The following is a 72,089-nucleotide window of genomic DNA, read 5'->3' as shown; positions in this document are numbered from 1 at the left end:
CCAATGTGATGATGATGGGGAAGGACGAAAAAGGTAGTATGCCGTGAACGCCCTATTAGAAGTTGTTCAATTAAGTATTCATTTCACAGTAATATTTTTTCTTTAAATAAATCTGAGGTATCTTTATACCTCTAAGCTCAATAGTTTTCTGCATTAGCTTGATATGCATATCAAAATGTGCACTATTTCTTAAATTGGTAGATAGGGCAGCTTTGCCATTAACATTTATGCATTTAAGTTTCATAGTCATGTGCTTAGAATACATTTCTCCTTCAAAGATTTGTACGGCTTTCAGCTTGTAATTTATTGCTGGGTATATTAGGTACACTGAGTCCTTCTGATTCACAGCTTTCTAATCGGCTATTTAGAGTTTACACCAAGCAGAAAATCAATGTATTCAATATGTAGTAGCTCTCTCGTTAACTCTAGTCATTTGCTTAAAGAGTAATGTTGAGCTGATAATTGAAATATGGTCTAAACCATGCATTTTAATTTAAAAAAAAAAAAAAAATCCTTGAAATATTATTAATTTAATTCTTTTTTTCATCTCTTCTCTCTCCCCCTCTAAAGGGCATATTTGTTTCAGTCCCTGATTTGGGATCCTAATTCCATGGCTGACTAGTATTTCAGAATAATAGCATCTTTTAGTTCATACAGCATCCTACAGAAATCTTGAAACACTTTATAAACATTTTGTTGAAAAGCTGCCACTTCAGGGATATGAAATATGGCATTTAGCAGCATCCAGGAACATCTTACAGTATTTCGGCACAGGATATGAAGAATACTTGAGCCAATGGAAGAATAGAAATGGAATTTATAAAAGGCTAATGGCACAGAAATTTGGCCAAGACTCCAATGTGTTACAGAGGTGTTTTATTTTATTGTTTGGTTGGGATTTTTTTGGATTTTTTTTTTTTGTTTGGTTTGGTTTTGGTTTGGTTTTGGTTTTGGTTTTTTGGGTTTTTTTTTGTTTTTTTTAAAGTCCACAAAACCCTGAAGGGATAAAAAAAAAAAAAAAAAAAAAAAAAAAAAAGGCTGTTCTGAAAGCAGGAAACAAATATTAAAACTTTTACTCTGTTCAAATTGCTTAAATTTATCTTGGATTATTATTATTAAAATATTTTACATCTATATATTGAATTCTGTTTTGCAGCAAATGGGCAGCTGAACCTATTTTGTTCTGACTTGTTGCCTAAAGTTATGCTTATAAACACTTCATTTTAGATGTTGAAAACAGGGATTTAGGAGGCCAATTAAAAGCTAACACTCTAGCTACAGCCAGCCAGATTTGAAAAGAAGTTTTATACTTATGTAGAAAATAAAAGGAAGTGAAAGTATAGAAATAGGTATAGATCTAGGTATGTGTTCCACTGTATTTTTATTTTTGTTATCTAACAACAATTCACTCTTATCTCTGAGCGTACATGTGAGATTACAGCTTGATTGTACAATGGTTGCTACATTAACTGGAACAGTCACGTCACGGCCAGTTCCACTGCAATTCACTGTTACACAACTGCTTCAGAGGAGCCGGAGTATAACTGCTCAGAAAAAAAAGTATCTCTTTTTATTTATTAATTCTTATGTTTTCTTATTTGAAGACCTTTTGGGGGAAAAATGAATATTTTCAAGTTGATCAAGTTTCAAAAGGTTGACTGCACATTTTAAAATTTATTTTATGTTTGTTTCATGAATTTGTATTTACTTTTGGAGAAGAGGTTATAAGCATCCTTATAAATGAAAATAATCTGAAAAAAATGGAGTTTTGCTCAGAAATGCTTGATTTTTTAATTTTTTTTTTTTTTTTTTTTTTTTTCTTCTTAAGGGGCTTTTTCCTCTCTCCTCCCGGTATATTTCTAACTGCAATAGAAATGTGTTAGTATTTCCCACTTAGCTGCTACCTTAAACATCCACTTAGATATCACCTGTGCCTGAGGATTAGTTCCAATCAATATTTTACATACTATAAACACACGCTATTTTTAGATTTATTTGGTCAGTTTGCTGGCCCGTTCTTTTCCTTCTCTTTACTTTCTTTTTCTCTGTGAAATGACACCCATCTTACAGTGAGATTGCCAGGGAAAAGCCTGCTCTATTGCCTCCCTTTCTCCAGACTCCCAGCCTTCTCTTCTTGCAAAGAGCATCCTGAACTCCAGAAACTGAGCTTTCCCCCTTGCCGCTGAGGTCCTGACACTCAATCTGCATAGCTCTTATCTGTCCTGCACAGGAGAAGGGAGGGAGAGATGTGAGACACTATTTGTTGCAGTTCAAAGTCAAGATTCTTTTATGTTTTGTTTCTCTTCTCTCCCCCCCCCCCCTTCCTTTTTTTTTTTTTTTTTTTTTTTTTAAATTCTCCTCCCCCCACCCCAAGATAAATAGCGGTAGAAAGGACAAGTGGTTTTGATTAGCATTTAAAATGTTGTCAATTTTTAATGAAAGTGTAACCTCCAACCATCAACTTTGCACAAACTGGAGACAAGGTTGCAAAATGAATGCTAATATCTTTGGCAGGCTTTGGCTGGATTGCCCTTCTGTGAACTTCCCTTGTTGTTAATTTGTTATGTCAGCCCATATTAGTAGTTTTCCGAAGCCTGAACTGGCGAGAGTATCAGCCTTAAGGAGCCAGAGTACATAAGAGTTTGCTGTTACTGATATTATTATTTAGTTGCACACAAAGCTTTGAGGTCTGGGTCCTTCAGGGCTGTACATTCGGCAGACCTAAATCTTACCAGATGGTGTTTCCCCAAAGGGGCTTATCATTTAAGTGTAAAATGAGAGACAAGAAGTGAGGATGGCAAAGGGAGGAGGTGGAGAAGTAGCAGGTGAGATAATTCTACGTGACATGAGTTAGTTACATAAAGAAGAGACTGCCCTTTCTACAAGCACATGCAACTGGCTGCATAAGTGCTTTAGATGTATTTCTAACAAGCCATCGCTGTGTAGAGCGAAGGAAGAATTTGAAAGAAGTGGTGACATGGCTTTGTAGGTATTCATGAAGATGTTCCCTATGCGGAGAGGGAGGAAATTGTAAATACGGTGTGGGAAAATTCGAGCAGCGGAGCAGCAAAGGTTGACAGTGCTGGCACTGCACTGAATATTCCATTATACTTGGAATATTCATTTTGTTATTGAGCTCCATGTGAAAAATCACAGGGTAAATTGCCTTTTTCTGACTGAATCACCTTTATACTTGCCAGGAGTCTTTCTAATATGTGAAATAGTCACACAGCTTCACAGAAACTTCTATTTAAAATTAATCAAACACAAATATTCTGCAATGTACCACAAAATACAACTTTCCTTTGCCCGTGAAATTATATCAGTTGGCTATGCAGGTCATTTAATAGTAAGTGGGGGAAGCAAGATCAAATTAGTGTATTGTTCTATAAAAAGGCTATGAATGGGACTTCAACTTTCTTGAAGCTTATTCTGAACATTAAAATCAACAACTTAAATTCTACCTGACTGCACGATTCATCACAAGGATATCATTATCACCTCTGTGATATGTCTGTGTGCGTGCGCACGCATGTATGCATATGCATTTATACGGAGTGCATTGTTTCTGTAAATAAGTTGCCCCGGCATGATTGAAATGCAGTCAGTGGTGGCATGCAATACAGTGACTGTTTAATGGTGCAGATCGCTGCTGTTAGAAGAAGGAGTGGAGAATAATTCTGTATCTAACTGAAAGATGAAAGGCCCAATCCTGCGATCACAGAGGCCCATGAAGACACTATCTAGGCCTGTTTCTTTTTCCGTGCCAAAAATGTTGTACCTGCATGAGTTGAAAGCACAGATCATTGTAATACAGATCAGATATCAAATGAAGCTAAGAAAATGGACCCAGCTGACTAAGTAGGCTGCAATATTTTCTATGCAGTGCTTAAAGGACAGAGCTACTTATACTACCTAATGTACAGCTTTTATATATATGCACATAGACCCTGGTTATGGATGCCTGTGTACCTGTCTGGATGAGGCATGCATACATGCCAGACTTTCACACACAAGAGGAAAAAAAAAAAAAAAAAGAAAAATTAAAAATAAAGGTCATGAAATTTGATCATCTACATATTTAAGGTTACTCTAAGCACTCTGCAAATAACAAGGTACTTTAATACCCTGCTTGCACTTTAGTCTCATTTAATATAAAACCTATGAAAGATTATTCCTGAAGTCATTATCTTTAACTGTTGAGAGCATAGATCATGCCTAAGTGACTGAAGTGCCATGAGAACTCTCAATGGGATGCTGCTGAAGATCTGATATATGTCTTTCGGTCTCCATCGGAGTCAAATGACACGCAGAAGAAGAGCAATGATAACTTTGAAGAATGAAATGTGTTCTACAGGCAGCCATGATCATGAGCCTACGGCAAGCTCGGGATGACTGAACAATAGCGTGTAAAACACTGCTGATTTCTGAATGGTCTTAATGAAATATTATGGGTGACTTGTTCTACCTATTAATCCTGTTTGCTTTGTAGAATGACTTCAGGAGTGGGAGTGAACTGCTTCCTTGTGTTGTGCTTTGTGTTGGAAGCACAAACCGGAATGACTAGGCTATAAAGAGTTACTCAGCCTTTCTTGGTCCTGTTCAAGTGGGAATGCCCTGAGATAGCTGACACTTAGGAAAAGGAATCCTGCCAAATTTGTCTAAAGGGGCTGAAATCTGAAGAGTAGAAAATTTACAAGCCATAGAACAGATAATTCATAGTTTAGGGACAGGAGTTAGAAAGTCAGTAACTTTGAGTGCAAGAATACAGGTGAAAAGGATGCTTAGGAATGTGAAAGGAAGGTCTATGACAAGAGAGATACCGACGGCATAATTGGAGCTCTGGGAAAGCTTGTACTTAATATAGAGAGAATCATGGCATAACAGATATAATACCGGTCGCCTGGCTCAAGGAAGAGGTTTGGTGTCATATCCAGGAATGCCTTGTAGACAACCTGCATCTTCTGCTGTGGTAAAGGAAAGGAAACATCCATAGTTGTTTATCTGAAACACATAAAGCTCAGCAGATAAGGTCCCATCACAGCTATTCAGAGGGTGCCTGACAAGGACAGTTTCCTCAAGGCTCTTTGAAAAACTTGAAACAAAATGAAATGAAATTGAGCAAACCCCTGTATTATTCACAAGTTTGTTTGGGAAAGAATGATTTTTTGACCCTTGACTACATCTGTAATAACTGCAAAAGGTACTGAAGACCCCAAGTTCTGAATTCTGTGTTTGGATCTCCTGAGAGTTGCTGCATAACTTAAAATGAGTCATGACACTCTGCTTATCAGTTTGATTATCCCCAAAATACTTATAATGATACTTAGCTTCTTCAAGGAGTTTTGCGAATTGAAGCCTGAAAGGGCTTTGAGATCCCAGAATGTAATATGCTGTTTCAGTCCAACATATCATCATACAATTTCAGTTATTTTGTGCCCTTTATCCTCCTCTGCTAGCATTTTTCTGACTTCTGAGGGTTTTTTTTTTGAAAAAATGAACATAGGATGGTCATTTGTATCTCCTTTCCTGACTCTTGATTAGAGATTGTCAAATTATTTGATGAGCATAATATTCTTTGAAGATATAACCTTTTTTTCTTGACATGAATTATGCATAAAATGATTCCCACTGTTGTAAACTTTTGTGTCTAACTACCTGATGTATACATCAGATGAGCAAACTTTCACTCTTTGGAACACAAAACAATGGCTGCCAATGTCTCATTCTCTTTTCTTTTTCACCACCTGTTGTTAAGATATATGAACAGTCAAAGTCACTGACTATTCCCCATATGATTATAAGTCTGTAGGTGTCAGCCGAAGGAGTTCTTTCTTTTTTTTTTCTTTTTTTCTTTTTTTCCCCTTCTTTTTTTTTTTTTTTTTTTTTTTTTTTCCTAAAAGAGAAATTTAAAAACAATAGATAATGTTATTTAATTTTGGTTGGATTCCAGTTGATGGCCTTGGTAATGAAGGTTTATTGGAGAGCCAGGAATAATTTCTGCAAGAATTACTGCCATAGAATCATAGTATGATAGAATCATAGAAACAAGTTGGAAGGGACCTCAAGGATCACCTGGTCCAACCTTTCTTGGCAAAAGCACGGTCTAGACAAGATGGCCCAGCACTCTGTCCAGCTGAATCTTGAAAGTGTCCAACGTGGGGGAATCCACCACTTCCTTGGCAAAATTATTCTAATGGCTGATTGTTCTCACTGTGAGAAATTTTCCTATTGTGTCCAATCGGAATGTCCCCAGGAGTATCTTCTACCCATTACCCTTCCTCTTTTCCATGTGTCTCCTTGTAAAAAGGGAGTATCCATCTTCTTTGTAGCCAACCTTTAAATACTGGAACATGGTGATAAGGTCTCCCCTAAACCTTATTTTCTCAAGACTGAACAAACCCAGTTGTCTCAGCCTTTCCTATGGCAGGCTTCCCAGTCCTTTGGTCTTAAAAATCATCTTTGTGGCCCTTTTCTGGACCCTACGCAGCCTGTCCACATCTTTTTTGCATAGCCCCAAACAGGTGCATAGGGAACTAAAACTGAACACGGTATTTCAGGTGTGGCCTGACAAGTGTTGAGTAGAGTGGGATAATGACTTTATCTCTGTTGGTGATGCCCTTGTTGATGCAACCCAACATCCTGATGGCTTGCTTTGCTGCAGCAGCACACTGTTTGCTCATCTTGAGCCACTTGTCCACCAGGACCCCCAGGTCCCTTTCCACAGAGCTGCTCCCCCATCAGGTAGACCCCAGCATGTGCTGCACTGCTGGATTATGTGTACCCATGTTCAAGACCTTACAATTGTCCTTGTTGAACTTTGTATGGTTCTTCCAGCCTATCCCGGTCTTCCTGCAAGGTGGCTCTCCTTTCCAAAGTGTCCACTTCCCCTCTCAGGTTGGTATCATCAGCAAAAATCATCAGGGTACACTTGATCGCATCATCCAGATCACTTGTGAAAATACTTAACAGTGTTGGGCCCAATATCAATCCCTGGGGGACGTCACTTGTGACAGGTTGCCAGTTTGAACAGGAGCTATTTACCACCACCTTCTGGGGGTGGCTTGTCAGCCAGTTCCCCACTCACCACGTGGACCACTTGTCTAGACCGTAACGCATCGGTTTCTCTAGGAGGAGGCTCTGGGAAACTGTATCGAAAGCCTTGGAGAAATCCAGGTAGACAACATCTATGGCTCACCCCCCATCATCCCAGCAGGTTACTTTGTTGTAGAAGTAACCTGTCGATCAGGTTTGTCAAGCACGATTCTCATCTTCTCTGGAATTACAAATTTGCTAGCTGAGACATAGGATTAGGAGCACAGAATCCCAGGGCATATTCCCCACTTAGTTATTTTCTTGCTGTGCATAGTGCAACAAATCACTTAATCTCTTTATACTTCATTTTAGCCATCTGTAATTATTATTATTAAGTAGGTATTAAAAATGCCCAGAGTTGCTGATCCTGATAAAAGTCCTGTTGTTTTAGGTAGTGTACAAAGATTTGGTAAGTGACACTTCTTGAGGAGTTTACTGGTTAAGAAACATGCTAAAGCAATGCCCAGGGGAGGGACACTGTAATGCTTTTAAGCTACTCCAAGATCTCTAAATACATCAGGTTCTCTATAGATACACAGCATTAATATGCACACTAGAGTGTAAGTGCCTAGCCATAGATCCAGCATATCATATTTTTCATAAAACACACACACATACATATACACACACTTCATCGTCCCCATGTTTTCTGAACATATTTCTCCAATTGCATATAAATTTTACCCTTGTTCTGTAATGATGTGACAGTAAATGAATTACCATAAATAAACCAGACACAGGGATTGGTGCATAAAGTTGTCCTAGCTTCATACAAGATCTGACCTTGGAACAAAATACTTTACATCCGTGATGATTCTATCTGCCGTTGATGAATCACAACTCCTGCTTATGTTTAATCACTGCTGACAGTAACAGCTGACAGCTAGTTAGGAAGAAAAAAGTCCTCAGCAACTAAATTCTTTTCTACAGAAGAAAATAAAACTCTTTATATATGACTGGTTTTGCATACAGACAAAGTGATCGGAATGATGTTCTGCAGATTTTTATATACTGAATAAATGCTTTGCCTGTTTTTTCCCTTTAAATATAGCCGCATTTATTTACTCATTTTCACTTGTCATTACAATTTCAGTACTGACTTTAGAGATTTTTTGGTTAGCTATGTCATCATTTTTGCTCAAGCCAACAATTTGAATTTATTTGCAAAATTTAATGAGAGAATGCTATTTTTCTTTTGTATCTGGAGAAAATGGGGAATTTGTAGTGACACTTGTTTTCAGGCCCAATTCACTATATTGTTAGTGGGCAGTCAGTTTTCAGAGTTGATGAAAGGAAGATGTTAATATCAAAGGCTCTTTTGTGTCTGATTTTTTTAATCATTAAGTCCTTGTGCATCAATTTACTCCCATTATTGGCCCATGGAAATCAGTGGGACAAGAGGACTGTAGCCTATATTTTGTGTGAGCAACAACTATGACAATTGGCTCTGTATTATGAGATTGCATCTCTCATTTGAAGAATTAGGTTTCTTGCGCCCAGGCTTTGCATGTGCATTGTTTATGCAATGAGGGTAATTATTAACTTTCTGGCCTCAGCATTTATAACGTGGAAAAATTCTGCAGGATTTTGCATCACAAAGGGGTTTAAGAAAAAAGCAAAGGAGAGACTGTGTATCTCTTAGTTAATTTCTGTTTAGCAGTGAAATGACAGGATTTGGTCTGTCCTGAAGAATATGGGACTGAACAATGATGTCAATGTGTGGTTGAACTGCTTAACACTGCTTGGAATCACAGAATCGCTATTTACTGAAATTTATTCTCATTTGAAAAACAGACTGCAACTCTCCAAAAACCCTCATTCTGTAAAGAAAAGTCAGACAGACAACAAACTATTCTGTCTGTTCCTTGAGGTTTTTGGCATTCCCCTAAATATAACGCTTGCGAGATTGGGTACTGTGCTACCATAATACATCTGTAGAGGCTTTGGAGCAGAACTGCCATACACCCACCCAGGCCAGTCTGGAAAGTACTTGTAGTGTTCTACATTGGTACCTGTGCATGCATGAATAACTTTTCTCCCTGCAGAGGAAATAATAAAAGACTCCCACCAATGCCCCATCCTTTCCCCTCACCACCAAAATTCAGCAACTGAAGTGTTTTTTTAAAAAGAAATGACAGGGAGTGCACAGGTACCGAAGTTCAAGGGAAATGTCCTAATTCCGGGGATATTTAGAAGACACAATGAAGCAGTAATACTGATTTCATTCCTGTGCTTAGTCGTATAAAGTGGATTGAAAAAAAAATCTTGACAATGGAAAAGAGCTAAAAATGAGTTCCTAGTAATGATTTAATAATTACATTATTAACTTTAAAAGAAGAAACATAGGAAGTTTTGTCATCATATCTCATAAACTGACACATGGAAAAGATTGTAACAGGAGACATCTCTTTAATAAAACTGGTGAACTACATCAACATTCTTAAAACTGTAAGCTGAACCAAAAAAATGCTTAAACTAATACAAAATAATTTTTGCATTCAGTTAAACCCTGGGAATAATTAGGTATTGGATCAATTTATCCAGAGTCTTAGATTCTCCAGCATTTAAAGACATCAAAATTTAAGCTAAATCTGTTTCTCAAAATGGTCTTAAAGTAGGAAGTAGTTGGTGAAATTCATTGGTTTCCGCTATGAAGGCCAGGACAACTGCTTAACATGACCTGAAGTCTGCTAACCTGGGAACTGTTCCTTTTGCTATGAATTAGTATATCATATATATTAGTATATGAATTAGTATATTTATTATGTTCACTTCCTAGTCGTTTCACACTTCTGTTAAAATATAAATGAATAATATCATACAGAATTAGAATATGTTTTGTTCAGTTTACTTCCACAGTTGTTTTTTTTTTTTTTCTTTTTTTTAATATGGTATATATTTTCCGAGTCTGGTGAACTTTCATATCCAGAGGCATCAGGCAGGTATACCAACAAGCCTAACTGACAAAAGGCACTGAATTCATTCTTGTTGGTGATATGCTTTTCTTATTAGCAAATATAAAAAAGCATTCCCTGTTGCATGGGAAGTGTGTAATACAAGTATCATGGATGTATGTGCATGTGTATGTGTACTACATAAACATGTATTTGTACACATGATATTAATAGTTTTCATGTCCTTTTCTAATATGAATAATCAAAAAAATAAGGTTCTTCCTTGATGTTAAACATGAACTAAATATTTGCAGCTGTTTCCAAGAAGTCTAGGTGGGTGTGGCCACTGGGTAAAGTATGTGAGCTAATTGTGCATTTAGAGATAACAAGAGTTTTACAGAAAAGCCAATAAACATTGTCCATTAGATTTCCTAAGTGAAATGCAAGGTGGGTATGGGTGCTACCAAAAAACTCAAAATAGGAATTTTTTTCCAATCAGTTATTAGTACACACCTCCATCTTCTGCCACCTTTGGAGCCAAGTTACTAAATAACTTTGACCTGAGCAGCCTTTCTACATCTGAACATTGGCACGTGAAATAGCTGCACCACCGGCCTCTAGTGAAGGTCAAGAATACCTTACAATGTGAGCAACAGCATTGAAGAGAATTGGATATGTTGCGTATTGGCAGACAGGTCATTGATAGGAAGTACATCCAAACATAGATCTTACTTCCTTTTGTGTTTCTAACTGCTTAAATAAAATGGAAAGAAGAGAGGCAAGAGAAGGAAGGAAGGAAGGAAGGAAGGAAGAAGGAAGGAAGGAAGGAAAGCAATGAAAGAAAGAAAGAAAAGAAGAAAGAAAAGAAGAAAGAAAGGAGAAATAAAGAAACAAGGAGAAAGAAAGAAAGAAAGAGGAAACAAAATAAAGAGAGAAAGAGAGAAAGAGTGTGTCACGGTTTAACCCCAGCCGCCAACTAAACATCACACAGCCACTTGCTCACTCTACCCTGATGGGATGGGGGAGAGAATCAGAAAGGCAAAGTGAGAAAACGCATGTGTTGTGGTAAAGACAGTTTAACAGGTAAAGCAAAAGCCGTGCACGCAAGCAAAGCAAAACAAGGAATTAATTCACCACTTCCCATGGGCAGGCAGGTGTTCAGCCATCTCCAGGAAAACAAGGCTCCATCACGTGTAATGGTTACTTGGGAAGACAAACACCATCACTCTGAATGTCCCCCCCTCTTTCTTCTTCTTCCCCCAGCTTTATGTCTCTAAGCATTGCGTCCTATGGTCTGGAATATCCCTTGGGTCAGTGGGGGTCAGCTGTCCCGGCTGTGTCCCCTCCAACTCCTTGTGCCTCCCCCAGCCTGCTCGCTGGTGGGGTGAGGAGCAGAAAAGCCCTTGGCTCTGGGTAAGCCCTGCTCAGCAGTAACTGAAACATCCTGCTGTTATCAACATTGCTTTCAGCTCAATTCCAAATCATAGCCCCATCCCAGCTACTATGAAGAAAATTAACTCTATCCCAGTCAAAACCAGCAGAGAGAGAAAAAAAAGAGAGAAAGAAAGAAAGAAAGAAAGAGAAGGAAGGAATAAAGACAGAAAAATTTATCCTGAGAGATGATAAAGCAAAGCTGAATTTCTGTGCTTTAGTACATTATTTCTTGTAATTTCACCCAAAATGATATCCTGAAAAAATTATTCTTATTAATGTTCTCTTCATTTCTGCAGGGGGCATAAAAATAACTGATGAGTGTGAGAATATAAACCGTATGGTTAGTGAGGCAGAGGTGATAATTAGAACATGCTGTACTACGCAGTAAACAAAGCTATTATGAACGATAGAGTTCTTTATAGAGTCTTTAAAAGGGGGATGGAAATAATATACTTTCCCCCGACTGGCTTAAAAGCTCTGTCTGTAACTACCATGAAAAATAATAAAAAGAAAGAAGAAGGAGATTTGGAGTTAATCACTCAAAGGGTTGGTTTCTAGTTAAAAACAACTGCAAGTGCGGTCAATACTTATTTGATTTCATACTAATTTATGTATAGCATATTATTTGTTTCTCATTTAGTCATATATTTGGAGAGGATAAATCATGTCACAGCTGCAAATACAAGGTTGTAGAAGAAAAATACTATAGATTTATTTTCCTAGTAGAATTCTCTCTTTGTCATTCTATCTGTTTTCTGTTCCCAATATCAAAGACTCATACTTTCTAAAGGCAAGTAGAGTTTACTGTGTACGAGGGGTAAATCCAACCTAGAATGCCATCCCGCAAGGGTTTTAGGGCCACAAAATTCTTCTCCCTTGGTTGTGAAGACAAAATAGATATTTGATATTGAGGTTACCACCATAAAAAATGATCTTAAGGGTAATCACATTACAATACCTTCACATGCTTGTGATGCCTTTAGGAGTATTCAGCTGTAAAAATACCTCCTATGAAATCAGAGAGGCTATTCTGCAGCTAAAAGGATATGGCAACAAAATGTGTTCCAAGACAAGTAGCCCTGGGGTTCTATGTCATCTTGAAATACACCTTAGATCGAATCTTGACCAACAAGAGACAAAAAGGTAATGTCCTAAATTACTTATACATCTCTTACCTGTTTGAGGTCTGTCCCATCTTTTTTCTGCTTCTTTTAAAACAAAAATTCTAAAAGTATAAGCATGAGTCAAGATGATTCAAAAAGAGTCAGTATGAGCCTAAAGAGGCAAGATGATCTTACTGTTACTATAATAGGGATGAATGCTTTTTGGACTAAACCCAGAGAATGAATGCACACACACTACTGTGCTACACCAGTTCTGCAACAGAAGGCTTTGACCTTCTTGAGTTACTATTTGAGAAAGGAGACACTGGTGCCTTCTCAATCCCTATACAAACTGAATTTGAGATTCTTGTTATATGTGTGCCATCTTGTTGCTTCCTGCATAGACAGTGAATGCATGGATTCTGCATCCTATATACAGTGAAAATTCCTTTACACGTTACTAAGTGCAGTGCAGATGAAAAGAATAGATTTAAAGGGCTTGAGAGCAGTCAGGCATATCATGGAAAAGGAACATACAATACAATAGACTGCATGAGGGAAAGAAGTTGGATTGACTGGATCCTGGATCAAATTTCAAATCTGAATGAGGAATATGCTCTCACTGAGAAATAGTTATTATCTGGGAAAAAGGAGATGTAATCAGAAAAGGATGAAAAAAACAAGTAAATGTGTATTTCTGAAGCATTAAAAAACCTCATCAGAAGAAGGTGGCAAATTGTAAGTAACTTGTCAAAAGAGAGTTAAAAAGAAAAACTGAGGGTTTAATTTGAATGATGCAGGAACAGGTTATTCACATGACATATGTTGAATGTGAGACAGACAGTACATCCAAGAAGTAGAACTTGTGCCTAGAGCCCAGCAAAAATTGTTTGTAATATAAGGAGGTATTTCTACAAATCTGGCTAGACATGTGTATTAAGCATAGAATGGCAGAGTTAGTGTGACCAAAAGTAGTATAGCCACTGTAGACAAAATTGTACACCATAAGTACATAACATTACAGAATTTTTTCAGTCACTGTGTTAGAAAATATGTGTAGCCATGACAGCTACAAAAAAAAAAAACAAAAAAAAAAAGAAAAGAAAAAAGAGACTGCTTAGAACCTCATGTACTTTTGTATTCAATTTAGTACAAGAAACAATGATTACTTCTTAAAAGAGAGGGACAAAGTCTGGATCAGGAGAAGTACAAACTTGCTTTCAGAAAATTGTGTTGTATTGGGATGGGAATGTTTCAGGTAAAATTTATCTCTAGTATTGGATTTTGGGTCCTCAGAAAATGTTAATGACTCAATGAGTAAAAATAAAGTATCAGGAAAGACAACTTAAACTTACTGGTATCTTCTTGTAAACAAAACTCCATACAAAGAGGGTTTTCTCTCTCATCATTTCCAGGAAGCTTTGGTTTTGGAGAAACATTAAAAAAAAACAAACTGAAAGATATGTTTCTACCCTTGTAGTATATAATTAAACAAAGATCCTTAAAATTTTTACTACAAGTACACTACATCTGGTGTCTTTATTAGCATTCAACTAAGTGTCATAAACCAGTGAAGAAGTATTTTGAACAGTATTCCCAGAAGGATCTTTCATTCTTAATTTCCTCACTTTTTCCATGAAGTTCTTGTTTGTTATTTCCTTTAGCCTTTCTCCTCCTTTTTCATCTCCCAGGGTTTTTCTTTGCTCTTCCATTGTGACTGTGAACTAAATAACCTTGCAAAAGTGGATCTAAAACAGCTGTAAGATGAAGAGAGCTCCCCTAAAGTTAACACACATATTTCTGACCAAAAGTGGCCACTTGAAATAGAAAGACGGATGAAACTTGCATTTCTACAAGGCAAAGGCACTTTGCTTATGGCTGTGGGTGACTTCCACCCCTCACTCAGGATTTAGACCCCTAACCCTCTCCTAAAAGTATATTCTTCAGAAATGAAAGGTGGATGAATGAAATATATGGCCTGCGGAGGGGCTGTACATTTTAGTGAATAGTCTAGATAAGTCGATCAAAGGACTGAACAGGATGTGGGAGACTCAAACTTTCTTCCTTCTTTCTGCAAGGATTCAAACCAATCTCATTAAGAACAAGTAAGTCCAAACACCAGGGCCATGGACTGCTTCAAGAGGGAAAGAACTCACTCAGAAGACTGGGCTTTGAATACAGGAAGAAAAAGACCTTGTTTCAGTCACCACTTCATGATCTTAGCCATTTTGTCTAAAGGCCATTGCATATGAAATACTGGTAGTTACTGTATAAATGAACTTCATGGCTTTAAAAGAACATTCCCATAAAATACTCAGCCCACAAACTCCTAGTAGAGTCTCAGGGTGTTCTTGAAACATGCCCATAAGGCTGACCTCCAAGTAATATGTGGTAGGAAGCATTGCTTTCTTTTATAACCCAGTAATGGGAGGGGAAGGGTGGTTCTACCTCTTTGGCTTGGGGGCTTGAATTCACATGTCCTTTTTCCTGGGAGATAATTCTAACTATTGTGTTATTGGCTATTCTTGGGTACATATTCTCTGACTTTCTTTCTTGAAGTTATTCCACTTTGTGAGATAAAATGAAATATTCATCAGACCAGACAGAAAGAATGAATAAGCAAGAGTCCTTTGTCTATTGGGTTGGATAGTCATGTGGGAGAAGAACACATGGGTTCTGGTCCCTGCTCCAATAAATACTTAATACATATCAGTGTATAACTCTGGGAGCAAGTCCTTCACATAAGACAGGTAGCGACATGCCTGTTTTGTGAATCTCAGGAGGATTTAGGCATAAAATAGATATCTCACTCTGTCAAGACTGGAGTTTTTGGCATGCTCAGAGCAGAACTTTAGATACCAAGGGAACCTCTCTGTCAGAAATACTCATGAGTTTGCAGTGCAGCAGCTTTGAAAATCTGAGCTTTAAAAATGAGAATCTGAGATCTTAGTAGACTTAATCTGAAGTGTTGATTTAAATTTTCTGTTGTTTTTATTATCTTTATTTTGTCAGAAGACACACAAAGTTTGTGTTGTATCGAGGAGCTGAACTGCCAGCTATTGAGCAAAAACCCGGTAGAATACACAGCCGCCTTCCTACTTCTTAAGTGTCCAAAGCAAGTGACTGGAAGGAAGAACAATAACATTACTGTATTATGACAAGCAATTTTCCCTGTTCCACTGCCTAGGAAGAAATCTCCATTACAGTCTGAGACGGAACCTGCCCACGCAGCTGAATGTCCAGGGTTTTGCAGTTGTAGCTACAGCCATGTGCACGTGAGAGGATGGCCAATTGTCTCTCTGTTTGCAGGAGATATTTAATGGTTTTGCTACCAAACATCACAGAAGGTCAGCAGGGAGATGGATGGTGATAAACTAACAAGCAAAATTGTTCTAACAAAGCATCTGTGAGCAACTGCTTGATCAAAATGACAGACATCAATCAGAATAATAACTTCAAATATGAGATTTTCAATTAGCGAGGGAACATAAATAAATGCGTCTGGAAAATAAGCATAAGGGATTTGGGAAGGAGACAGCACATACATAACAAAAGAAAGAGAGAGGCAGGAAGAAAAACGGACTGATACACACAAAGAAATGTGCACAGAAGCAGACTTACAAACAGGTCTGCTGGGAGATACACTGATAAACAGAAGTATTACAAATATTGTCTCTAGCTTGCACACAGAAAATTCTTGCTAGAATTTTGCAAAGATCTTACACTGCACTTTGCATTGCAAGGTAAAAAAAAAAAAAAAAAAAAATTCAACCCCTCTGCTATACATCCCCTCCCCTTTCAAAATTTTCCCTAACACAAAACTGCTTGTAGGAAATCTTTATCAGTAGTGTAATCAAAGGGAGAAGAATATTCAGGCAGAGTGCCTCTTTTGCCATTTCCTTACCTCTGATGTTGTCATTTGCACCAGTGGAAAATGGGTGTAAAATGCAGCCTTATCAGAATGACAGCATTTTACTTCCACTTTGCACAGGATGATGGGCAATGAGGACTCAAGTTATAAATCTCAGACAAAAAAATTTAAGACACCACCTCCATCTCAGGAAAACCTTAATCTGCAGGTTGTTGAAAGGTGCAGGATATGCTAGGGGAAGTCTTATGTACAGATCTGGTTCTTGTACTCTCATCAGGTTTAATGCTGTTGGATTGGATACTGGGGTAGATGGAGTTTAGGTCTAACATGGCATGTTTAATGTTTTCACAAACAAATTTAAATCAGTGCATGGGCTTCAAGAATCTTGGTGAATCAGACATAAACTCTACACTTGTCCTCCTCAAAACCTCTCTATTGTGACCTTGTTTTCTGTTTTGGTACATTTGAAATGTACCAAAAACTGTAGGGATGAGGATTAGAAAACAAGTGAAATTCAAAAGCCTGAAAAAGAATACAGGAAGAAACCAGGTCCCAGTTCCTGCTAAAAAAACCTGAAGGGCTCAATTAACCAGCCTCCTTGTATGAATCAAGCCCTGCATTGTTCATGCTGCTGTAGCAGTAATATAATGAACGTATCATTGTGGAGAGGTAGGTGGGAAGGAAAAGAGTCAGTGTTATCTATTGTCAAGTTTTCAGACAGATGTAAGATTTTTTCATGAAAGTGATACTTATTTAAGGGATAGAAAGGCTGGAGTCTCGATTCACTATTCAGGCAAGGACACTAGCTATTACCGATGCCTTAAGACAATGATACATAAGATTTTTAACAGGCCAGGTGAAGAAGGAACTACTCTGTGTCCCATTCAGGGTTTGGATATCCTCTAATTTGTGAAAGAAATTCTAACAGAGGTAAATTTAGATCACATGTGTGCTACAGATGACTATATAGGCAAAATTTTCTCATAGCATCACTGAATACCTGTGCAGTAATTAAACAGGGAGGAAAATAGAAATGTTTTATGACACAGGCCATATTCAAAGTGAAGTGGACTAGAAAAGGTAGTGCAAATATCCATAGCTGCTTCTTGCAAATTCCCTTGTGCCTTCTAAATACCTATTTTTATGGAAGACATTCTGGAGATTCAGAAGACTGAATAGAGGCTGATCCAAGAGTAAGGGACCTTGGAGAGTCTAGGGGAGGTAAAGATATAAGGCCTGGCAGCTGAAAAATATACCCAGGAAAATAAAAAAGAAGATAAAGAAAAGGCTAGGCCTGTCAGCAGGACACTGCAAGAAGTATTTGGCTATAAGCAGTAAGTCATTATCACCTGCTGAATGGCAGCTTGTATGAAATGAGCCACTATGAGTCAAGTATGCAGTGGGCAAGTCTAAGCAATGGGAATGAAATTATCAGAAATCCATATGGTTAGGTAAACAAACCCACAATGTACTACAGAAACCAAAAGATTTCAATTTGTACAAGTGTATCACATGTGCCACTTAGCAATAACATAGAATCATAGAATTGTTTAGGCTGGAAAAGACCCTTAAGATCATTGAGTCCAACCACAAACCTAGCACTGCCAAGTCCACCACTAAACCATGTCCCTAAGCACCACATCTACACAACTTTTAAATACCTCCAGGAATGGTGACTCCACCCTAGGCAGCCTGTTCCAATGCATGACAACCCTTTCAGTGAAGACATTTTTCCTAATATCCAATCTAAACCTCCCCTGGTGCAACTTGAGGTTGTTTCCTCTTGTCCTATTACTTGTTACTTGGGAGAAGAGATGGACGCCCACCTTGCTACAACCTCCTTTCAGGTAGTTGTAGAGAGCGATCAGGTCTCCCCTCAGCCTCCTTTGCTCCAGACTAAACAACCCCAGTTCCCTCAGCCGCTCCTCAGAAGACTTGTGCTCTAGACCCTTCACCAGCTTGGTTGCCCTTCTCTGGACACGCTCCAGCACCTCCATGTCTTTCTTGTAATGAGGGACCCAAAACTGAACACAGTAATCGAAGTGCGGACTCACCAGTGCTGAATACAGAGGGACGATCCCTTCCCTGCTCCTGCTGGTCACACAATTTCTGATCCAAGCCAGGACGCAATTGGCCTTCTTGGCCACCTGGGCACACTGCTGGCTCATGTTTAGCTGACTGTTGACCAGCACCCCAGGTCCTTTTTCGCCAGGCTGCTTTCCAGCCACTCTTCCCCAAGCCTGTAGCATTGCATGGGGTTGTTGTGACCAAAGTACAGGACCTGGCACTTAACTTTGACAAACCTCATACAACCAGTCTTGATCCATCGATACAGCCTGTCCTGATCCCTCTGTAGAGCCTTCCTACCCTTAAGCAGATCCACACTCTTGCCCAACTTGGTGTTGTCTGCAAACTTACTGAGGGTGCCCTCAATCCCCTTGTCCAGATCATTGATAAAGATATTAAAGAGAACTGGCCCCAATACTGAGTCGTGGGGAACACCACTTTTGTGACCGGTCACCAACTGGATTTAACTCCATTCACCACCACTCCTTGGGCTTGACCATCCAGCCAGTTTTTTACCCAGTGAAGAGTGCACCCATCCAAGCCATGAGCAGTCAGTTTCTCGAGGAGAATGTTGTGGGAAACAGTGTCAAATGATTCATTGAAGTCTAGGTAGACAACATCCACAGCCTTTCCCTCATCCGCTAAGCAGGTCATCTTGTCATGGAAGGAGATCAGGTTAGTCGAGCAGGACTTACCTTTCATAAACCCACGCTGACTGGGCCTGATCACCTGGTTGTCCTATATGTGCCACATGATGGCATTCAACATGATCTGCTCCATAACTTTCCCTGGCACTGAGGTCAGACTGACAGGCATGTAGTTCCCTGGATCCTTCTTCTGGCCCTTCTTGTAGCTGGGTGTCACATTTGCTAAATTCCAGTCAACTGGAACCTCCCCAGTTAGCCAGGACTGCTGACAAATGATTGAAAGCAGCTTGGCGAGCACTTCCACCAGCTCCTTCAGTACCCTTGGTGGATCCCATCCAGCCCCATAGACTTGTGTGTGTCTAAGTGGTGTAGTAGGTCTCTAACCATTTCCCTTGGATTACGGGGGCTTCATTCTGCTCCCCATCCCTGTCTTCCAGCTCAGGGGGTTGTGTAGCCAGAGAACAACTGGTCTTACCATTAAAGAGCGAGGCAAAGAAGGCATTAAGTACCTCAGCCTTTTCCTGATCCTTTGTCACTATGTTTCCCCCCACATCCAATAAAGGATGGAGATTCTCCTTAGCCCTCCTTTTGTTGCTAATGTATTTATAGAAACTTTTTAAATTGTCTTTTATGGCAGTAGCCAGATTAATTTCTAGCTGGTCTTTGGTCTAATTTTCTTCCTGCGTAAACTCATGACATCCTTTGACATCTTTGTAGTCCTCCTGAGTTGCCTGCCCCTTCTTCCAAAGTCTCCAAACTCTCTCTTTGTTCTTGAGTTTCAGCCAAAGCTCTCTGTTCAGCCAGGCTGGTCTTCTTCCCTGCCAGATTGTCTTTCAGCAGATGGGGATGGCCTGCTCCTGCACCTTTAAGATTTCCTTCTTGAGGAATGTCCAGCCTTCCTGGACTCCTTTGCCCTTCAGGACTACCTCCCAAGGGACTCTGTCAACCAGGCTCCTAAACAGGCCAAACTCTGCCCTCCAGAAGTCCAAGGTAGCAGTTCTGCTGACCCCCCTCCTTACTTCTCCAAGAATCAAAACCTCTATCATTTCGTGATCGCTATGCCCAAGGTGGCCTCCAGCCATCACATCACCCAGAAATTCTTCTCTGTTCTCAAACAACAGGACCAGCGGGGTGCCTTCCCTAGCTGGCTCACTTACCAGCTGTGTCAGGAAATTCTTCCACACACTCCAGGAACCTCCTAGACTGTTTCCTCTCTGTTGTGTTGTATTTCCAGCAGACATCTGTCAAGTTGAAGTGCCCCACAGTCTTTACAAGAAGCCAAAATACAGCAACTATCACCAGATGCAGGTATTTCATTGTCATTGACTCATATAGTACTGAGTGTATCTCCATTCATTTAAGAATTTATGGACCTAATTTTGTTCTTGGTACTTTTTTGTGGGTTCAAGGGCAAACATTTGGTCCATCATTTTGACTAATGTAGGTTCAGTTCTATTTGTGATTGTGATTTTACTTCTCTGTGGTGGGGCACTTGCCCTGTTTTATGCTAATTATCTGTCAAAGTGTCTCACAGCTCCAAAATTTGGTTTCCCCTTGAGTAACTCCCAAGTTTATTAGTTTGACCTTATCAAGCTTCTTTTAAGGCAGCTCTCAAAATCAGTCCAAAGTTACAACTGTGCTTCATTCTTATTTTCAGAATTACAGCTCTTCCAAACTCCTCATTGTCAAGCCTGCAGACTGAGTCGCTTACCTAAGGCATCTCTCAAAATCCTAGGCACTCGTGGCATAGAAGGAAGAGGAATGATGGAAACACATGGGAAAAAAAAAAAGTGCTTCTCTCACACACACATTACTCTTGGTTTCTTCTTTTGTCACTGACCTGAATGCAGGCACACCAGCAGCTATTTCCCCCAAAATATGGTCTTGTGAATCTCAAAGGGAGAGCAATTTATAACATGCACACACCTCCCCTTGTGCCTTTTTGTTTGAAAGCAATTTTCAAGCCCTTTCTTTGTTCCAGCTGTAATAACAGTGTTTCTTGCAACAGAAACTGTGGATGAAGGGATATTTCTGAAAAGATTTCCTGAATCTAAAAGCCTCACCTCGGTTCTTTGATAATATTATTTATAAATGTATATGTATGGGCATAAACACACACATGTATAAGAGCTACAGCAGGATTGATGAAATGCATTATCTTGAAATGATTTTGCTACTTTGGCCTGTCATCTCCTTCACAATGTCTGTATTTTTTAAAAAAGAAAAAAAAGTAAGTGAAATTGTTACCTGCTCTAGTTGCACAAAAATCATTTGAGTGACATCCACCACCTGAGGATGTGACTTTGGGTCTTCTGGATCATTATTGACAGCATGGGAGTTTCTACTTTTGTATACATTTGCTAACCAGTCTGGGAGCTTTCATCACTTCCCTGGATTTCTTCACAGTCCAGCTGCACTCTGCGTTAAGGAGACCTTCCTTCTGTCCCATACCTGTGTGTTGCATAACACTGCACTCTTCTAAAATACCCATTTCTTCTGTGTTCGGTTGTTAAGGGAATAGTTTCAGTTAAATGGTTTTTTTGTAACTTATCCTGAAGGCATCTCAGAAGTTCCCTTTCATAGTGTCCTTACAAATCTAGACAGATTAATTAAAGAAACCCTTTCTATATTCTTGAAGAAAGTTTACAGATTGCCTGTTAGTCAGCATTAGCCAAGCAATGCAGATTTATTCTTTTTCATCTTTCCTTATGACTCATTGCCTACAAGTCCTTTATCATTTTGTTTACTTTGCTCTGAAATATATCAAATTTTGGACATCTGACATAGCACTTTCTTTCTTTCTGTCCTCCAGAACAATCCACACAGGGGAAGGACGATACTTTTATCTTCTCATACACTACTTTTAAATCTCTCTTTTTGAGCTGTTTTGTCTTGCTCTTCTGTCCCTTCTGTCAAGTTACTCTGATCCATTTCAGTGCCATTTCCCCTTCTGTTCAATCATATCCCTTCATTTTCCTTCAAAAACAAAGTAATAGGGTCATCTACTACCAATGATTATGTGACATCGAACTGTAGACAAACATTCTACAGACAAAATGGATCCCAGGTACATAGAAATCAGCAGGAGACAACACTGACCAAGAAGTTGTTTTCTCTGTTTTCTTTAGGGGTTTAGCTTGTTGGTCTACATTGAGGATGATGGATAAAAACTCCAGTGAGATGGGATTTTCCCAAGATAGTAACTTGTCATATATAACAGCCAAAGTATGGCAGAGTTCTTAAACTGTGAATTCATTTACTAAAAGGTGAAAGTTCAAGCTTTAGGTGATCGTATTACAGCTCCTCCCTAATAAATGTATAATTAGATAAATATATGAAGATTGTATATACAGCAGATACTAATCCATTTAATATGTTGACTGCCTATACTTGTGATAATGTCAATGTGGTATTAAATAGAAGAGAAAGACAAAAACCTCCCTGAGAGATTTGTCAAGAGCTGATATAGTTTACCTGTAATCCTCCACTAACTCATGCAAGTTTGGGCATAAGACTACCTTTTTCCTGTGTTTTCTGTTCTAACCAGCCTTTATTTCCTTTTTTTACCTCACACACTTACAACTTGTGTTTCTCTGGGACAAAAAAAAGAACCTTTTTTATTGACATTAATGAGTGATTTTTTTATACCTATTCAGGGTTGAGTAAACCTCTGAATTTGATGTAGAGTAGCTAAAAAATGGCTTGTCCCTTTATCTCCTTACGTTCTATGAAAGGACCAAGAGGAAAAAAAAAAGTAACAAATACAAGTTGAAAAGAATAGTTAGCAACTCATAGGAGAGCCATTACAATTCATAAATGAGGGTTACACACTCAATCTCTTTCTCTTTTTATGTATAAAGTGAAATAGATAGAACTCCCACACATTTTTTCCTCCAGCCGCTTTGAATATTGTTCACTCTTGTTCTCAGCTTTGCCAGTGATAAAAGGTTTATTCCACATATTCCCAGGCGATGGTGGAGCAAAAAGTATACCTAATGTGGCTGTCCAATGCATTGACATTCATATTTAGTCTCTAAAGTCAAGTCATTTCAGAGGAAAGGGGAGTACAATTTGCTATGTAATGCACTGAGACAATTCTATATCTCTGACTGTGTTTCATGACAGATCTTATAAAAGATCGTAAATTACTATCTGTTGAAATATATGAATTTAATGGATTCCATTAATGCACACACCTGCACATAAAAGATTTTGCAAGCCAGAAGATATGATCAGTCAAACAGCTTTAATAGTTATTAATTACAGTTGCTCGCTATTTATTCCTCTCCAACATAGAATGTTAAGGTATTTTAATACCTATACTCTTGGATGGCATGCATAAAATAGGGAAACAGTCTTTTTCTTTTTCTGTGTAATCAATCAGCCAGTTACCCAATGCTTTAAAATCTTTGTTAGACGTTTTCTGAGACAGGACCCTTATTTTTCTCCATATCCTTCAGAAATGCACAGGTAGATTTCTACACAAAGCTTTCTGCTCTTCTGATTCTGTGTTACTTAGGCTGAATCCAGAAAGTTTCAGCTTGGGGTTAACTTTATAAAAGACTTTACTATTTGGATTAAATTTATTACAAGTCTCTTGCTTAAACAAAAATAAGTCCATAATGTTGTTGCCTTGTCAAATGATCTATTTTGCTCCTAAAACATAACCTTTCACAAAAAAGTGAAAGCCTCAAAACTCAGGTGTTGAAATTAATTAAAATACCCAAGTATTACACAGCAGACAGACTAAAAATTGACGAACCTGAGCTATTGCCACAACAGTGTCAAATTCAATTAAAAATGTACCAAAAACACAGGACAAAGAATCCTATGAGCCAAACAAGGTTAATGGATGTGCTGTAAAACATCCCAGTGAGTCTGGCCTCTGGAGTTTGAAATGGACACTATGAAAGTAAGTGAATAAACTCATGCCCTCATCTGAGGAATATTTTAAATATGCTCATACTTCATGCTCTGTGATTACCTCTAACCAAACCAAACGGGACTTCACTGAGAGTGTGGTTGCGGTGACAGCATATTGCTTAGTACTCGGAAGAAGCGGATCTACCCTTGAGTTCCTCTTCGCACCTTTTTTTTCTAGCCTGTGAAATAGGTTAGTTGCATTTAGCCATACATTTTAAAGGGTTTTGAAATCTGCTGGTATAAAAAGAAAGACAGTAGTATTAATTACAGACCACAGACTTTCTTATCCTCTTGCATAATCTCTGATATTACATCTACTGACTTTTCCATGTTATATATGACAACACAAAATACAAGGTAAAGAGCAGTCAGGGTTTAAAGAAAAAATCACTTTAATTTGTTCAAAGCCCACATTGACCTCAGTCAATGAAATAAAGGGGGTTTACCTAACATAATATTACATACATACCTGGTAAAATAGACATAGGTTATTAGATTAACACATCAGCTACTCTCCTACTGTCCACATCCATGCTCTTATCTGAGAGTCTATATGAGGTAATAGCTTCCTCCTCCCCAAAGCATAAAAATATTATGTGTTTTACCCCGTGCTAAAGTGTGAACAGAAGCACTTAATTGCAATTATTGACCTAACTGACATTTGTCATTTGTGCTAAGTCTTCTATCATCCAAAGTCCAAGTATACATTAGTAACCGCAAAGTTGTGGTTTGTTTCTTTGTTGGATCCCTTTGCACAGGATTCTTTGCCCTGTATTTTTGCTAAATAAATAGAAGTTGAGCATATTGTTTGACATAGATATATTGCCTCAGAATCTACTACTTATTACTTGGTATCACAGTTTTGGGCTTTTTATTATTTTTTTACCCTACTATCTTAAATCATGGAAAAATGGTAACATGGAATTATTGCTCAGATCCTCTGAAATTAGGGAAGAGCTAGGCATTGCTGACTACAGTCAAAATGGGGATTTCCATAATTAGAAATCACTTTGGAAAACTCAAGCACCACTGTGGTGGCCAACCTGAGTTACCAGTTTATCAAAGGGCAAGGAGGGGGAGCAAAATGGATCTTTTAACTTTGCCCTCATGATACTTGACCATTCTGCATGTTAGCTATGAAAAACTGCAATGGGGATAAAAAAAAAATATTTGATTCTTATTTATGATGAAGATCCTTAACCAAAACTAAATGAAACATTTTAAGGATTTTGGTTTGGTTTGGTTTGGTTTGTTTTTAAAGAGTATGGAACTTTAATCCAAACACCTACATGGCCTCTGTCAGGAAGCCTCTGAGTTTCTGGACCTTTCAAAACTTTGGGAGAGACTGATACAAAAACTTTAATAACATCAAGTCACAGAAAGAAGCTGAGTAGATGACTCAAAGGCCATTGTTTGATCTAAAGTTAGCTATTCTTCTGGGCTGCTATTCACTGTACGTCTTTGCTTCATAATGGTTGGTATAAAATGCTTCTTTCATTTGGAGTGCTGAGAATTTTTAACTCATGAAAATACTATTCCCTGCTGGAAGGCCCAGGGTTTGCCTTATATTATTATATGTTATATTACGTTGTGTTACGTTATGTTATGTTACTTCATGTTAAGTTTTGCAGGGCTTTTTAAGATATGTTTTCTTTCTGAAAACTCAGTAGACTTCGGTGCTCAAGTCCAAAAGAGATCTTGAGAAGTACTTGAAATGGAATTACATTTCAATTAAATCAGGTATATATTTATAGTGAAGTATACCTTTTCATACTTGTCTGAATGTTGGTCTGGATTTGTGACATTATTTCCTAACAATAGGAATGATTCAAAACCAGAGCTGGATATCTTATTAATACTGAGAGGTAGAAACACTTCCTGAAAGTACTTTTTATTCTGATGAAAACTTTTGTCTACTTTAGAGATAAATTGATTGGTATCACTCTAGAGCAAGACTTTCCACATTGTTGTCACAGGCTGGGAAGAATCTGTTTCACCAGTTCATCGAGGAAGACTGTTACAAGAAGAAACCAGGATGCTGAGGGCAGCTGGCAGTAGGGTAATATTTGGATGCTTTTCTACCACAAGATACAAGATTGGGGTATTCAATGAAAATCTAAATGGCTATGAATGGTATGACTTTCCTTAAAACAAATGAGCAAACAAACAGTTAATTGGTAAGGTCAAAAATACGCTGGAAAAAAGGATCTCATTGCAAAAAACTGATTTTGCTGATTTGTCCACGTTACCACTTTCTTTTGAAGTTGTCAATAGCAGCATGTTTCTTCATTCTTCACTAATGAATTTCAAAAAAAACTACTCACCTTTTAAGCATAAAAAAAAGTAAAATTCTTTCAAAAGGAAAAAAAAAAAAGTGGGACTGATTCTCAGCTGACATAAACTGACATTTCCCATTAACTGTAATTATTCTACTCCAATTATCGTTACCCGAAGATCAAGACTTCCAACTGAATTAATGTTTTCATTGATCTATTAAATGAAAAAAAGTCTGTCTGTGTGTCTAGCTATGTAGCTATCTACATAACACTTCTGCTTACTTAGACATAGTATTTTCATTTAATTTCTGATCAAAGTGTTGCATTTCTTACCAAATTCAAAATTATGATTAAAAATAAACACTTAAGAAAAACTTTTTATTCCAATGAATCCAGCTCATTTTTTGGACAATACTGGGAAGCAAACATGGCTTTTCATCACAGAGGGGGAAAAAAAAGAAAGAAAAAGAGAAACCAATGTCAGTATTTTATTTGTAAGTATTTGTAACAATAGACTTTAATTTCTGATCAGCCTGTTTGTACAAGGTTAAGAGTGATCAAAAAAGAGAGGGAAAAATGCTCCTTTACTTTCCAAGTATCCCTATTCACTTAGTTTAATTAGTGAAAGAGAAAATTTGCCATGCTAATTTGGAAACATTGCTGAAATTATTATTAAATTTCTTCTGGGGAATAGGGAAGAGAAAAAGAGGGTAGACAAATAGAGAATAAAACTATAATACTTGAAACAGGCAGTGGCATATGCAATTATTGTCAATGGAAGGAGGAGGACATTGTGCAAAGGATCCTCACAAAGCTTCCATTCCATCTTAATCCCACATACATCCTCAAATTAGTTAAGGCGGCACATTGCCTGGAGCTAGACCTATGCATTAGTCTCCTCCCAGTATCCCCTACATACTGTGCTGATAAATGCTTTAATAGATTAGCTAAGATGAAAGTAGAATGACAGATCACGCTGGCTGCAGATTAAGGTTGTTTAGGATTTTGGCCATATAAATGATGTGTAATGTCAGGATGTTATACACAGGACTGGAAATTTCTTTGTTTTCCACATTTAGACCAAATCCCTGGCAGATTCAACGAAAGTTTTATGTTACTGTTAATTATTTCATTGGAAGAAAATTAATCCACTGTAGAAAAAATGTCCATTGTAACTGTCTAGACATGGTCCTGGGCAACTGGCTCCAGGTGGCAGGAGGGTTGGACCAGATGACCTCCACAGGTCCCTTCCAACCTCAACCATTCTGTGGAAGCTCAACTCTAATTTCACAAAATGCCTTTTCTAAACTCATATAAGTTACTGATTTTCTTTTCTGGTACTGAAATTTGGAAGGACAGTGGCCCTTCAGGGAAGGCACTGTTGCTTTTATATATTTACATATTTATTTACTGTAAAGTAAGCTGGCTTTCAATGTGTGTTACCAGCAGGTGTGTCGGGACAGCCCTCTTTCCATTTGTAGAGTGAAGAACACAACCAGGCTTTAATAGTTTATTTTCAGTGGGAGAAAGTTTCTGATATTAGATTTCCATTTAGTAGTGCTCAGATTTATGATGGGTAGTAAAACCATATAGTGAGTCTTAATGTAAGTATAATTTAATGACACCAGAGGTACCAGGCATCATGTTATTATGGTATCCACAAAGCTAATGTTGTATCTCTCGGCCTTGCTAGAAAATGTGTTGAAAACCTAGTTGCAAGATTCTTATCACTGTGTTTTGTAAGACTCTGTTGCACCTACATTTTTCCGTGTGCTTACCCACACACAAGTAAGGGATCCCTTTTAAAAACACAGCCACTGGATTAATAGAAGAAAACATTCTATCTGAAGTCACAGATATAACCCTTCATTTGAAGGATGGCCAGGATATTTCTACCCAAAATAAGATATGGGAAAGTAAAGTCATTCGACCCTTCTCTGACAAGACACACATAAAGGAGGGAAAAACTTTAGTCTCATCTCTAAAATGATGGATGCAGAAGGTTTTTAAAAATACATATTTCTATGCATTTATTTCAACAGGAGATTTAAATTAAATTTAAAACAAGCCTTAAGCGCTAAAGCTGCACAAGGTCCAGGTTTCTACCAATTTCAATTGCAATTAGCTACACATATATGTAGGATGCTCTTTAGAAGTACTTATCTGTTATACACTAACTGCTTGTCTAGCCCTAAGAGAGTTTTGTCTAGTCCAGCAATCAATGGAAAAATTCAGCAGCGGTACACTCAAGAGGTTCTGAATCCTTATCGTAGCATATGCCAGGAAATTCATGCAAATACTGTATTTCTATGCCCAGATCTGGTCACTGCATGCATCAAATGGCTAGTTAGTGAAGTACCTACCTAGATCAGATCATATTACACACTCTCCAAGGCTCGGACTGTATGTATTTTTCATCTTGCACAATACCGAGCAGATGGACCTTGATTGTCAAAAGCCCTCAGCAGCCAATATGCTAAGTTCTTTGTAAAGCCTTTCCTGTTGTGGAAAAGGGGAAAAAATAGTAAAGAGTATTTTACTGCCTCAATTACAGTCCACTTTTAATGAGCTTCCCTCCAGACAACACACTGTCCACTAGGATGAGTCTTTGAACGGAATAAAACCCCAGCACTCTTGTTTCTTTCTACTTTATAAGAAGGCGTTGATAAGGATGGCCCAGTTAGGCATCGTTTCTCTTATGGACTATTTATATAAATGTAAATATAAAAATAGACATAAATGTCTATATATGCATGCACAAATGCATGTGTATTTGTGTGTGCTTGTATATGTACATATTCCATCTGTGTATATTTTTAAATATGCAAACAGAATCCTTTTTACTCTCTCAGTAGAAGTTGTTATAGTCTCCCATAGCAACAACTCACAGATAAAGAATCTCACATCAAACCAAATTGTACATTGAGGACACTGCTGACTGTTATACCAACATTATAGGTCTGATTTAAATCCACAGAATTAAGGAGGTTCCCACTGCAAGTCTAATCTCAGCTAGCCAGGCTATGATATAGCCACACATATGGCAAATAACATCATGTCCTCTTCTTTTTGACATAGAAAAATGAGTTACAGAGTGACTGCGAGTTTTTATGCCAAATTTCCTAACTTTTGTGGGTTTAAATCTTCCCCCAAATGTTAACATTACAGAAACCAGTGTTTGGATGTTTGAGGAGACATCCAGTCCTGCAGCAATTATATTCTGTTTCTCTTGGTTTGGGGGAATTTCTTCTCCTAGACGGTCAGTTCAATTGAATAGCATAAAATAGAAAGACACTTCCTTCTGGCAGGACAGGTGGAAATTTTATGCTCCAGGACTGTTCAATAATGATCTTTGGCTGCATTCATATACACAGACACAGCAGCTAGCTATTAATGTGAAGACATGCAGCATGGAAAATATAATTCATGACTCTCTGCCCTTTCACACACACTCTTCACTAGCAGAAACTCTTCCAATACTTGTCAACACTATGAAGTACATGGATTCTACCTCAACTTCCGGGCCGTAGAAAATAATACAGTTATACCCATGTTTCTTCTTAAGAGACAAGCAGACACAGGCATTACAAATTTGAAGACTAAACATTTCATAGTCAATGCAAGAGAAGACACTCATAATTTCACTTCAGTGATAAGTGTTCTTTACTTTGCTCATTTCAATCTCACAGCTCATGTTTTTGTGGTACAGTAACATTCCCATATAGGGTGTCATGTTTGTTTAATTTTTTGTAATTGCAATGTTAATTTCTGATGTTTGGGTTTTTTGTTTGTTGCTGCTGTTGCTGCTTTTATAAACTGAGTGAATAATTTAAAACTGTGAAGCACGTTGGTGGTTTAGTGCTTGCTTGGGACTGTGATAACAGAAAGGACGTGTACCAATAAAGTAACATAACCGTTGCTACTTTCAAAAACTCTCAGAAATACATCAAATATTTTCTCAGGAACAATAAAGAAGGAAATTTTTAAAAACCCCAAAACCCACAATAATTTGTATTTTCCTGCTTTACAAAAGTTAACTAATTAACCTTAACCTACTTTGTCTTCATATGAATTAAAATAAAATATCAGAATCATATGAGTCAGAAGAAAAAAATAGTATTAAAATGTCCCTCATCATGCCTTAGAAGACAAGGCCATTTGGTATAAAGTAAAAGTCATTAGGTTCTTTGAAGATGAAGGTTTAAGGGGAAAATAAATTTCACATACATATTGTAATGTGTGTACACAAATTGCTTCCTACTACAATCTCTCCAGTGACTTTATCACCTTCTAAACAACAACCCACCGTCCAAAAATATCTTGAAAATTACTTTCTTAAAAAAAAAACCTAAAAAAACTGAAATACTGCACAATAGCTACCTATGGGACTTTGATAATTTATTTTATACTTTAGCATTGTATTTTATGCTACAAATTTGTTATAAAATAATTATACAGATTAAATTCTTGTTCAAATTCAGCTTTTCATACAAAAAAAATCAGGCACTTGAATTGAGGCTTTGAAATTCAGAATTTAAGCTTGATCTTAGCTTTGACAAAGTTTTAGGCACTCAGATCGAAGAACTGGGGGCTACGAGCCTTACAGTGTTAGACCTATTCCTCCACAGTATCACCTCCAAACTTCTCCTGTGTTTTGACCTCTGAAGTCACTGTCTGTGTTTATTCCTGCATAGGATTTATACGCTTCTGGATTTTTAGGACACAAGAAACTACTTCAAACCTGCGTTGGGTGCCTGAGCCAAATGATGCTTCTGTGCTCCTATTCATGTTGCTTAGAGAAAGCAGTCTTCTCTGTCCTACACCTGGATTTCCTCTCTGAAGAAGTGAAATTTTGCTCCAGATTCAATCCTGAGGGCAAAGTCAGGTCCTGCAAACAGTTGGCCAGGGAATATAATGTGGACCAAATTGACTTGTCTCTCTGATACAGATGACGCATTGCGTGACCTTGGGTGAACCATTTTCTGTGCTTGGTCTTTCTCTCCTGTAAAACAGGAATAACGATCCTTCCACACTTCCATTGTAAAGACATAATATAAAAATAGCTGAACAGGTCACACACAGGTTCAGTTGTTTCAGTGTCTCATCCCTGACAGTGGCCAGTAACAGGTTTGAACAGACGAGAAGAACAAGATGGCCAGTAATACTTTCCTTCACTACTCCTCCTCAGGTTCTGGTAGCATGGAAGACAAAATCTTAAGGATTTCCACAGCCAAATTTTGCATCCATACTATTTTGCTTAACATTTTGTAATGGACTTTTCCTGGGTTCAGCAAATGAATTTAACTAAAAGCAATTTAACTCATTTGTCGTTTTGGCCCACACTACATAAATAAATCCCACAACTGAATTACCTGTTCTGATAAAGCATGACATAGTATAACAAAACAAAACAATTTCCGTTTGCTTGCCTTAACCTGCATGCCTAATAGATTAAAGGAGTGAGAAGAGTTGAATAAATGGTAAATATTAGCAAAGCCTTATATTTAAACTAAGAAATCATTCTTATACCTTTGCTAATGTGATTTTTTTTTTTTTAATAATAACTGGCATATCAAAGGATCAAACTGAAATACACATGATTCAGAGGATATACCTACATCAGAATTTAGGAGGGGGAAGTTAATAGACCTTTCTATATTTCTTCCCATATCATTAACAACATTATATTGCAAAATTTCCTCTGGAATAATGTTCATCTGCAGAAGAAGAATAGCAAATCTTATAAATAATTTAAAGATTTTTCACTCACACCGAGCAAACTACCTGATCAGAAATTCATTTCACACTTTTAGAACCATTTTTGTTTGCCTAGACTGTGCAGCTGTTGAAGATCTCTTCTATGAATTCACTTTGGAGAGGCATAGAAACTTCTTAGCATGAGCCACATCTGCAACCTCCTACACTGATAGGAATCTCAGGGCAACTGATGTTTGCTTTGCAGACAGTTTATAGCAGTGCACCACTATTTCAGTGATATCAATAGTAACTGAAGACACAAGACAACAAAAATCACAAAATAAAAATTATTTAAAAAAACTTTCTTCCTTGATTTCAATGATATTTAAATTTGGCTTAAAATGGGATCAGCAGTAGGGTGGTAGTCCTGCAGTGTAATGCATATCAGAAGTCTCTTGCGCATCTGTAATATGCCTGGAAAACCAAGAAAGGCTGAGGGTGCAAGGAGTATTCACAAGGGTTTCATGTTCTTGTTGCAGAGGGTGTGGACTGTTTTTGGCAGTTGGTTCTGACTGACGTTTACTTCCTCACAGCTTTGTTTTGTGCCCCTCTGTCTAGATAGCATCCAAAGTGGCTCTGAGGCCTCAGGAGCAACTTTCTGGATCTGTCCCACTGGTTCATTAGCACTCTGCCTTTCCTCTTCCTTTCCCACTTCCTCACCCTGTTCCAAGGGAAGATCTGCTCACAAAGAAAATGGATGTTTAGCTATTTAATCTGTATGACATATTACCTTATTTAAAAAAAAAAAAAAACAACCACAATTTTTAACAATAAGTGACTGAAGTAATTTCATATGCTCAGGTTACATCTATGACAATTCAGTTACCCGTGCCTCTTTCTCTTAAAGCCCCTTAATATTTTAGTCTATTGTTTTATTTCTTCATAGGTCTTCATAACTTACTAACTCTTGCAAGACAAATTATGTGTAGTTATAACTGACTCTCCAAGATACTCAGACCTTCATGCCCCTACCCCAATACTGGGTCGCTCGATAGAAACTAGAGGTTGTGGTCACTTCCCACACTCACAAAGGGGTGTGTCTGCCCTGTCTTAGACATCAAACAATTAGATGTCTAAATATGACCACATCAGATTGCCCTTCTTGTGGACATGTTCAGGAGGAGATTAATTTAATCTTAAGAAAGGAGTGAGAAAGGGCAGATGATTTGTCCTGTGAAGGTGTCAGTTACATCTCCACTTCCATCTTTCATGGCATTCATGCTGTTTATTATGTTTCATATTCCCACCTTCAGAGGAAATCAGCAATATTTAGATGGCTAACAAAATGTAAAACCCAAGTGGCTCTTGGTAGACCCATGCAGCATCCAGCACAGCAGGATCCTCACTTCCAGCCCTTCTAGGTACTGCTCTGACCCTAGTAGGAACATGCTTATTACACCAACAGAAGTCGATCCTGATGTCTGCTTTCAGGCACAAGTCACTCTAGGCTGCAGTGACAGTTTTGTCCACGTAAGGCCTGCAGGATTCAGCCACAGAATGAGGCTAGAAGCTCTCTCATAACTGTATCCTAATGAACCTGAGAGAGGATAATATTCTGACAGCAGGGAGGGGAGAGAAAGGTTAAAGGGCAAAGACAAGTGAAGAGGGTAGAACAGCACAGTGGGCAAATGGATTAATGTGCTCAATGGAATAGTTAAACCAATATAAATGAAAATGCCCCTTTGAGTGATATCATGCACTAATGTACACCATGGTAGCCTCTGTTCTCCTGCATTCCCTCCCTTTTATTGTCCCTCCAGCAAATCCTGGTTTTATTCTCAAACTTTTCTTGACACAGAAGCCTCTGGCAGATTTTTAAACCCTGGTACTTTCCAAAGCAAAACCACACAATTCTCCCACTACATCTCCTCTCAGATTCTGCATTTCAGTCTCCGGAGCCATCTCCTTTGCTCAAGCTCTGCAGAAAGTATCAATATGTGGGGATGAAGCTCTAGGGGAGAGAGGGCGCAACCACTTGCAGAATCGCCACTGTCTTTCAGCAAAGGATTATTCTTTGCTCAACTTTTATTTAAAACCCTAAACTTTGAACAATTCTTATAAAATTCAATAGAAAGGAAGTTTCATAGACAGTGCTTATGCCCCTAGCTGCCCAGACATGAACCAGTTCTAATCAGGAAGCCACAAAGCTGAAGTTAACACAAATTTCATTAGCACATGGCCCAGGCAGTGATGGGACACATTCAAAGTCTGTTAAATATAAAGGTACCTCCCTTGGTTTAGGAAGCCCTTAAGCTTGCATTCACATAGGTTGTTAAGGAAGGATCATGATGTTCTCACTCTGTTTTTCTACTTATCCTCAGGTCCAATAACAGAAAGACTATTGGGTTAGCTCAACATGTGCCCCAGCTGTTCATAGCCTTTCTTTACTTTTTGGTTTTTAATGTCAAGTGAAAGATAGTAAGCCTGCTTAAAGATATATATACATATGATCATTTGGGTTTAACTTAATGATAATATGACTGCATCGCTTCTGGAGCACGAGCAAAACTTTTTTACATTGGCCTCAAGAAGAAAAGGTAAGAATATCCTACATTAATAAGAACTGCCTAGTTTTGTTTGCATGTTATCTTTTTTTGTTTGCTCAAGAACACTTTAAGTAGCAGCTGTGTAGCCTCCCTCTCCCTTACCAATAAAACAAACAAAAATCTGGTCTTCCAACCATTGGAAATAGACCTTTCAAATGATTTGTAAGGATCCTGGCAGTCAGCCACAATTTGGCTACTCTGACATCATGGCACAAGTCGTGTGAGAAACAGGTGCAGTCTGTAATTTGATTTCAATTCCTGACCTTTCCAGCAGCCACCTACTCCAGCGGTATAGGAAAAAAATTACAACTAGCAGTTGGGCAGCCCTGAGGAGGAGGACTTGAGGGTGTTGGTTGATGAGAAGCTCAACATGACCTGGCAACATGCACTTATAGCCCAGAAAGCCAACCGTATCCTGGTCTGTATCAAAAGAAGTGTGACCGGAAGGACAAGAGAGGTGATACTACCCCTCTACTCCACTCTTGTGAGACCCCAACTGGAGTACTGCGTCCAGCTCTGGGCACCCCAACATAAGAAGGACATGGACCTGTTGGAGCAAGTCCAGAGGAGGGCCATGAAGATGATCAGGGGCCTGGAGCACCTCTCCTGTGAAGGCAGGCTGAGAGAGTTGGGGTTGTTCAGCCTGAAGAAAAGACTCCAGGGAGACCTTCTAGCAGCCTTCCAGTACGTAAAGGGGGCCTGCAGGAAAGCTGGAGGGGGACTTTTTACAAGGACATGTAGTGGTAGGACAAGGGGTAATGGCTTTAAACTGAAAGAGGGTAGATTTAGATTAGATGTAAGGAAGAAGTTCTTCATTGTGAGGGTGGTGAGGCACTGGACGAGGTTGTCCAGAGAAACTGTGGATGCCCCATCCCTGGCAGTGTTCAAGGCCAGGTTGGATGGGGCTTTGAGCAACCTGGTCTAGTGGAAGGTGTCCCTGCCCATGGCAGAGGGGTTGGAATTAGATGATCTTTAAGGTCCTTTCCAACCCAAACCATTCTATGGTTCTATGAATTAAGGTAAGAATTAGTTTGTTATTTCTTTTTTTTTTTTTTTTTTTTTTTTATTAATTATTATTTCAATTTACTTCTGTTCCAAAACTCAAACAAAAGCAAAATGGAGTTATAAACTGTTTTATTAAGGAAAATACATCCTGAAATGAAGAAGTTATAAATTTTGTTGCAGAACTACTGGAATAAATTATTTTAATCTTATTAAAATTTTTTATTTAATTTTTAAATAACATTTTTCAGAAGTGACTGATTTACATACAAAAAACAATTAGTGGAAACTACATCCAAATTATCTTCTTCCCGACCCACTCCAAAACTAAAGCTTTGTTTCTCTCATCTGCTTAACTTCTTATCTCAGGTGGAGTCTGTAAACATTAACACAGTTAGAAAAAATGACTATAAAGTTAAGTACTGCTTCAAGATTTTTAACCCCAATCAGCATACAAAAGTATCAGACTAAACTTTGGATAAGAATCACAACATATACATGAACAGAGCAAAAGCTCTGAATCTTTGGAAATTTCCCCTTTGATATTTAATTCTATCTAAAATAGAGGATATAGTATACTCAGTGCAGAGGACAATGGGGACTTTTGTCAAAGGAAACAAGAAATAATCCAAAGTCTTTTTCTCTAATGAATCTGATGCCTGCTCTAAAAAGTTAATGAAAAGTCTCTCCATTGAATTCCATGGGCTTTGGATCAAGCCCCAGATAAGCTGTTCAGCAAGAGCAACTAAAATAAATTGGGAAAAGGTTCTCTGCTTTATGAAGTCATTTTAAGGGAGGTAATGGAACAGCTGTTGCATACATAAAACACACACGTCCCTTCGGAAATGCAGTTGGGCAGAGCCTTGCTGCACAGCATGAGTCGCGGGCATCGCCCGACAGCTCCTCTGGCTGAACAGACCACTAGCCTGAGCGCTAACCTCGCAATGACTCCCCAAATCCCCCCGGCCCCTTAAAGGGAAAAACAGCTTCATTAGTTCCTCACATAAACAGCCAGAACATAAACACAACATGCTCCATTAAAATGGTCAAATTAAGCAAGTGGAGAACCTTTTCTATATTGTGTCAGCTTTAGTGGTTTCATTTTGCTTTTCGTTGTCCTTTTCTTTGCCGGTTTTGGGTTGCGTACTCTCATTTTCAGGGCATCCAGGTGCATACTTAGGTAGAAGTAACTTTATTTTGTACAGATCACCGCAGCTGTGTTTCAAGGACTTTTTCCTTTTTCCTGGCTGAATTTTAAGGTGAGCATGTGGAAACCAAAAATGGTGCATCTAATACTGTATATATAAATTATCGCTGCTCTTATGCTGAGACAGCCATATCAGGATTTGTCCCTTTTTGTGTTATCTACTTGGAAAAAAAAGTCTCACTCTGATGATTTTACACCATAAAACGTAGTGAAAATACAGTAGATCATTTAGCCTTTTTCTAGTACTTTATAGTTTGTCATCAAGGTGTTTGAATGTATTTCAGGTAAAACACAATGGCCATAGCAGGATCCCTCTAAGACCTAGTTCTGCTCTAAATCTTTGGCAATTTTCTCTTTTCTTGTTGGTTACATATGCATTTACCATTTACGTATTTATGCGTTTGTGTACTGATGTAGTGTTATAAAGACTGAAAGGGTAAAAAGACAGAAAAGGCAAACAGTGACGTCTATGGTCACACATCTATCGCTAAACTTCTTTTTTTCCCGTCTTTCTTTCATGTCTTCTTAATTTTTTTCATCTTCTTTATTAAATCACACTGTGTCCTTACTGTTGCTTTTGTCATTTCCACCTTGGACTACGAATCCAAGAGATGTTAACAAATAAAAATCCCTGCAGGACAATTTATACTTTTTAAGCTGTAAGGTCTACTACTTAGACCAAATTTCCCCAGGACAGTAGATCTAATCAGGGGAAGAAGTGGCTTGTGTTTCTTACCAGTATGAACTGACTTTTGTGGCTTTTTCTGGCCAACCCACTGTGAGGACTCATGGGTTTTGACTAGTCTTGCCTGATACCCTTCTCTGCTCCAGATGTTTCCAATTCAGCCAAGTTCTGTGGTAACAAGGCGTGTTTCAACTTCAACTGTTTTTTGCAAGCCCCTGTATAATCTTGTGACATGGGGTTAGAGACATTTTATATTAGCTAAAATTAACAAACTTGTAATCAAGCAGTATTTTCTAGATGAGCAATTAGGGAAAACAGAGGATGTACTGAATAGAAGACAACCAGACTTTTATTAAAGGAAGTTATTTTAATACTCTAAAAGAAGATATCAAAACTGGAGCATGAGCCTTTTGGAGAAATGGAAAGTCCTGTGATGCTGCATATGGTGACCAAAGAGGAAGGTATTCTTAGAATCAGCCATAGGACAGCCAGCAGGGCATGGTGATGGCTTTTGCCGTTTTTATAAATTTGTCTATGTCTTGTGCTGTCTGTAGTTAGGAAGATTGGACCGGCATTAGAAAATCAATACCTGTGGTCATACAGTTTATTCAGTTCCAATAACAAGGAGTATATGCAATCTAGAAGTTGGTCCGAAAAAAATAAAATTATATATCCTCTAGGGGAACTCATTTGTGGTCATGTAAAAACCTCTTGCACTATTACTAATAACAATTAGCTTATTAAAACGGATGGTGTTCTTAGACTCTGGGGGGTATGCTGCCGACTCTTAATTTGATTTGTTTCTGTCATTCGTCATAGGTATTGCAAACCAACTCATTTATTCTCACCTCTAACTGATCCATATTATAACTTCTCACATTCAGCAGGGGTTGCTTAAAATTTGAGGTAAGTAAATAAATTATCAATACTAATCTGTAAATAGCAGGTGCCAGTGAAGCCCTGATGGACAAAATGACCCACATTGCCCAGTGTCAGTGAGCTCGTGGGGCAAAAAGAAAGAAAGGCCAGTTAAGATTCTCTGAGCTTCACAGTTGTATTCATACTTGCCAGAATTATTTTCTAACCACTTTTTTAAACCAAAATGCTTTTTCATGCTCTTTTTTTCCTCTCCTGTCCCACTCTCTCACTCACTTCTACTCCACTGAAAAATACTGCTGGTTTATTTTGGCCTTTTTTGGGTCCCCCCCCTCTTTTTAATCTTTAATGTGAAAGCTTTTTGAAAGCTGCTTTCCAACTTATTATAAAGGGAAGAAATGTTCTGTTTTAAAAACCAATATTTTTTACCTGTAAGATTAAGTGTTAATGAGGAATTTAACTTAAGTTGGAGAAAGCAAACAAAAGCAAAATAAACACATGGATTGATATGAGTTGATTATCATATTGATTTACTCATCAGATCCTTCTTTTCCTATATGAAGTGGGGAAAAGTCAAAGTTTGAAATACTTGTGGGAAAGAAAAAGCAATATTTCAGGCACTCATAATAATAGAAATAACAATAACAACAACAAGAACAACAACAAGAACAGTATTAAATGCATTAAGAACTTAATTCAACAATTATTTCTTGAAAATTCTTAAAAGATTAAACATTTAACCTCCAAGTAAAATATGTTCTTGAACACAATGTATTTATGATGCTATAAGGATTTATCTTCATATAGAATCTAACTTGAAAAAATAATTATGGAGCACTTTCCATTCAAAAATTATATTCTTTGTTATCTGAAGTTTATCAATAAATTAAGCTGAATATCCATTATGGTCCATTAACTGGAAAGGAATAAGCTTTACTGTTTCTGTTCGTGGCGTAAAAATACATTTTTTTTTCAATGCACAGAAAAGTTCTGTTTAGAACTAAAGTAATTCTCACAATAATACATGATGTGAACAAAAGGTACAAAATGGAAGTATGGCCTACATTACCTTGGGCATGATCCTTGCTTGTTTGCAATAGGACATAGGGCTTTCTCTGAAGAATTCATTTGAAACAGGAAGGTCTGACCAAGTTAGTGGCCATCTATGATGGAGTAACTACATCAGTGGACAAGGGCAGAGCTACAGATGTCATCTATCTGGACTGCTGCAAGGCCTTTGACGTGGTTCTGCACAATATCCTTCTCTGTAAGGTAGGGAGAGATGGATCCGATGGATGGACTGTTCAGTGGATGAGGAACTGGTTGGATGGTCACATCCAGAGTGTCATGGTCAATGGCTCAATGACTAGATGGAGATCAGTGACAAGTCGTGTCCCTCAGAAGTCTTTATTGGGACCAGTACTGTTTAATATCTTCATCAATAACATAGACAGTGGGATCGAGTGCACCTTCAGGAAGTTTGCAGATGACATAAAGCTGACATAGTGTGGCTGACACACTGAAGGACAGGGTGTCATCCAGAGGGACCCGTACAAGCTCTAGATGTGGGCCCATGAGAACTTCATGAAGTTCAACAAGGCTAAGTGCAAGGTCCTGAACAAGGGTCGGGGCAATGTCAAGCACAAAAACAGCCTGGGGGATGAAGGCATTGAGAGCAGCCCTGCCAAGAAGGACTTGGGGGTATTGGTGGATGAAAAGCTGGACATAAACTGGCAGCCCAGAAAGCCAACCATATCCTGGGCTGCATCAAAAGAAGCGTGGCCAGCAGGTTGAGGAAGGGGATTCTGCCCCTCTGCTCTGCTCTGGTGAGACCCCAGCTGGAGTACTGTGTCCAGCTCTGGGGTCCCCAACATAGGAAGGACATGGACCTTCCATGTTGGAGCAAGTCCAGAGGAGGGCCATGAAGATGATCAGGGGCCTGGAGCACCTCTCCTGTGAAGCCAGGCTGAGAGAGTTGGGGTTGTTCAGCCTGGAGAAGAGAAGGCTCTGGGGAGACCTGATTGTGTTTTTCAATACTTAAAGGGGCCTTACTTAAAGGGACAAGCTTTTTAGTAGGGCCTGTTGCGATAGGGCAAGGGGTAATGGTTTTAAACTAAAATGGGTAGTTTCAGACCAGATACAAGGAAGAAATTTTTTACAATCAAGGTGGTGAAACACTGGAACAGGTTTGCCCAGAGAGGTGGTAGATGCCCCAGCCCTGGAAACATCCCAGGTCAGGTTGGACGGGGCTCTGAGCAACTTGATCTAGTTGGAGATGTCTCTGCTCATTGCAGGGGGGGACGACTAGATGACCTTTAAAGGTCCCTTCCAATGCAAACTGTTCTGTGATTCTATGATTCTATGACTGGCAGTCTGAGAAAACATCAGCTTTCATACAAAGGTGAAAAGTGACACATTGGCAAAGAGAAACATGGTTTCTATAAATTTTCCCAACTATCTTCTTCTGTGTTACCTGTTGGTCTCATAGACATTTTAATTTCTTGCAATTTTAGATACCTCAGTGAAGTACCTGAGAGAAGAGAATAGTTGCTGTAGGTGCTTGTCTAGTTAAAGCTCTAAATTGTGTTTCTGTTATTAGATACTGCTAGAGGGGACCCTATCTTTCTCCTGAGAGAAGGAAAATGCTTAAGCACCTCATCTCAGTGTTAAAATTTAGCTAAAATTAATCTAAGCCTTGGTCAAGCCATATCAATAAATCATGATTACAAACCACACTTGCACTTTTAAGAGAGAGAATGCAGACACGTACACTGTTCACTGAATCTGGTTTTGTCTCCATAGTCATTTTCTGGCATATGAAATCTGTGCATAGTTGTAATCCATAGTATATAGAGCTGAGTGAGATTGTATGTAGTGATTTCTTTTTACTTCATTTTTGTCTTTGCAAATAAGGAGTTCTTAATGTGTGTTGCAGAAGATCTTCCATCCCTGATGTGATTGATGGCTAGCAAACTGCTGGGGACAATTCCAGTTGGTGGGTAAGAAACACCATCTCGTTTATCTTTATATCATATCTGTTGCAAATTAAACTAAAAACATAGAGTTTGCACACTAAAATGGTTACACTGCGGAGCAATGTGCCTATAAAACAGCATGCTAACAAGCACGACATGATAAATGAAATGCAATAAACTTCTATAATTTCAGATTCTCCCAGAGGCAGATGCTGAGGCTATCACCTGTTGAGCTTCACTTGGTGACAGCATAACAGTATCTCCAAGAAAGTACTCGCTGGGCTTGCTTTATAAGAAGTGAGTGGCTACTAGCACACACTCGGTTAACTTCACACATGCTGCATCTGAGATAAGATTTGTAATTCAAACAACCAAATGCACAGGCAGTGGTAGTTTGCTTGCTGGATTACTGGTGCTCCTGAACAGGAATGACCTGTTTTCTTCAGTAGATGGCAGCAGTACAGACACATGCTAAAAGCTGGACTCCGAAAGCCGTTTGTAAAATACAGCTGCTCTTTTCACATACCATCACTATTGTAAGCGTAACACCTGAGCATCTACCAGTCAGATGTTAAAACTCATCCCCAGCTTCAATAGCAACATGATTCACACGTGTACAACTTTGTTTAAAAAAAAAAAAAAAAAAAAAAAAAAAGGAAAGCAAACCAAAAAGCCCTTTACTGAACAATGTTACTTTATTTTTATGTGCCAGTAAACATTTATTAGCATTAACTATCTAGCTGTACATGCAGGTATATTTTTCCTCATAAGGTGTCCCGTGGCACTACCCAAAAGGTTTTTCATCAACATTATGACTCTCTTCAGGAAGATACCAGTAGAGTGTATTTTTGGAAGGGGAAAGAAGCGAGGAATGTCTCAAGGATTTATTTGTCCTTCATAAAACGTGCCTGGTTTGGACCAGACAAATAAACACTAATTGGATTCAAATGTGCATATTTCAGCTGACTATTTTTAAAGTATCAGAAATTTTAAAATGGTCCCTTCAGCATCCCTGAAATGCTGTACCCAGGTACATTTATTTTTGAAGGAGGGGGAGACAAGAAGAAAGGTGTGTTCCCAAAGAGACTCAGAAGTGAGTCATAAAACTGAAGTCTAGCCCTTGGTGATCTTACTCTTCTTAGATGCAAGAAACTTGGTTTCAAAGTCCTCTACCCGGTTCAGTATGGCAAATGGCATCTGCTTCCCCTCCAGTGAGTGCTCCAGCCCCGCTATGAAAATACCATTGTGTATTCAATCTGGTCCAGTAAATATTCCATTACTTATACATAGATGTTGAATGCAGGGAGTGCATCATGCACCTTAGATGCAAGTAAGAAGCAAAGGGAGGCTCCCCACATGATACAACTGACTTGCTGCAGCATAAAATTAGAACCTCGGATTTATACCTTCTATATTCCCTAAAAATATCCCAAGGCATTCAGAGTCTCATGCCTTTAAGATTTCTGCCCTTTACACTCATCACAAGAACTAGAATAGTAGATCTCTAAAGCAAAAATTGTATGTCTCTCAGGGAAAAGCAAAGCCTAAAATCAACAAAAGAAAACGTTCACCATTTTGATGGATAGATTACGTTCTGCTTTTTTTATTTAGAACACTCTGTGTTAGTATTTTGTTATGTGACAGACTATTGTGATTCTGTGAGATGGGGAATTTCCTAGGTGTAAAAAAACCCAACTATTACTCTAGTTTTCAACAAAGCTCCGATGTGTATGACGAGAAATGTTAAATAGTTCAGAGGTTTAAATGCCATGGGATACATTGAATAGAGCTGAATATGTTCCTGAAATTAGAAGCTGAGTTTTTTACCTCTGCATTTATTTTTCCAGGCTTAGGTGTTGCAAGTGCTTTTGTCTTTCCTTGCTATGCTTCACACGGTTGGTTTGTATCTGAAGTCATCTTCCATAGTCTACAGTAACAATATTAACTAATTTTTAAAAAGTTTTACTTTAGGTTTGAATCATGGTAATTGCGGGCCTAACTACAAAAAAATAGAATCACCTGTGGTGACAGCTTATAAACATAAATGTTCCATTCAAGCAACTATAGGTAAGGACAGAAAAAAAAAAAAAAAAAAAATCTTAACATCTTATATTGATTGCTGGGTCAATGCTGTTCTTGAAACTGTAAAATATGAATGAGCAGCCTTTGAACAGAGTAAGATACTAGATACCTTTGATCAAATCTGGAATGCATTTCTGCACCGCTACTCACTAAAAAGAACAAATAGAGGATAACCCTCAGATGATCAAACCTGTATCCACAAGGGCTTCCTCTCTGTAGCCTAAAAACTAAATATATATTGACCAAATGACAGGTTTCAGAAGATATGATCATTGTGATTCATTCAAGGAAGTAAACAACAGAAAAGGACAAGCTTTATTTAGATGATTCCAAAGGGGCTGATTCACAATTAATGGAAGGAAATTAAGCAGAGAAATTTGTGGACTGGACATCAGAAAATATTTAATTATGGAGAGATCTGTCAGATTGTGAAAGATTCTGTAAGAGGAAACAGAAGATATTGTTTCCCTAAAACTGGATGTGGTAGGTTGCTGGTGAATACCATAAACTTATAGGGTATAGAGAAAAGCCCTAAAGAAAATTGAATTTTCACGTTTAGATAATAATATTAAAAATTAAAAAAAAAACCCACATGATAAATTATAGCTGTAGTGCCTCAGAGGAATTTGGGACTCAATTTTTCCTTTTAGCTTTTTGACTATATGTATTTACGATTATATATGTCTAACCCTTCTCATTTTGTGATGCTGTGAAGACAGTATGGAATACATCCAGCTGAGGTGTGATGCAGGGGAATGGAATTACTGATGCAACCAGTTTATGAAGCTGCATGAGGACATAATGCCTGTGAATTAGAGCTTGTGCTCTGCATTTCCAAAATAAAATAATAATAATAATAATAATAATAATAATAATAATAATTTTCAACTTGAAAGTGTTTTGGAGATTTGTGGGGATTTTTTAACAACTTTTTTTCTTTTTTTTAATTAAAGTTTGAAACTGTCCTTTATCTAGCCCTTTTCTCCAGTCTTATGCTTAACCTTTCTAAGTTCCTCTGGGTCCTGAAGTCAACAAAATGAGTTTTCCCCAAGGAGAAGGGCTGGCGAGGAGGAGAGGGCTTACAATGATTCTTCTGTGTCCTGAGTCTTCCACTGGGAGGAACACGCTGCTGCTGGTGGGTATTTCCTCCGCTCTAGTCTTTGATCCACTTGGATCCACTTGACACAAATGTATTTCTATAAATTTGCTCACATATAATCTACTTTCTTTTCATTTTTATCCAGCTAATATGTGAAAGTTGTACACTAATCTCCCCCAGCCCATTAGCAGAAAGAGTTATCATTTGTTACTCAGTGACCATAGAGGTTCGTTAGACTTTTACTGCATATGACACTCACAAACCTAAGCTAAACCAATCTGGATAGTAGCCACTTGACCAAAAGACAGACACTCTCAGAGCTAAAGCAAGCTAAGACCATCTCAGGTCAGTACAAGCCTGGATGAGGCTTGAGATCCTGCACTATCAGGTCCTTACAGCATCTGTGGCTTTTTCCTGGGCTAGAGGTAGGATGCAATATTTCCTTCAACAATCTTCCTTCAGCGCTAAATCTGTATAATTTAATATGAGCACTTAATATTATCCACAGACAAATGGAGTATGAATTTCTCAGAGACGTCAAAATTTATATGTATTTCACACAATTAGCAATGACAGCATTCCAGAAAGGTTAGGGAACGTGAAGAAAGTGAGATCATTAGGATGGACATGTTGCTGCTAGACTTCAAAAGGATTTAGGTCTAGTAGTGTTTTCTGGCTGTCGCTTACATTACTAAAACTGTTTGGGGCAAGTCCACACAAGCTCAGTAAGTTATTCTTAGCCAACTTCTTGGTCTCCTTTGACACACCTGAAAGGTGTGGGCAGGGGTATCTTCTCTCATTTCAGAAATGGAGATCAATTTAATTCCTTCAACATGAGCCTGAATCACTCCAGTTTAACACATATTACCATTCGAATTCCCTGAAAATACGGCAGTCAGAATGAATATCCTTTATATTTTACTCATCTGATTGTAAAATTCAGAGTAAGAGAATGATAAAGCAGTATTAGTTGTTGTTTTAAGATCCTTTCCAAGTAGAAATTTCTGCCCAATTTGTATAACCTCTTAAATTAGGAGGTAAGTCAATAGCATTTCTGGAAGTCAGTTTGAGTCTGTTCCAGTCTTTCCCTCAGTGGAGGGAAAAGCTTGGGTTCCTAACCCCCCCACCAGGAATAAATTTAAGCACTATCTCACCTCCTGTTTCCTGAATTACTTTGAAAGATCATTGATTTTAGAGGAATATTTTAATGGAAGTTTTTTTATGATACTGGATTTGGAAAGGAGTTTTAGCTGCCCGTTATGTTGAAGAGAAATATCACCTGCAGAAGAGTTCTGAACCACACTGCTTTTGCATCTGTATGCACAAAATAATTTGCATTCTCCTCTTGGCAAGGCAAGAAACCAGACAGATTGATAGGAAAACAGGTTTCCTGGCTGATTGTTAAAGATGTTTCTTTGATTTGTACAGAACAGCATGAAGCCGACACAGGATAAGTAATGCAACAATACAGGAGAAGGAAAGGGCAATTTCAAGGTGCTCAAAAACCTGGCTTTGGAGCTCTTATGGGATTGCTCTCGGTGGATATTCACACTACATTTTAATTTCCTTAAAACATTTTTATCATTGAAAGCAAAAGGGAAACAAAGAGAAAACAACCAGCAAACCTATAGTCAGGCCTAAATTACAGAACAGTCCCAGCATTTGGTTTTCAGACCTGGAGTGGTTTTTCTTATCTGAAAACAATGGTGGTTTCTTTTGATTTGAGAGCTAATTGTCTCACAGAAAGGTACAATAGCATCTCGGGACAGATTAGGTGTTCAGTCTGAGCGAGACAACCGGGCTCCTTCTATAGCCAACTGTGGGAGATTAGTGCCTCTGGAGGGCAATTCATCCCATTTTATGATGGGTATTTAAGAGGGAGATCTACAGAAAGTGATTCATCTTAGCTATATCTCTCCATTAACTATGGAGAGTCTAAGGGAATATCTTAAATTAGACACTTAACTTCAAGACAGCTAAAAGTAGAGGTGAGTCCCACCCCCTGTTACTATATGATATATGCCCTCATCATTCACAAAGATTATGTTCAGCTACAGATAAGGATTTGTTGGTGACTAGACTGGCCTTTGTGTGGCATCCTTCCCACCAAACCCATCTACATCGAGGACCTGGCCCACTGAACTCAGGAGGACTTTTCAATTCATTACATTATTACAGAATTCACAGCTCTTACAAAGTTGTAGGTACAGGGTGTTCTGGTCAAACCCCAGTGTCAGGAATAAATTTTGCCTTACAAGTTCCAGGTTTTTTTCAGGTATTCCTGGTCTTCTTTTCTCACCTTTTAGTCAATATCAATATTAAAAAGCCTTTCCTCACAGTATTCACGAAGGAAATATTCAGCATGACTGCAGAATTCAGGTTCCTATTCAGTGAATAAGAATGTAAGAAACTACTTGGAAAATGGTGCAGGTAACAGAGTGCTGTGAAATGCCTAGATTGCAAAATTCTAAATTATTTTTCCTTGGCGTGTCTAACCAAAATCTTAGCCAACACAGAACATATACCGATAAAGTCAATGACAAAGCTTGAAATAGAAACAACTGAAAACACAGAAACAATTACTGCCCAACTGTCTTTGTTTAAGCTGCCATTTACTTATGAGCAATTGGATCTTATTATTTCTGCCAAATTTGTATTTTACTGCGGCCAGGAAAACAAGACAAAACAAATCTCTGTTCTTGAATTTGAGACAGCTGCGCTCTTTTGAAGATGCCAGTGAGTTCCCAAGCAAGTAAGAATCAGTGTTCACATAGAAACTGCTTTCCTTCTCAGACAGTTAGGAGTCACATGTTCATTTGCTGAAGAGAGGAGGGAAATAAGCTTTGTATAATTACTTAGGGATGTGGATCTGTGATTGTGCTGTAATGCTGAACTGGAAATTAATTTCTTGCCATGCAAATAAATTTATTCATTGGAGTGATCTCCTAATTTTTGCTAGACTCAAAGGCATTTGAGACTTACATTTCTTCAAGGAGTGCTGAAACAACCATTCTACTGTATGTACTGAGGATGGCATACTCATAAAATTGTGCAATAATTTAGGCTGAAAGTGACCTCTGGAGGTCATCTGCTGTGACACTCGCTCAGAGGTGTGTGTGGGACTTAACTTCAAAGTTAGAGCTTAGGCAGGTTTTGAATATTGGTTCATATTTTTACTCTAATTTTACTGCCAGGACATTGTAGGAAACCATCCCAAAAGCCTTGCTAAAGAAAAGGTAAACAATTTCTACTGGGCTACACTATCTACCAAGCCAGTCATCTCATCATAAAGCTAATCTAGTTCATTAGGTACAATTTTCCCGTGGTAAATCCGGGCTGGCTACTTCACATTCTTATCCTTTCCATACCTGGACATGGCTCAAGGAAGATTTGTTTCGCAGTTTTAGTGTTACATTAAAAATCTTGTCATGGCCAAAACGGAACACACCTACTAAGTGCAGCTAAGAATTTATTGTTAGTTTAAATCATGCCCAGTCTTATCAAAATACAACAGTTATTATTATTCCAATGAGATTGACAGTAACATTTCCATTTAATAATGCAGTTAAGACTGACACACACAAACTTTACAGTTTCTAACTGTTTCCTTAGTTTACCCTCAGATATTCTTGTAAAGTCAACCAGTTTAGTTTTCCTGAATAACGGGAGTTTAAAGGGTTGCCAAATAATCAAGTTCCTGATAAAATAGTAACACAGAGGAATGTAACAATGGCTTTGATTTCAACCCTCTTCATTTTGTTTTTTCTTTGGGAGGTTTTCATAAGCTTTCCAATAGTTTCCTTCTTGCTCTTTCTTCACTGATTCCTACCAAATTTAAATCAGCTTAAATTAACTATTAACTTAAGTTATCCATTAACTTTCCTCAGCCCTAATTAACATAAAGGATTAATGTTTGCTCAGTGATTACAGAAGCTGTCAGATCTTCACCATATATATAGTATTATAAGAGTTAAGCTGAAACAGTTTAAGCAATAGCCACTTGACCAAAAGACCTTTGTTAACAGCCAAAGCAAGCTGAAATCATGCCAGGTCAGGACAAGCCTGGAATAGCCCTGAGAGCCTACACAACCAGGTTAGCACAAAGCCTATTCCCTCTTGGTAGTCACAGCAGAAATCATATATACTGGGCTGTACCAGGGAGAAAAAAGTAGGCTGGCAAGCTGTAGGTCTTGCCATTTTTTAAGATAAGGATGACAGTTTTCACAAGTGGATGAGATAGTTTTAATTTTCTCCAGTAAAATTGTGCCCTTTTGTATAAAAAATACTAATTAATGCAGGAGCCAGAACATGACTTGCCCGTATTCCCATGTTAGATCATAGAGGTACTGAATCATCTTTTCATACTTGCTTGCTATACCTAATGGACATAATCTAAAGGAGCAGGATTGGAAACAAGGGATGGAAAGAGAAATATTGCTGTCTTCATTTTGCCGTCAGGGCCTTTAAATCCCAATATCTAAGGGTTTTTCTCTAATTGGATAGAAAATCTGACAGAGGCAATAAATAAACTGCAGTTTCCTAAGTGCTACCTCAGTAACTTAATTACAAAACTATTTTTAACTGAGTTTTTCAGAACGGATGTAAAAAAATTTTTAAAAAATAAAAAATTTTGAAGGCTTCAGTCTGTCACAAATTATTTTCCCCTATTTATGTATATTTTGAGGATGGTTTTTTCCTTCCTATTTATTGCTATTTATTTCATTAAGCCCAGATTCTTTTTCTATTGTCTTCTGTTATTGTTCCAGTGACATACAATTGATTTTACCTTGTACCAGTTAGATCTTTCAGTCTAAGTTCCTCTCCTCTTGGCTTTTAAAAGATTTTTATTTTTAGTGATAGAAAGTTGTGATGTGGTTAGAAAGACTATCTGAGTCTTCTCACATTATGCCATCAATGCAATGAAAGCAAGTACCACTAACCAGTTTGTTGAAATCAGAAGTAAAGTCACACTTGCTGAGGGGAGGGTGAAAAGTAGTTGAGCAGAATATATTCTTAAAAAGAAAACATATTTTTGCCATTTCACTTAACACAATGTTATGTCTGTTTATTTTTAGTAAACAGCTCTAGATATGTAAAGTCATTATTGGTATCAATTGTTAATCTAATGTTGCATCCATCAGAACCATCCCTATCATAGACAACAAATTGTCCAGACTAATTCTACTGCAATCCTTATGTTACAGAGTATACTGAAACAGATAATTTATTCTAAGCCTGCTTTGGATGGATGAGCATAGAAAAAACCCTGTCTTACCCTACCTTCGTTTATGTCATGCATACTGTGAAAAAATTAAGTGTGAAGTCAGGCCATTTGGATATAAGTCCAAACTTAAGATGCTTTTTTGAATCTGATATAAACTTCTTTATGTTACAATGTTGTGCAGGAAATCTCATGAGCATATGACTTCTTATTATTATGACAACTCATTAGGGCTGTCTGGAGAACATTTCCATTTTATGAAAAAAGATTGTTTCAAAATTAGTTTTTGTTCTGATGCAGAATCAAAATTTGATCTGTTTGATTTCTTAGTATCTAGGTGGAAAAAACCCATTGAGATCAATGACCTATAACTGGTTTTCTATCTTCCTTGTGCATATCCTGACATCTCAGCTATTATCTAGGTCAGAGTGAGTCTCTGAGACCAGAATTTAATCCTGGACTCAGGAAATCCTCATCACTTTTGTCAAGACTGTTTTCACACACACACACAAGCCCAGTTTTGATAAATATGCATGGATATCTCTGTATTGGTTTTGTTTGGCAAGGTTTTGGTAGCGGGGGGGGGGTTACAGGGGTGGCTTCTGTAAGAAGCTGCTGGAAGCTTCCCCTGTGTTCGAGAGAGAGCGAGCCCATATTAGCCGGCTCTGAGACGGACCCGCCGCCGGCCAAGGCCGAGCCAATCAGTGATAGTGGTAACGCCTCTGTGATAACATTTTTAAGAAGGAAAAAAGTTGGGACGGAGAGAAACTGCCGCCGGAGTGAGGAGTGAGAACATGTAAGAGAAACAAGCCTGCGGACACCAAGGTCAGTGAAGAAGGAGGGGGAGGAGATGCTCCAGGCGCCGGAGCGAAGATTCCCCTGCAGCCCGTGGTGAAGACCCTGGTGAGGCAGGCTGTCCCCCTGCAGCCCAGGGAGGTCCACGGTGGAGCAGATCTCCACCTGCAGCCCGTGGAGGACCCCACGCCGGAGCAGGTGGGTTCCCGAAGGAGGCTGTGACCCCGTGGGAACCCCGCGCTGGAGCAGGCTCCTGGCAGGACCTGCGGATCTGTGGAGAGAGGAGCCCACGGAGCAGGCTTTCTGGCAGGACTTGTGACCCCGTGGGGGACCCGCGCTGGAGCAGTGTGCTCCTGAAGGACTGCACACCGTGGAATGGACCCATGCTGGAGCAGTTCGTGAAGAACTGCAGCCCGTGGGAATGGCCCACGTTGGAGGAGTTCGTGGAGGACTGTCTCCCGTGGGTGGGACCCCACGCTGGAGCAGGGGAAGAGTGTGATCAGCCCTCGTCCTGAGGAGGTGAAGCGGCAGAAAATAACGTGTGATGACCATAAACCCCATCCCTGTCCCCCTGTGCCGCTGGGGGGGCTTGGTGGTGAAATCCGGGAGGGTAGTTGTGCCCAGGAAGAACGGAGGGGTGGTGGGAAGGTGTTCTGAGATTTCATTTTACTTCTCATTACCTTGCTCTGGTTGATTTGTAATAAATTGAGTATGTTTTGCAAATTGAGTCTGTTTTGCCCGTGACGGTAATAGTGAATGATCTCTCCTGTCCTTATCTCGACCCGCGAGCCTTTTGTTATATTTTCTCTCCCCTATCCAGCTGAGGATGGGGGAGTGATAGAATGGCTTTGGTGGGCACCTGGTGTTCAGCCAGGGTCAACCCATCACAATCTCTTAAACTTCTGCCTAGCTATTTAGCTCAATCTGTGGAGCTCTATAATAAGCAAGCCTATACAGGATGCAGCAGGATGAGTCTTAGCAGGATGCATTTGCTCCTACTTTGAACTTAGGGTCTGTGTCTGTATGGTTTCTTTCCTGAAGATAGGACACAAATGGCTACTTTGTGTCAGTCATGGTAGACTCTGAAGCCATGGTCAAAAAGGTTACCTAGGGCTTATGTTCCTGTAGGTGTTTTTACTTAAAGTTGCATGAAAATTCTGGTGTACAATGACAAGAAGACAACTAGGTGTATCTTCAGATTTCTCTTAAAAGCCGTTTGACATTCCCTCTTTCCAATCAAGACAGAAGTAACACTGTAATCTATCTTCCCCACAAAAAAAACCCAACAGAATAACAAAAAATAATAATGATCAGATGAGCCGGAAATTATTCAAATACTTCTGAATAGATTTGGTATAGGTTAGCTTTCATTATAAGCACCGAGTGGGATCAGTTTTCCGGGCTGGTTACCACATTGATAATGCTATTCAAGCTACAGAATACTGCATCAGTTCTTCTAAAAAAAGAAAACAAATTAAAGCAATTGTATATTCCTCTAATGAGGCCTGTTGTCTTCATTAGCATTGCTGTGAGGCATTATACAAAACAAACTGAGCAAGCCTGTTCTGTACAAGCTAACTACTTTAGTCTGCCATCAAGTATCTTGTTTTAAGTCTTTGTACTGTTCTCCATCTTCCCTATTAGTTTTAGCTGACTTTACGCTGTGTGTATAGTTAAATGGTAGCATCAAATGTAACGCTGTGGCATTTTGTCTGCACATTATGTTAGAAATAAGTATATGCTAATATTAACCTAGGCATTCAAATTTATCATACAGCTGAACCACAGTCTTGTATCAAGGTATCTCTGCTACAACCCACATAGCTAGCTTCCAAATACCTACCTTCATAATTACATAGGTAAGTATATGAGCTTGTTACTGTATCATGGGTTCCAACATTTAAAAAACAAAAAAGAAAGAAAAAAGAAAGGGAGGGGGGAAAAAAAGTAAGCTCTCTAAAATTCCTCAACTCTTCCTTATGAGGATACTGCCAAATTCCTAAACCCCTTGAATAAGGATGTCTACAGGAGACTGGACATCCTGCTTTAGGGAACAGTCAGCATTCACTATGTCAGAAGGAAATAAAAAAATTGCCCATGGAATTACTATGAAATAACTCCTAGATCCATATATCTTCTTCTGAATCCTCATTATTTGCAGACTGACTTATTATTTGAGTCATAACAAATATTAATCTATCGTTTCCTCTTAAAAGAACAACAATAACAAACCAACTCATTGTAACTCATATAGTCTTCTGCAAAAGCAGAGAAAAGTATACCTCCCAAAAGGCTGTATATTTTGAGCATCTTGCAAAGCCAGTGTCTGCACAATGCAGCTGTAAAGTATCATCAAAGTAAATTCTAGAAATTGTTTCTCTTTTCATCTTTATTGTTATACGAGTTATGTAGGTGGAGAAACCAAGGCAGAGGTAAAGAATGTGAAATTAGGTGAAACATGGTAAGTCACAGGCAGAGCTATCCCACAGTTATAAACCTTTTAACTTCAAGTCATCTGAGTCATGATTTCTCCTCTATTCTTGCAACTTTCATTTGCAGATATAAAATCATGCAACAAATTAAGGAGGAATAATTGAGGCATAGAAGCAGCCAATGCATTTTTATTTAAAGTTCTTTTACCATCTCTTTTTAAATTTTAAAACTACTGTGAAGGATGAAATGAAACAACAGAATTCAAACACTGGCGAATATCCATTTGGCACTTCAATAGATCTAATATTACTACCTGAGCAAAAAGAACCTCAGGGACTCCATTCTGCTTTCACTTATGTCAGTAAATCTAGAATAACTTCACTGCAACTGCTGTAGTCAATAGTTATTCCTGATTTACACTTATGAAGCTGAGAGAAAATGGGGCTTTAATTGATCAGTGAAACCTGTCTCAGTGTAGATTTTTTCTCCAGCAGTCATCTTGCTGTAGTAATTTCAAGAAAAATAAATAGTAAGATTCAAACACCACAGTAAGCAGTTAAGGAAATTATATATCAAATAAGTTCCAAAAAGCCTGGAGAACTGCAAACAGAAGTTTTGCCTTACAGGTCTCATTCCTTATGTAGATTTAAATAATTCAATTGTTGAATAAATCTTCTATATTCTATTTATTCAAGCATTTTCAACTTTCATTTCCCAGCAGCCATGCCAAGAGTCATGAAGAAGAAAGGATCTTTTTTGATCATTGACAAAAGTGATGTGAAAATAAGTTACATCCCCAGGTTTCTGCATATTGTATAGGAAAGGTATAGATAATACTATGCTGCCTACAACTATCTTCAGTAAGAGTGGGATTGGAAAAAAAATAGTTTCTTCCCTAGACTTAAATAATTCATTGGTTGAATCACTGAATACATCTCAGGTTTTGTCATGCATTCACAGATTTCCTGTGATACTTTTGCTGACAATAAAATTTAAAACAAAACAAAACAAAATATACCTAGCCTTCTCTTAAAGAGGTAACAGGCAGATAAGAAACTCTTTGTAGTTTCAGAAAACTTATATCATATTGAAGAAGATTGCTGTCGTCTCCTCAGTAGTAACTTTTATGATAGTTGAAATACAGAGGATTTTTATTATATATTTTAAACAATTTTTCAGTCTTTTATCTGGAGTTCTTTGATCAAATATGAGCTACAGGGAATTCAGAAAAGCTTTTTTCACTTTCCATGTTCTCCTTCTGAAATCAAAGTGATGGGGTTATCATGTTGTCAAGTGCTATTGTTTGACAAAAGTAGGCACAATACTGACAAGGGTTGATTTGACCCTTATTCCCTTTAAAGTTTTGCGTGCAGTTGTCTCTGTGGTTTGGCTGGAGAAGCATTTCAGATCAACGTTTGTTGTGTTTGCATTCTTTAAGGCCATAATTGCCTTGATAATTGCATGCACAGAATTGCCATACCATTGCCATAGAATCTGAACACTTAGAGCTCTTTCTAAGATTCATTGATTATGCATAGGTAAATGAAGACATGATACTCTGCAAATGCAGTTTGCTCTGGGGCAGAAACTAAGTAATAAAGAAGGGCAACGCAAAGAATCTTGTACCAGTTTTCTCAGCAAACAACGCATTAGTTTCTGGGTTTGTTAAGAAATGAGGTACAGCCTGGGAACACATAATTGCATGTGGTAATTCCACAGTGATGAATTTTTGTCTCTCCACTTATCTCACAGCTGTTTGGTCTGGTTTCCCCTCCCAGCTTTCAGCACAACTCATCAAGACTGCTTTGTGAATTAAACTGCTAACCTGATACAAGGCAAAAACCTCTTTTCTTCCAATTTTTGGTATTGTCCTACCTTTCCCCTGATCCTCTTAATCAGCTGAAGGGTTGGAATAAAAGGATGGGCTTGAGTCCCTGTGGAACTGAGGAATCCACCAAGAATTGAAGAATGAGCGGTAAATGTTCCCTGGAGACATCCAAGGTTTAGTTGACTTTGTGTTACATTATATGACTCTGTGTTGTAACGGAAATATTCTCTGAAGTCTTCATCCTCTGATTATTATGAAGAAAACAAATGTTTTACACCTTACTAGTTGTGTAGACAACTTTTCATTCAAGAGAGATGAGGGCATTTAGGGGGAAGAGTGGTGTAGGAAAGGTAGGAGAGCATCCTTCATCCCAGCACGCCATCAGGATATTGCTGAAGACATAAGGAAAAATGACCTGGCATCTTGACTTGGCATTAGGTTGTACAGCACAGACATATCTAAGAGTGTCAAAGTACTAAAGCCCTTTGTCAAATATCTTCCTGCCAGCTCCTCATCTGATTTAAAGTGAGACCAGAGTTAGCAATGGTTCTGTTTGTTCATTACTACTGTCTGAGCTGTCACAGATCCATTATATCGCTGGGCATGGTGTGAGGGTTATGTCTCTGCAACCTCTCAAAACTATTAGACTTCACTTGTTCAAGTGTTAGCTCTCCAAAGTTTTATTCTCATTTTGTTACTAATTAAAGATTTTGTATGCTGGACAAAATACTGTTTTCAAACTGAAATAATAAGAAAAGTGCATTTAAAAAAGAAACTTGTGAAATAAAGAGGAGAATATAAAAACGTATGTAAACCAAAGTGACATTTCTGGTTTATCATGACAATGTTGTTCTGTTTTTTCAAAGCAAATTTTTTTTCTGTTTTTCCTCAGTAACTTTCTGAACAATAGATTTTCTCATGAAACACTGTCGTTAATGTTCACTTGGATCAAAAAAACAGCTTTGATAGTGGCTGAAAACATTTGATTTTCCTCATCACTCCACACTGTAATTCATCATCACACTGAACACTGGACCATATATTCCGGGCTAACTCAGATAAAAGTCTACTCATGAAAGCCATATCTCTTAAATTAAAAGTTAGCAGTTGGAAAAAATATCCAAACAGCCCGATATTGAAGAAGAAGAGCTGTGGGAATGGCATGTAACATAAAAAGACTTCTGAGTTCACTGGGACACTGTCTGAAAAAATTAAGTAATGATGACTTTGTATAAGGAACATTTGGTGAAAGAAAGAGGTACAGAAGCAGAAGTATGAGTTAAGTTTGTTTAAGTTTTGTCAGACAATATTTCCTGAAATATCTCTAGAGACAAAAAAGAGGAGAGCTTGCACACATGCATGCATAGAAGGATATATTCAAGGAGACTTTCTCTGCCTATTGAAGCTTTATTTTTTACTTTACATGTTTGAAGTTTCCATCCAGGAATGTTCTGGCTCTTTTTTTTTTTCTTCAAGAGTTTGCGAAAGAAAAGAAAAAAAAAACCTCTGCTGTGCTCATACATTTTTGCTATTTCTTGAGTTAGCTCAGGGTGGGAGGTGGAGCTTGCTCTTCCTTTTCTTTCATTAGTTGCTTTGAGATTCACATCTTTTGTTCTTCGAACTCTCTTATTTGAAATTCTCCTCTTTAAGTCAGCGGGGAGCAAGGGTTGATGAGCCCCAGCCTTAGCTACAGCCTTGGGGCAAAGAATCTTCTTTTTGAATAATAGTCTTATGGTTTTGTTTTATTTTATTTTTCCCTGAAATGTATCTTGGATATGTTGATTCGTAAAAGGCTCTTCTGAGGTTTGCAGTCGTCCTCTTTTCTTTATAGTTTTCTGACTTTTTTATTTTTCCCTTACTGTGTTATAAGTTTACAGAATGTTTATATTTTTTTTTTTTTTTTTTCCAGAATCCCCATCATGTTTTTTTCTATTATGGTGGCTTTGATAGATACATATTTCCATTCTGTGTTTTACTTTTCTTAAACTGATGTAAGATCAGAGTAAACATTTGCCACCTGGCTTCCTAGATATTTAGTGAGAACGAGTATTGAATATCATGTGCATTCAGTTTTCATACATAAAGGATTTTTACTGGGACATTACATGCCACATTTCATTGTTTAAACCAGCACTTAGAAAGATGAATACCATGTAGGTCTGGGAATTTTGTTAAGAGACAAGAGGTAAAATTTTCTGCAATGTTTTTGATTTATTCCTAGTTTTCATGTTTCCTTCTGTATAACCTAGTGCTTAAAGCACTTACTTAAGAATCAGCCTTCCTGAGTCTGAATGGGTTTAATTCTGCATCTTTTGATACCCAAGGACAAGCCCTATCCCCCAAATATACGTGAAGTCATGACTCCTGTTGAGGCATTCCTGGCTACACACTGTCTCATCAATATTCATAGGGAGAAAGCATGAAAAAGAAAACATAATTTGGAAGCCTAATGCCTCTGATACTCCACTGAGAGAAAGAAGGTCTGTGTTCTAATCCTTGTTTTCCTTATTTATCTCTTAAATTACCAGTCAAAAGGGAAATCTGGGGTTTTCTCGTTTCACACTGGTACTGCCATTTCACTGTAGTATAACATTTCAGTCTTCACGAGCAACATATTTATTCCTCACAATGACATGAAGGTCTTTGTATCACAAAGGGCTGCACTAAGAGGTGTCTGATGTTCTTTTCTTGTGAAAAGCAGGGCCCTGCTTCTTGACTGGGGAAATGGTCCCTTTCAAAAATGCTGAATTCAATCACAGTTAATCACACAGTTTGGTTTCTTATTTGAATTTGCTTCATTTTGCTTTGGTCAGTAGAGTAGTTTGGATCTTGATATTAGCCATTCTGGGAAGCGTGTGTGACATTTTGCTATAAGAGGCTATTGTTTACTACACATATTGATTCTTAAATGTTCCCCAACCAGTGTTAAAGATGCTAAAAGCACCCATAGTCACTGTTTGATTAAGTTGTACATGGTTCTCTTTTCATTTTAATGTATGTTCCCTGTCCCTCGGGAAATGTCTCTGGCATATCCCTCATGACCTCTTAGTCTTTAACACAGGTCTTTGGAATAAATACATTCAAAACCTTTTAACCTAATGTAAATGGACGCATCTTGCTCGCTTTCTATTTTGGCCTAGAGGTAGGGGGAAACATGCTCTATATGCTTTTATCAGTCTAATTCATTCAATATCTAGGAGAAAGCAGTATCTTCATAATACTAGCTGTAACCATCATCTTTCCAGCTATAGCAGAAGTGAGTCTCCACATTTTGTTTCTAATACAATTAGGGCTTAAGAGAATGAAATGTTGCTGTTGGTTTTATATTTTATTTCTAATTATTACTATTATTTTGCTTCTGTATTTTGTGTTTCCTCTTCTTTGTACAGCCTTGTCCTTCAACCCAAAAAGAAACTTATGCTCACTACAAAATCTCATATGAGAAGAAATTGTTGAGAGGGTTTACAGTGTACAGTATACCATTAAAAATGTTCATAACACTGTTCAAAATCAGAGGAAAATCAGCAGGACTAATAAAAAAGACATAATAGTTCTACATGAGAAAATGTTGAAACAGTCAAACTGAAATGTTTTGCAGGAATATGTCATTCCAACAAATTTTTGCCAGGGAGAAAATATCTCATCACGTAATTTTGAGATTAACTTGTTTTCATAATCTTAAACTGCCTCATTTTGAAAAAATAAAAATATTCCTTTTTATATAGTCTTTTAAAGTACGTTTGTTTAGACTTTTCTGTTATATTAATGTTAATTAAAATCAACTCAATCTAATAACTCAATCTAGCATTTTGTAGCTATTTTTGATTATGTAACTTTAATGCTTCGGTATAAAATTCAAGCAGTTAATCACTGTGAAATCTCAACATTTCAATCCTTTATTTCTTAAAAAGAATTGCTAGTGTTCAAAGACAAAATTTCAAATGTCAACTTCTCTTTGTTCTTTGTGTCTTGTTTTGAAATCAAAATCTATGTTGAAATGCCACAACTTCCTGTAAAACAGACATTATTTTCTGAACAACTCAAAAGGTAGAACAGTTTACAAGGGAAGATAGTGGACTCACTGTTGCTGGAAATTAGTAGAACAAAATCAGGTATCTTTATTAAAAATATGCTTCATTGCAGCTCCTGAGAGAAATGTATGGCTTGTGAGACATGGAAGAAAAAATTCTTAAACTGGAGAATTATGAAGAGATTCTTTGGGGTGTTTTGGGAGTTGTTTTGTGGGGTTTTTTTTGCTATATTGGTGTGTACGTATAAAAATGTCTATACAAACCATCTGACCCTTCATCTAGCTTCTGACCTAGGTTGTAGGTGTCTATGGAAAGAATTTGAGATATACTGAAAGTATGAAGCTGTTTGTCCCCTGCTATATTTTTGGTTTCCAGTAGACAGTGGTATCCAGACTTCTGAACCACAGATTTTATACAGCATGTTATTAACAACATCTTAGGTCAGGTCCTGCTTGCTCTTATGGGCAGGAATTTTTAAAAGGCAACTTGCCACCTTCTTCAGCTAAGGATTTGCCTTGGTAGGCACAGATGTGCCTGGTCCTTTTGAGTCTCTCATAATTAATTTATGAACATCTACTTTATTCTATGCTAAACAGATTCTTCCTCATTACTTAGGTATAGTTGGCAACTTCTAGTCATGCATTAAGATCATCTCATGTAAATATAGCCATCTGGAAGCTAGGCATCCAGTTTCAAATAGTCATCTAGGTTCTTTCTACAGTCAGCAGAAAGAGACATGAGGCACTTCCAGAGGACAATTTACCCAGTTGCAAGATAAATGACTGATCATTGGAATTAATTTCTCTCTAGATATGCCTCTTTTTGGCTGAATAGGGAGCCCAGATAAAAAAAAATAAACTAGATACCCTGTTTTCACATGGCTATCTTTAAGAAGAATCTCACCTTCGTTGACAAGAGCAGCTTCTTTGTGCAACTCTCTTCTATCCTCACTTCATTAATGTGATGTTAGTGACCAAAGTCAGCAGGTACCCTGCCTTCTTTTTAATATATTAGCAAAGAGAGACTACAGCTATGCTAGTAAATGAAACTGGTAGTGAACCACTTTCTGGTCCAGCCTAGCTTGCACTCACAGACATTAATTTACCTCTGAAAACAAACCAGCTGCATCCAGACTACCCACTAGCCCAAAACTATACTAACTCCAGACTGTGTCAGAATGAAGTCTGACAGAACAGTAAATAGACTAGCCTCAACCTCACCTGACAATTTAATAGCATGGGTGACTGCAGAACATTTTTTTTTGGCCTGTGACTCGGCCTGATTAGTCAACTGGTATCACATGTACGCAATAGTGCGGGTCTCTCTGACATGGGTCTGTTGGCTGACTAGCCTTTTGTGCCAAATTACACAATGTTTTTGGAATTCATTAGTGTACTAGAGAAAGCTTTGAAGCTCCTGTCTGCTGTGATCTTTACAAGAAAGTCAGCAACGGTAGGTAGCTTTCATCTTGTGACCACCATCCTGTGACCATGGTGAGATCGTGCTGTTTCTAATCATTGCACTCTTGCCTCGTGCTCCTTCCAGCTGTTTGCCACGTTTACCTGTTGTCACATGCCTGAAACTTCATATCTATTTTACAAGATTTAAAGAACAGGTTGGTTTTGGTGGTTTGTTGGGGTTTTTTGGTTTTTTTTGGGGGGGGGTCCTCTAATTTCTAACCAAATGTTGAAATGTTATTCAACATTATTTATTGACAAAAGGCTTTACAGAGAATCTAACAAAAATAAATAAATAAACACACTAAACCAACCAAACAACCAAACAAAAAGGAGTGATTTGCACACAGGCTGGTTTGAAAATAATAACATTTAGGTCTTTTTTTATTATTATTATTATTTCCTATTTAGGCCATTTTCCTGAGCTACTAAATATAAACAAGCTTTGTTATTAATACTTATTTTTCAGCAGCCACCTGAAATTACAGGATTTGAGCTAATTTGTAGAACAGAAGCCTGCACCTAGTGAGATGAATGAGGCCTTCACACTTGCTAAAATGGGTTCAAGATACCACTATAAAAGGGTGGAGAAACTTTGCCTGTGAACACATCTCAGTAAAAGTCTTAGTTTTTTCTTTTACAGACCCAGTGAGCTTATGTCTACATTCCTCTTCAACGCAAACTTTTTTTATTTATGGCTTGTTGCTTTGTATTTTTTTTCTTTTCTTTTAACTCATCTTTTATGAAACAACAGACTACTCTCCCAAAACCATCTGAAAGAAAGAGGACCCATGGGTCAGATGCACACCCTTGACTTCCTACAACAGAGTTCGTTAGGAAACGGGAGTAATTTGGTTAGATGGCCCGGTAGAGGGAATATTCAACCTTTAAATAAATACACAATAAAAATAGCACACTGTTACTATAGGGTTACTGGACTGTAGCAGTAAATGAACTGAATAAAATTTTATGGCTTCTTAACATGCTGAGGTTTTGCAGTGTCGTCCATCTTGTAGCCTAACAACATTTCCCAGCCTGCTATCAGTGAAACTAATAGTGCGGATGGAAATTTTATGAAAAATAGGAAATCTACGTTGGTTTTATATTATGTCAGTAGAATGAATAAAGACCATATTTTGGCATTAATAGCTAATGGTGGAAAGTGCAGAGGGAGGGAGAAAGAACGAACTGCTACATTTTCAGCTTTTGAATTGATGTTTTTTAAAGAGTTGGCTGTAATTATGATATTTGAATGTCATTATCATTAGGCTGATAAATTATTTAGTAAGAAGGTGAACAACGCGAAGAGATCATTGGTGTATTCAAGCATCTTAGTTGTATTCCATAAGTCTCCTTGTGACTCCCAGACTGCGGTATTAATCACTTGAATACCACAGATACGTTCTGTTATTATCTTTCACTGCAAGGTCAAAGTTTCATAGTAACATAACGTATGGGAAGGAGTGTGGGGGGAGAAGAAACCTCAAAATTATTAATCATACTGCAGAACAATGATAACAAAGGTTCTTTACCGACTTAAAATGGATTCCTTAATGCCTCTCAAGCAGAGATGTCATAATGACCTCCGTATCAGACCTCCTTAGACAACACAGATAGCGCATAAAGTGGATGCACAGGAAGAAGCAAGTACAACAGTCACAGACCAGCACTCAGCTGAGTTCTGCTTCTAAGCAACCAGAAGCACAAGTGTGGGAACATGCTTCAGAAAGACAGTCTCTGGATGGCTTTTGCTTTCATTTTAGGAAATAAAAAAAAAAAAAAAAAAAAGGAAAAGCCAGGAAAAGTTTGTTGTTCCAACTTGTTGAGTAAGGAGGAGCAAATATGAGCTTTTTAAAGGAAAATCAAAGAGTTCAATTCCCTTTCCAGCAATAGTGTCAACCTCCTGAGTGAAAACAGCACGAGCGCACCCTTTGATGATATATCTACATGCTACAAGTGAGTAACACATCCATATCTGCTAAAACACTGTATCTGCTAAATATAAACCCAAATCTCATTGAAAAAAGTTGTTTCAAATAGTCTCCTGAGCTTATTTGTAATATGTTTTTCCTAAAGATTTTGCTCCTTGAATTAATTGTGAATATTTCTTTAATATAATCATTTGCTAAATAATTGGAATAAATAAATTTCAGACTGATTTCTTTTAATGGAAAAGAAATCCCACTAGTTATTAATAAAATGACCAGTGTCTTATGATCCCCAGTGTTGAGTCTTGAGTAGATTTTATATATTTTTATATATATGACATCAACTTCAAATGTTGATGAATAACAATATTGCCAGTTTACATCACGGCAGAGCAAAAAGATGGTAATTTCTCTGTTAACCTTATGATACTACTTAAGAAGAACCCGAGGGGCCTTTAACAGATCTTCATTAGTTTGAACGCCAGACAAGTAATCTAAGTAGTCTTGTACATTCCCTCTGTAGTGAAAAGAGGGAGAGAGAAAGGAATACAGAGAGACAGAGGAAGAGGATGAGGAGACAGATCTTGAGAAAGGAAGAGAAAGGGAAAGAGAAAGGCAGAAAGAGAAAGAAAGAAGAAAGATAAGTCCAGGGTATGATTTAATTTATTTCATGTATCAGTCATTGAATTGTCCTTTCCCAATGGTTCTCTCATCAATAGCTATAGAGGGAACATCCACAACTACTTTAAAGTACTCACATTATGAAATCAGTTCAAATAAACCCTGTATTTAGTGACTTACTGTTGAATTCATCAATCATCAAATGGTCTCAGACATGACTGCTTGTGAAAATTTTACCCTGTCCCTAAAATAGCTTAATAGTTAATATGAATTTTGGAAGAAGCATCACTTATAATGAAATACATTTTGTAAAATAAAACTTCCTCTAAATCAATTTGATCTTCAAGCATTTACAATGAAGAATGTAATCTCTGAAGTCTTAGTGAACTGTATTTTATGTCCTTTTCACTGTAATATTTTGAAATCAGAATAAGAAAGTTCTTTTGCTTATTTTATTTTTTTTCATTAGTTTGCTAAATCTCTTTTTGAGAAGACTTGAAAAATGCAGAGAAACATTGTGAAATGATTTTCATATTTCTTTCCTTCTTTAAGGCTGGAAATGTCATTCATATCAGATTCTTAGGATTATTTTCCTTTCTCAGTTCCCAAAAGAAATATCAGCTCAACAGTCTTTCTTTTATTCTCATGCTCCTTTTGACTTTTATACTTAGACATTGGCAGTATAATATAAACAAAAACAATGCACAATTTAAGGTAAATTTCAAAGTGTTGATATTATTCTCATGATTTCCATGTAGCATAACAGGCAGCTAGACCTTATTTTGGCCCAGGGAAAAAGAATGACTCTTAGACTTGAAGAATACAAAGGCAATACTATTGTCCACATTACCAAAGCTTATGCATAAAAGGTTAAAATATCACACGCAGCATATGTCAGGATGTTGCTAGGAGAGATGGCACCATTGTAAAGTAATTTATTCAGTAAAATTTCAATATTTGTGATGATTTTCTTATTGCTATTCCTTTAAGTATTTATGCAGTCACATTGAACTGGTTTTTAATTATTAAAAAAAAAAAAAAAAAAAAAAAGATGCTAGCCTGATGAGCTTATTTAATTAGCTGTAGCTCTTTATAAAATGCAAAAAGTGTCTCTGTTTTTTTGTCTATATGAGCAGGATTACAACATAGGTTAGAAATTTTTGACCCTCCCTTTAGTCAGGCAGATGGACTATATGACCTCTGGAGGTCCCTTCTAGTGTGATTTATGAGGCTCAATGAATGCTATTCTTGACTCTTTTTAGGATTAGTGACCTACAAGATGTAACTTAACACAAATCAGGTCTTCTACCTTTCCCAGCATTTCCCATTTTGCTAGTGGTCTATTAATAATACATCAGTTTTGTGAAGCTGTATCTCTATAAACCCCAAATCTCAGAAATGGAAAACATTTCTGGCACAGTAGCAAGGAGAATAGAAAAAAAAAATATAGTAAAGGGTTAAATTTGCAAAGGAAAAAAGAGTCTTCATGTCATGCCACCAGCTGTGAGCAAAATTCATTTGCCTCTCAAATATAGCCCCTAGGGAAGATCCCAGGAGTGGTGTGTGAAATAGAAGGTTGTAAATGTCCCTGAGACCTTATGCAATTTTAGGGCTTGTTCAAAATCAGAAGTGAAAACTAAATAGTGCTAAAAAGAGAGTGAAAAAAAAAAAAAAAAAAAAAAAAAAAACCCCCATCATATATTAAGTGTTCAGGAGGCAAAAATCATACCAAACCAAGTATTCATCCTCTTGCTTCATGTTTAATCTTAGCTCTCCTCTAAGTTTTCCTCCATTCTCCACTCTCCTGTTAAATTCAGTTTGGTTTTTTTCTGTCTTTTTCCTGCTCTACTTCAGCTGCTATCTTCCTGTGCCTCTTTCTTCACTCCCTGCTTAATTCGCCAAAGCAGTTGTGCCTGCTTGATCTGATTGACTTTAACAGGATTTCTCAGAAGCTGTAAGTAAAGTATGTGGTCTCTGTCCCCTTGTTCCTCTTTCAGCCATGTACTTTCTTATTAACTTTTAAATACTCCAAATCTCCAGGGCACTGAACCCCCTTAACTCTTTCTGACACAGATGGGAGCTGAAGACAACTGACATTTCATAGGAGCTGCTCAGCATTTCACCGTATCGATACGTAAATGCCCGATGGGTCAGATCCAAAGTCTCCTGAAGTCAATGGAAAAATCTCTCATTGACTCAAACAGGCTTTGGATCAAACCCTTTTTGTTTATCTGCCCTTCTGTGTTAACCTTTTATGTTTCTCATCTTTCCCTATCAATATCCCTTGCTGGAGGCAATCTTGGCAGCACTAAAAACATGGTGAAAATTAATAAGGTAACCACATTATTCAACAACCCCTCCCCCCCCCCCCCCAAAAAAAAAAAAAAAAAAAAAGTTTGAGTTTACTTCAAATGAGCAAAAGTTTGTGGCTGGAGAGCAGAGCAGCATTTAAATTATCAGATTTGGTACACCGGATTTTTGTTTCTTCAGCCTCTTACTGAGAAATTAATTTGCGAAATTGCATGTGACTGAAGAGTTTCAAAATGATCCAAAATAGAATGGGAAAAGGTGCAAGGGCAAGGAAGAAACAGGAAAAGGGGGGGAAAACCCAAACAACACCTCCCCCCCCCCCCCCCCCCTTATTTGATTACATTATTTTAATTTTGGATTCTTTCTTGCCTTTTATAAAACACATAACTCTGTGTGCAGATTCTCTGCAGTTTATAAAGAAAACATGAGATATGCTGATGCATAAAATATTGGGCCCAACATCACAGTATGTGCAAAATTCCATACAAAATTCAGATGTGCGGTAGAATAGGAATTCCTTATTTCTTGTCTAGATTAAAATGGGTGCATAATTTATCTGGTGCAAAATATATGCAATGCTCTTTCTTAATAATTTATATAAAAAAGATGTTTTGGCATTTGGCGTCAAGGACAATTCTTGCAAAAGGCTGACAGGAAAACACATGCTAAAATAGGCATTCCCTATAAGAAAATACATCTTTTTTATTATCCCCTCCCTCATTTTAATTAAAAAGACACAACATAAACATTATCAACAGCATAAAAATTAAGTGGCTAAGCTTATCTAATCATTCATAATTTTCAAGACACTTCCTTGGCATTATATAGGAATGCATAACCCTTAATATTAGAGCTATGTTGTATATAGATCTGTAATGGAAACAGAATCTAGGAATCTAAGAAGCTTTCTTATGATTTAGATATTTATTTTAAACCATAAATAAAACAAATAGACAATGGGGAGAATATAAACCTACCCAAAGGTCACATAGGTGCTTAGATAGCACAGTACTGAGTAAACATCTCATAACATTTTAAAGGAAGATATGATTACTCTTTTATTCAACTGGAGCATAGGGAAGACTAAGTGAATGGGTTGAGGTTGCTCAGGGAGTTTGTGTCTGAGCCCTAAAACTCCCTGCCTATTAAAACATCCTACCAATAACACACACCTCATGATCCTATCAGTCACCGCAGGCTTCATAAATAGTGGGTAGGGGGTGGAGGGGACACTTCAAAATGTGATCTGATGTTTACGGAATCTGCAGGAAGAGAAAGAAAAACAAATTATTTCTCTATAAGAGGACCAGGGGAGCATAGCAAGAGCTGAGATTGTTTGAGAAATCAAACTGTTTGCAATTACAGCAGAAATAGCAGTCAGGATTGGACACAGCCGCAATCTGATGAGAGGACAAAGCAGGCGTACAGCATCACCCTTGTAATGTAACGGGGAACGTGAGCCTTTACAAGCTATTGCTAATGGGGAGCTAGAGTCCTCTTGGCCCTCTGTGGAAAATACATCCTTATTAATTAATAAATCTTGGTGAAGTGTGAAGACGGAGACTGAGGATGAATTGCCCGCACCATTTCCCATACAACAATGCAAGTCCAGACTACTCATTTCATGAAGACGTACTTCAGAAAATTTTTTTTAGAGAGGTAAAAGGAAACAGCAGCACACAGAAAACATGCTAGCGACAACACAAATCAACATGCTTTATTGTTGTATCCAAGTATGTATGTATAGCTGTAGAGAAAGATTTAGTGTAAATATGAACATCATATTTACTGTCATCACGGGACATTTTGCAACAATAGCTGGTATTTCCTCTAAAGGTGTTCATGTATTGGTGAAATCCCACAAATAACAAGCTCCAGTCCTGGGTTACAGAACCTCTAGGTAGATGGTGACAAAAGCGAGAAATTCAGTGACTTTGCGGTTGCCTTCCAGATCATGGCGGAGCTCACGGATGGCACAATTTTGCATGTTGTAAAAACCTTTATCTATGGTTTCCTAGCACTTGGGGGGGGGGACAGAAAAGTGTGACTAAAATCACGTTTCCTATTTCATACCTGATACAACACACTTCTGAGGGAGTAGAATTTCACTGCCTATTTTTAAACGGAGTTTTCAATTTTATATATAGACCTCAAACTACATTTTAACTTCTGTTTACTCAGTTGTTTACTTAGTAAATATAAATACATTTCCTTGCTGGAGGTTTCACAGATTCCACTCTTACACATGATCCTTGTGCATATCCTTTTTTAAATCTGTACAACTTTAGTAGAGAATGTACAGATGTAGGAAATGTTTGTGTTATCCTAAAAAAGAAAGAAAGAAAACAGGATAAAACATTTCTTGAAATTGTGTGATTGAAATGCAGACATATGGTAAAATTTATTACCAGATAATGTATATAACAAAACTGAAACAAAAATATTCAGTCTGCTCACATCAACTGAGAATTGGAGAAATGGTTTCAGACATTGACTGTAATCAGATTCGCAGTATCATAAGAGAGCACCTGTGGATTACACAGCCTCCATCTGATTTAGATTTATCCAGATATTCGATTGAAAAGAATAAACCCTTACACGTGGACTTATTTAATACAGGCCAGCATCTTCATTTATTGCTGGTCACCTAACAACCATTATGGACGATACTCAGAGAGTTTTCATAAAAGTCTTTTCAAACCTCATGACAGTACTTTTCCACATCAATGAGTCTTATAAACCACAGGGTATCATATCCTTCCTATAGAAATAATATCTCAAGAGTTTGGGGTTTTTTTTAAATTGTTTGTTCGCTTTTTTGATAGAAGGCTTAAAATTTCAAATGAAAAGTTATCTCTTTGGCCTGGAAGATTTGCTTCACCGTCTCAAGTAATTGGTTGATTTGGACAGTATTCTAGCTTGCAGCATCTTATATCCACAGTAGAATCATTTTACAACCTTGAAGTGAAGTCCATCAGCATCAGAAACTGTTGTGCTGAAGATCAGTGTTCAGCACACCATTTCTATACCATCCAGTGTGCTTCCTGCTCTGAATTGTCAGAACAGCTAAAACTAAAATTGCTTTCCCTTTCCCACTCTTAAAATCAGAGTAAGACGTTTGGTGATCAGTGATTATGGGCAGTTTCCTGCCAGAGAGATATTATCAACATCTCTGCACACTGAAAATGATAGCTAGAGCCTTTTGCTCAATCGGTGCATAATTTTGCTCAGCTGGTGCTTAAGATCTTGGTGCATAAATAGTGAGGTTTCTTCCATGCTTAACATATAGGAAAAATAGTTGTTAGCAGTTCAAACAGATATACGTACTGTGGCCTGAAGCTCTGCAGAGCTGGGAGCTTGCTGTTAAACATTTGCTGAAGTGGGGAAAGAACAGCTCTGAGCTGTAGCAAGAGGGAGACCCCAGGGAAGAGGGACCACCATGTGAACATGACAGAATACCCTACGAAAGAAGGCTTTTATCTACATATGTGTTGATCTATAGCATTTTGAAAGCTTAAGGGTGAGTTCAGAGGTGAGCAAGTCTCTCCAACAAGGGACCAAAAGGAGCTACACTAGCCAGTAAGGAGGAAAGGAGATGCTGCTCTTGTGCTTATCTGGGAAAGCTGCGTGGGGGAGCGGGGATAAGGTAAGGGAAAGGCCATCATGGTGACTGGGATACAAGTTCTAGGCTTAGCATTTTAAATGCTGTCAGTTGTCATTTGCTGTCATTCATCATTGATTTTCTTTTGAATATTTCACTGATGTGGTGTGCAGCAACCTTATGTGAATAGGTACTGCTTTTGAATATGACTGAGGATCAGACATAGCTTTTTGAAGTTGCCAGAAATATCAGCTCAGTTAAGGAGATCTGGCAATGGAATACAAATATTACGATCAAACTGGGGGAAGTGTGATGTGGTACCATGACGAGGAGTCCACAGGCTCCCTTTAGTTCTGTATTTCACATAATATTCAGGCACGTATGCTGGACTTACCAAAATTCAGGACAGTGAGCACAGTTAGTGGTGCACCAGTAGACGTGGCCATTGGTTGACTGCAGAACGTTACTGGAAACAGGCAGTAAAAGACTGACGTTAGGACTTCTGCCACGATGCTTTTAGGGTGGCTGGCAGAACCAGGAGACAATTCAAGACAGGTTCTAAAATATCATATCTTTACACACTAACAGTGTTGATTTATTATTACTGACTTTCTTAAGTTTGCTTGCTATCCCCTTGTAATACTAAATGCTCTTTTTGGTTTGGTTGGGGGTTTTGGTTGGGGTTTTTTTTTGGTTGGTTTTGGTTTTGTTTTTGGTTTTTTGTTTGTTTGTTTGTGTTTTTTTTTTTTTTTTCAGAAAAAGCTTTTTTCAGAAGAAGAACATTGCTTTTAAGGAACAGGCATTGCCTTCAGGAGATGTCCAGGCAGCTTCCTAGGCATAACTTTCTAAATGAATATTCATTCTCTAATTATCTGTTAAGTCTTCAAAAGGGACCTTGAAATACTTGTATGTAGCCTTTCATTTTTCCTCTTGGTTACAGGCAAGAATAATGAAATGAGAATTTAGGAAATTCTTTTCCAACTGAATTCAGTGTGTAGTGGACATGTAAACAATGTTTTTATTGTCATTAAATTGCTATTCTTCTGCTTAATGCATTCTACCGATGAATCCCAATAGTCTGGAGTCCGTACTGGTGCCTAAGAGACCTTCATACACACGTTTTGTTCAGTCTCATAGATTTTTTAATCATTGGATTTTACTCGTAGAGAGTGGCAAAAATTTACTATTGTAAAAATGGGGGCAGCTAGGATAAGAATTGCAGCAGCACAACAAAATCAAAGTTATGTTTTTGATAAATCCAGTCTCAGAGTGTAGGACTGGAGTCTAAGCAAATAGTCATTTAGTGGTTTGGGGTAATCAGTAAAGGACACTGATCGTTATAAAGCAGAATTTTCAGAAGCTCTATATATATGCTGAAAAGATTTAAAATTGCCATACTTCCCTAAAATATATAAACAGTTTAGTGTGGGAAAACAGTGAATTGACAACAGTAAATCATTGTACTAAAATGTTGTCTATAATCTAAAATACTAGTCTTTACCATGCATATTGTAACAGTTAACCCTAGATTTCAAAGAACTACAAAGATGGTAGTGTCAGTATTCACACTTTAAAAATAAGAAAAATTAGGCACAAAAAAATAAAGTAACTTGCTCCAGGAGAACTCTCAGAGCACTGCTGGAGGCAGAAAAAAAAATAATATATAAAAATAAGACTAAACTGATCTTTCCATTATTTAAGTGAGATGTTTTGACACAAAATTGAAACAAAAGAAGAAAGATGAAATGGCAAACACCATACTGGGATATATAAACATAAATGTAGGCTGTGAGATACATGAATTAATCCTCTGGTTTTCATGATAAGGCCTTAGCTAAAGCATAGTATCTAATTCTGAGTGCTGCAGTGCAGAGATAGAAGTAGAAAGTGCATACAGGAAAGCAAACAGTGATCAGAGGTCCAGAAACAAGCTCTGAGGAAAGATCAAAATAATTGGGGTCATTTTGCTAACGTAGAAAAGACTGCCAGAGTAACTGATAACATCCTTCCAATACGTAAATGCCTGCTAATAAAATGGGAGACGTTTATTTTCCAAGTCTATAATTATTAGGGCAAATTAATAGATTTAAATGGCATGAAGAAAGAGTCAGCCTGGATTCAAGGAAAATCTTACCAGAATTTCCACATCTTGAAGCAACATGGAATAGTTAGGCTGGAAAAGTTTTGGAGCAGCCAGAATTGGAGGACTTCAACAGCATATTTTTTAGGAATGACATTGGTGGAGTTGAACCTTAGGGCACGAGCTAGATAGGCTAGCTGACTTGCATACATTTCTGAGCCTTGATTCTGTACATATTTTAACTCTTTCTGTAAAATTTTCTGTGCAAAATTGACACATTTCTGCATGATGTCTATATTTTCTTTGAAAGCCATAAAGTAGTCATGGCAAAAACCAAAACAAAACACCAACTGAAATATTTTTAAGATGGAGCATGATGCATTCTCTGTGATACAGACCTATAACATAATCTTGTCACCCATCTCTAATAACTCAGGGAGTGAGGCAGCAGGTGTTTTCCAGTTTCAGGTTTCTAGAAAAAACACATTTTGTCAGAAGACCATGTCTAAATGCTTGTAGTTAAGACCATACCAAGGGGCTTGAGACTGTGAAAAATTAGCACCTTATTTTTTAAATTAATTTGCATAACAGTTCTGTAGTGGACCTACTCAGGTTTGATTTGCTGCTATTTTACATGGTGTAAACTCACTCCTTGAAATTAAAGAAATTTTTGGCCTACAGATTTCACCTACAGATTCTGCTTTTCATGATGAGATTTTTTCATTGACTTGAACACAAAAGACAGTGTTCTTTGATTTTTTGCTGGAAATTCTTGTCTGGTATCTTTTTCATCCTGCGTTAGTTATTTTAAGAATGTCATTTAAGACTGATGGTGGAGTTTTTGGTTTTTTTCCTGCAGTTATTCAGATGAACCTCTTTACATTTCTACAGTGTTTAAATAAGATCCCCTTCTAAGAGAAAAACAAACAAACAAATAAACAATAAAAAAACTTCCACTTTTTTTCTAACCAACTTCTCTAGCATTTGGTTCTAGGAACTTACCCCTCACATTTTTGTCCTTCCACATAGACTTCTGCTATTTTTCCATACACAATATTTTCATGAATAAAAAATATAAAACTGAGTATTACACTGATTTTTGTCTTTTCATATTCACAGTATAAACTCAGCCTATCCTGCTGTGGTTTCTTTTTCAGGAAATACAAATCTATCACTGACATTTGCACTCACACAAGTTTTGCAACAGCTTTTTTATATAGCAAGTGTTGCTAATATTCAAGATGT

This window comes from Accipiter gentilis, chromosome Z (genome assembly GCF_929443795.1).
Source record: "Accipiter gentilis chromosome Z, bAccGen1.1, whole genome shotgun sequence".
Taxonomy (NCBI): domain Eukaryota; kingdom Metazoa; phylum Chordata; class Aves; order Accipitriformes; family Accipitridae; genus Astur; species Astur gentilis.
Note: the sequence above shows the minus strand (reverse complement) of the source record.